Source organism: Helianthus annuus, chromosome 3, assembly GCF_002127325.2.
Source record: "Helianthus annuus cultivar XRQ/B chromosome 3, HanXRQr2.0-SUNRISE, whole genome shotgun sequence".
Classification (NCBI taxonomy): Eukaryota; Viridiplantae; Streptophyta; class Magnoliopsida; order Asterales; family Asteraceae; genus Helianthus; species Helianthus annuus.
Window position 1 is genome coordinate 55663677 of NC_035435.2, and position 72089 is coordinate 55735765.

The 72089-nt window shown below is 39.3% G+C and overlaps 4 protein-coding genes and 2 long non-coding RNA genes across 6 annotated transcripts; 1 reads left to right on the top strand and 5 right to left on the bottom strand.

Annotated features, from left to right (window-relative positions):
- Positions 1-23108: 23108 nt before the first annotated feature.
- LOC110927863 lies at positions 23109-25183 on the bottom strand. The gene is made up of 3 exons (XR_002585963.2): positions 25089-25183; positions 23490-23570; positions 23109-23184 (listed from the first exon to the last, which is right to left on the bottom strand). It is a non-coding gene; the product is annotated as an uncharacterized LOC110927863 (long non-coding RNA).
- Positions 25184-25593: 410 nt separating this feature from the next.
- Positions 25594-28243, bottom strand: LOC110931830. Its single transcript, XM_022175203.2, has 3 exons — positions 27109-28243; positions 26178-26999; positions 25594-26084 (listed from the first exon to the last, which is right to left on the bottom strand). Exons 1-3 carry the CDS (start codon positions 28241-28243, stop codon positions 25594-25596), a joined length of 2448 nt encoding a protein of 815 aa, XP_022030895.2.
- A 4295-nt stretch (positions 28244-32538) lies between these two features.
- LOC118490300 lies at positions 32539-33283 on the bottom strand. The gene is made up of 3 exons (XM_035987834.1): positions 33175-33283; positions 32828-33099; positions 32539-32740 (listed from the first exon to the last, which is right to left on the bottom strand). The coding sequence occupies exons 1-3, from the start codon at positions 33259-33261 to the stop codon at positions 32635-32637; spliced, it is 465 nt and encodes a 154-aa protein (XP_035843727.1). The 5' UTR covers positions 33262-33283; the 3' UTR covers positions 32539-32634.
- Positions 33284-34979: 1696 nt separating this feature from the next.
- On the bottom strand, positions 34980-36627 carry LOC110931831 (replication protein A 70 kDa DNA-binding subunit C-like). The gene is made up of 5 exons (XM_022175204.2): positions 36509-36627; positions 36158-36425; positions 35425-35512; positions 35226-35347; positions 34980-35149 (listed from the first exon to the last, which is right to left on the bottom strand). The coding sequence occupies exons 1-5, from the start codon at positions 36584-36586 to the stop codon at positions 34980-34982; spliced, it is 726 nt and encodes a 241-aa protein (XP_022030896.2). The 5' UTR covers positions 36587-36627.
- An 888-nt stretch (positions 36628-37515) lies between these two features.
- On the bottom strand, positions 37516-39207 carry LOC118490301. The gene is made up of 2 exons (XR_004889093.1): positions 38977-39207; positions 37516-37733 (listed from the first exon to the last, which is right to left on the bottom strand). It is a non-coding gene; the product is annotated as an uncharacterized LOC118490301 (long non-coding RNA).
- A 499-nt stretch (positions 39208-39706) lies between these two features.
- On the top strand, positions 39707-40560 carry LOC110929405 (17.9 kDa class II heat shock protein-like). Its single transcript, XM_022172556.2, has one exon. The coding sequence runs from the start codon at positions 39912-39914 to the stop codon at positions 40392-40394; it is 483 nt and encodes a 160-aa protein (XP_022028248.1). The 5' UTR covers positions 39707-39911; the 3' UTR covers positions 40395-40560.
- The last annotated feature ends 31529 nt before the right edge of the window (positions 40561-72089 follow it).

A 72089-nucleotide genomic window follows, 5' to 3' on the forward strand; every position in this document is an offset into this window, starting at 1 on the left:
CTACGTAACAGGACGCATTTGGGTCCCACTCTATGGCAACCTACGAGAGCTTGTGATGGATGAAGCACACAAATCTCGCTACTCGGTACACCCTGGTTCGGATAAGATGTACCACGATATTAAAACTACGTATTGGTGGCCTAGCATGAAGGCCCACATAGCAACTTACGTCAGCAAGTGTTTGACTTGTGCGCGAGTCAAGACAGAATATCAGAAACCCTCAGGCCTACTCCAGCAACCAGAGATACCACAATGGAAATGGGAGCAAATTTCCATGGATTTCGTTACTGGCCTACCTAGATCTCAGCGCGGAAACGATACTATTTGGGTGATCGTGGATCGACTCACGAAATCCGCACACTTCTTGGCGATTAAGGAAACGGATAAATTCTCCACTCTAGCGGAAATATACCTCAAGGAAGTTGTTTTGAGGCACGGGGTGCCCACCTCTATCATCTCCGATCGAGATGCACGTTTTACTTCAGAGCTGTGGCAAGCAATGTACAAGTCCTTTGGCTCACGTTTAGATATGAGCACAGCGTATCACCCTCAGACGGACGGGCAGTCCGAGCGCACTATTCAGACCTTAGAAGACATGCTTCGTGCATGTGTAATCGACTTTGGCAACAGCTGGGAAAAGCATCTGCCACTTGTGGAATTCTCGTACAATAACAGCTACCACACCAGCATTAAAGCTGCTCCGTTTGAGGCATTGTACGGACGTAAATGCCGATCACCTCTTTGTTGGGCAGAGGTGGGGGATAGTCAAATCACTGGCCCGGAACATGTGGTAGACACTACTGAACGGATTGCTCAAATACGACAACGCATGGCGGCCGCTGTGACCGTCAGAAGGCCTACGCCGATAAGGGCAGGAAACCACTTGAGCTCCAGGTTGGGGAGCGGGTACTACTCAAAGTTTCACCCTGGAAGGGTGTGGTTCGTTTTGGTAAACGAGGCAAACTTAACCCACGATATGTTGGACCATTCGAAATCAATGAGAAGATAGGCAGGGTGGCCTACAGACTAAACTTACCAGCAGAACTCGGTGCAGTTCACAACGTTTTTCACGTGTCGAATTTGAAGAAGTGTCTGTCAGATGAGACCCACATAGTTCCTCTGAAGGAACTCACTATCGACGAGCAGTTACGATTCGTCGAGGAACCGGTTGAAATCACGGACCAGGATGTTAAGGTTCTCAAGAGCACTAGAATACCTCTCGTACGAGTTCGTTGGAACTCACGTCGCGGCCTAGAGTTCACCTGGGAGCGCGAAGATCAGATGAAACAAAAGTATCCCCAGCTGTTCGCAAACAGTACGACCACTACTAAGGCTGAAGCTACGGAATTTCGGGACGAAATTCCAGATCAACGGGGGGAGGATGTGACACCCCTGGAAAACCGGGAAAACCATACAACTTAACTAGCTTCCTCAGTGAGTGCTTACCAAATTTCGGGACGAAATTTCTTTCAACTTGGGGATGATGTGACAACTCGAAACTTAGAACCTTTCGTTGTGTCTCGATGTTACATGTTTGAACGTTATATGACTAGCTAACTTGTTAACTTAATGATAAAGGTGAACATTTTATGTGATTTTGTGCGTGTGCTTGTATGTATAGTATGTATGTATATATATGTGTAAGTGAGCCGAGAACCGAGAACCCGACTCGAGACCATGAGGTCTCGAGTGAACAGTAACTGTTGGGCCGGTTGGGCCATTTGATCCATCCGAAAACCCATTAGGGTGCACCATTGTGGAGCAAGTATATAATCCTTAGTGATAGCCACACTTGTCATTTTTGGACAAACAACACACATACTCCTCTACACACACACTCTCCATTCTCCCTCACTAAAACCCTAAGCCACAACATCCTTCTCCTTCATTCTCGGATTCAACCGACAACCATAAGGAGCTCTTGGGTCGGCACACACACACACCCATTTGGAAGCTTCATACACACCTTTGAAACCCATCAACCGGTTAGTGTCTTTATGATGTTTATTGTTGGTGTTAGTGTCTTTATGATGTTTATTGTTGGTGTTAGTGTTTTATGATGTTTATTGTTGATGTTGGGGTTTTATGATGTTCTTAATGTGTATGATGTTCTTAATGTGTATAATGATGATAATCGGTTAACATGTCTCGATTTTGGATATATATATTGCATGATGAGTTAGTAATATCTTGTATCAAATGTGATTTAAACCACTCATTGTTGATGTTCATGAAACCGGTTTGCATATGTCATGTAATCGGATTAGTATAAAGCCGAGTTTGAGGTGTTATGTTTAAGTGTTTTGATGGTTATTCATGTTATGACTAGATTAATGCTAAAAAAAACCCTAAAATATGATGAAAAAGTTTGAATAATCATGATGAACTACTTGAATATATGAAGAACAATATGAATGTGATATGAAGATGTCTTGAATATTTGAAAATTAGTATGTTTGATCCATTTCGGTTAAGGTTAGACAAGGAGACATGTTAGTGCAATGTTATTGGATAGTACATTATCTCATGAACATGAAATTCTATTGGTTTAGTACATATGTCAGGAAATCAGCGGATGTCCAGCCGAGACCTTCGGTCTCGACTCGAGACCACCATATGTCAACTCGAGATCACGGTTCCGACACAATGTTGCGAGTCGAGAACCTCTAGTCTCGACTCGAGACCATGCTTCATCAGCCCACAAACAACATGACTCGAGACCTCGGTTGCGGGTCCGGTTGCGACTCGAGATCACCTAGTCTCGACTAGTCATGCATGACTCGAGAACTCGTAGGCTTTAACTGAGATCGCACAGTCTCGATTCGAGATCGCACAGTCTCGACCCGAGACCATGCACGCACACTCGCTGGACTGGACTTGCATAGTTACGGGCCAATGTTAATGGGCCGATTGTATGGGTTTTTCTGTGTATTGCTAATTGTGTATGTCATGCACTGTTGGGACTTGCATTGCTACGGGCTTAGGATTGGGCCGGGTCTTTGGGCTTTGCTACTTGTATACATGCTACTGTTCAACTCGTAGGTATTATTGTAAATCGCTCTGCTTATACGTGTATGCCATGAATGATACCTATATGTGACTTTCTAGTATACGTGTAGAACATACGTGCACTGCTTGGATACGAACCTGACTTGAATGGTATCTATGTAAGGACATCATTGACCACTTACAACTTGATTGACTTTTTTGTGTATCTGCCGAGCAAACCAAGGTGAGTTCACACCCTCTACAAAGCATGGGATTCCCTGGGTTGGGAATGGGGTTAAGGAACGTAGATTCCTCGTCCTCCTTGGGTAGGACAGCAGTGGTTCAGGAATGTAATTCCTCGTCCTCACGGACAGATAACTCGTACTAGACCAAAACTCTATCACGAAGTCCCTCCTTTTTATATCGACTTAATCGCCGGGCCAATGGCGAGCGGGTCATTAGTTAGATAGCGCTATTTAGGTCTGACAAACCTCACACCGTGCCGCAGAGGACGGGCGTGAACTAATGGATCTGGGGCACGTCAATGATGATAGACATTGACAGTTTCAGGGCACATAAACATGACTACAGTCAGCAGTCGATATGGTTACGAGTCTAGTGTATACATGGGGTAGCCCCCACGGCCGAAATGCCAGATAACTAACACGGGGTAGCCCCCACGGCTGGAATGCCAGAGTAACCGGGAATAAACAAGTCACGTTTTCAACTATGGGGTAACCCCCACGGCAGGATGCCAGATAAAGGAAACTGTTTTCGAAACAACTTAAAACGAACACCGAACCGTGAACTCACTCAACTAGTTGTTGACTCGTTACTACATGCTTTGCAGGACCATAGGTACTTAGCTGGAGCTCGCATGGAGGAGAGTCGTTGTGGGACATGGATAGCTGCGTGCCATGTTAAACTTGAGAACAATTGAACTTATGTTTTAAATTTTAAGACTTATGCTTCCGCTTGCAACTTGAACTATGTTTTGATTGAACACCAATTGTATTAGTTAGACTTTATAACTACTTATATGCTTGTTCAATATGATTGGTGGTTGGATCCTGGTCAGTCACTCCTCCAAGCGGTAGTACTCCGCAGGTGGATTTTGGGGTGTGACAACAACCATCTATAAATAGAAGGCTCGAGAGGCAGAAGATACTTGAGTTTGAAGCTTAGCATTCACATACAAACACTCAAACTCCAACTGCTCTTCTCACCCACAGAAATCAAGATTCATTTGTATTAGATAATAATCTTACAATCACCTTGTTAAACTAATTTGTTTCAAAGTGATATAAACTTGATAATTCTGTAGGTCTTGTTTCTTGAAAGTCTGATTTCCATTTCCGCACATCTTTTTCACATATACTGAAATCACTTGCCATATTACGTAAAAAGAAGTTGTTAAGGCCATACTAGGTCCAACAAATATTGTCTGGTAATTCATCAATGATTTCAGACTTTAACTTGATGTTGAGAGCCTTATTTACTCGTTCCTCATTTGGCTTTCCGGGAGAATAACTTTCATAGATCGGGGGCGGACATCTGTTATACTTGACACTTTGTTTCTTACCAGTATCAGTATCTTTAGTCTTTTCTTCCTTGAATGCTTCAAGACCTGCAACAGTAGGATAAACTCTGTCAATCAAATAATCACATGTTGTATAGCTCAACAGTAATCATTTAATCCTTTCACTCTCAATCTTTTCAAGTTCCAACTCCTGTTTCAGCTTAGCACAATCTTCAATATATTCATTAATGACCTTCTGCTTTATCATTAATGTTGAGCTCATTTTTGTCATAGCAGATTCAACTTCTGTGTTTGTCCTTTTCAGACCATCAACTGTTCTGTTCAACACATCGTATGACTCTTTCACATACTTTACATCAGACAACAAATTTTCTTTCAACACTTCCAGTTCAATAATCTTCTTGTCTTTCTCCTCACAATGTTTGCAAGACTCCAAACATTTTGGACAAGGTTTAATGACCTCAACTATCTTTTCAACCTCGATAATCTTCTCAACTTCAACGAGTTTCTCAACTTCAACAACTTTTTCAACCTTGACGATTTTCTCAACTTCGACTAGTTTCTCAACTTCGACTATTTTTTCGACTTCAACTATTTTCTCTATCACTCTCTCAGTCATTGGTTCAACATTTGCTTCTCCAACCTTCGTCTTTGCCTTTTCATCAGCTAGTATTCTTGTTGCTTCTAGTTCTCTTCTCAATCTGGCAATCTTTTTCTGATTTAGCATTTCCACTTTATCTGCGAAAAAACAAATTAAAACTATCAGGATCTATACCTTTTCTAGCTTTGTTAAGATATTCTTCTTCATCATCGGTATCAATATCACTTCCTAAGTCTGGAAAAATCGGCATTCTTTTCTGACTATGTTTAACCTCATCTTCTCCCAGAATTCTAGCAACAAGACCTGAACCAGGTGGAATGTATTTATCCCAGCTAAAACCTTCAGCCACTTTCTCATCATCTTGATCAATGATACCAAAATAAGCTTTCTTATTTGCATCTTCTATCATTCTAGCATGAGAAGTTTTTGGTTCCTTTTGTTGAGCAATCTGATGAAAAATTGATTTCTGATAATAATTGTTCTTTCCAGACTGATCTTGTCTTCCATCAGCTTCTTTGTTTTTGCACTCACGCTTAAAATAACCTTTTTCTCGACACCTAAAACATGTAACCTTAGATTTGTCAAAACCTATCGGTGAATTAGACAATTCACGAAGGTCATTTCTTCCAGTGACTTGTGTGAATTTTTCTGCTCTTCGAACAGCACTGGCTAAACACCACTTTACATCCATCAACTCAAGTTCTTCAGCATCAATCTGGTCATAATCTTCTTTGGTAAGCATTGGATTTCCAATTTTGCCACCAATCAAACTTTCATATGATTCCAACATAGCAACAAGTGATGTAATGTGTTGCTTAGCTATTTCAGGAGACAGATTTTGACCATTTTGAATGTTCAAGGTAACATTGCACTGCAGATTAGTAGAATTCTGTCGTTGAGGACTCGATGTTGCATGATTTGGATCAAAACTTGAATACGAAGACGAAGATCCACCACTCTGAGTCACATTACTACCTTTTGTTCCAGAAGAAGTATCAGCACTGAAACCAGTTTGTATCTTTGGACTGGGGGTAACTTCAAACTTGTTCTCTCTGTAATATAAACTGACATCTTGTTGAGCATTTGGATTCTTCATGATTGCTGTTTTCTGAATATCCAACTCGTGCTCTTCAATTTTCTGAATAAACTGTGCCAGATTCATATTTTCAGATTTTCTCATGTGTTTTATGATCAACAAATAAGTTCCCCATTTTTGCTGTGGTAATGCATCAGCAAGTTTATCAACCCATTCATCATCATCTTTCTTAATGTCCAATCTTCCCATTTCCAATACCAGATGACAATATCTGTCAACGGTCATCTTTGTTGTTTCATGATCGAAAGCTACAAACATGTCAAATGATTTCTTCAATAAAGCCTTTTTGTTTTTGATCATATCTGCGCTTCCTTTGAATTTCTGAATCAATGCTGTCCGATTAACCTAGCAGTTCCCTCATGTTGGAGCAACACAAATCTTCTTTAATCGCTTGTTGAAGAATACTGATCATCATTTTCTCACTTGTATATTTCAATTTATCAGTTTCTGAAAAGTCACAAAACGTTTTTTCAAGCCCACGCTTATTTTAAGGTTTCTCGTAATCTTTCTCCAGTGAACACCACGAGTTAAACTTATAAGCTTGCACCCAGTTCTCAAATCGATTTTTCCATCCTGGAAAATCTTCAATGTACATGAGCTTTGGCGGTTTCTGATGAGTTCCCGTTTCATTTTCACTGTAAGAGTTTCGGCAGCTGTAACCGGAGCAACTGGTGTCGCAAACGCATTGTAAAATTCCTCTTCCATGTTTCGGTAAATTTTTTACAAAATTACAACTTCAAACGAAATATCAATCCAAGCGAAAACACTCCTCAAACGAAATTACCTGCACAACAGCTTTAAACGAAACTAGAAGTTTCACACGAAATATGTTTTCAAGCGAAATTGTAATTTCGTGCAGAATTATGTAATTTCGTGTTGCTCTCAAATGAAATTACAAACTGGTGCGAAATTAGATCTAATTTCGTGCGGAATTAGCTAATTTGGTGTGAACTTTCAAACGAAATTACACTTCTGAAGCGAAATTATGTAATTTCGTGTGAAACAGGCTAGTAATTCCATATGAAATTATGCTGACATCATCAAATTCTATCTGATTTTCAAACGAAATTATCAATTTTAACACTTTTTGATTGAATTAAGGTCCAATTCTCTCGAGGATTCATTAAAACACTGTTTCGCATGTTATGTATTAAATTCAATCCATTTTGACTGTGAAATTATGTGAATTTTGAAAACGAAGGTGTAGAAGACAGAAATTATGGCTGTTATGGCAAGAACTCTTCTTCCTGAGCTCGGATACCACTTGTAGGATCGTTCCGTGACCCAAACGAGTCAATCAGAAGAGTTCTTATCAATTCAAAAGGCGGAAACAAATGAGTTGACTTGGAAAACAGCTTGTTTCACACTTAATTGTCTTGTTTTATTGATTTCACAGCTTTTCAGATCAGCAGACACATCGGCAGCACTCCGGTACCGGAATCATAAAAGTTACAAATGATTTCGCTTGAAGGCTATTTATAGATTTCTAATTCCGCATGAAACAGGTTCCAAACGGAATTAGATTTCATGCGAAATCTAATTTCGCACGGAATTACATGAATGCCACTTTCATTCGGAATTACTTACTTCATGCGAAATTACTTCTAAACCTATTTTCTCGAACTACGTGCCCTGATATAACATTCTTAATACAAGACTCGATACAAGACGAAGTCGACAGACGTATGCACCAACAGGAAAGCATGAATATCAAGGACGTCCCAGAGGTCATGAAGATCAGCGGTTTCATTAATGGGCTAAAACATGCACAACTATGCGAGAAACTAGGAGAGGAGTTCCCACACTCGTTTGACAACCTCATGGACAGGGTTAGAGCCTTTGTCAGGGGCAAGGACACAGTCAGCAAAGCTAAGGAGATGGACACCCCGCCCAGAAGGGTTAGCCCAGCTGCAAAACCCCCTGAAAAAGGTACACCTTACTCAAGAAAACCAGCTTTTGATAGAATATTGCATGATAGAACGAGGCCCTCGTATTCCCTATAGAGGCCTCGGGGGAGAGGCCCGTCCCCCTACTCTGACAACTTCACCCCACTCACCAAAACCCTAAGTGAAATACTACCTACTGAGAGGGTGAAGAGCTCCTTCCCAAGACTGCCACCCATAAAACCACGGCTAAAGGCACAACCGAACGAATACTGTGACATCCACAAGGGGTTCGGTCACAAAACTGATGATTGTATGTATCTGAAGATTGAAATAGAGGCCGCGGTGAAAACGGGTAAACTGGCCCATTTGGTTAAGAAAATTAAGGAGGGAGGAGGGGATCGCAAAGGGAAAGATGTGAGGGAGCCTGGAAGGGCAGATGTAGACATGATTCGAAGGAGGGATGAATTTGATACCACCAGAAGTGTAAAGGCCAGAATTCTGGGCTCCCCAGACCGCATGAAAGCTCCCATCTTGATGCCACACCTAGAGGAAAACGAGGTGCAGCGACTCCCCCTTAACATCTCAGCCATAATAGCCGGCCACAAGGTGGCTATAATACATGTGTACGGGGGAAGCGGGGTTGAAGTAATATATGAGCACTGTTTTCTCAGATTTGACAGGGATGTAAGGGATAGGCTTGAGGAGGACTCCATCCCCTTAGTGGGTTTCAACAACAGTGTGTCACACGCTTTGGGAAAGATCAGACTCCCATTTACAGTCGGAGTAGGAGACCGTGTCCGAACTATAAACCTAACCTTCACAGTGGTCCGAGCACCCACAAAGTACAATGCAATTCTAGGCAGGCCTGGGATTGGGGATCTGCAAGCACAGGCGTCAACCCCACACGGAGCTTTAGTGTTCCAAACGCCAAAAGGCTTGGCATGGGTAAATTCTGCATATGAAGTAATTTTTTCCGTATCCGAGGGGGAAGTATCTGAGAAACCCCAAAAGGATGGGGTCGAAGAGTGGGTCCTTTGTGACAGGTTCCCGGAGCAGACAGTTAAAGTGGGAAGCTGTAATAACCATCGGGAAGATCCATAAACAAATCCGAAGAGTGCATAAAGAAACTTGAAGACCTGACGATTGATAAACCAAACCACATAAAAGTAACCTTTATTAGACTTGCAATTATAAACCAAACAATTTAGGATCAAGACCCAAACATACGTGATAACTATCGACACGAAAATCGAGAAAACAACGCATGATTGGACGAGAAAGGCGGCCGAGGACACTTGTCACGACGAAGCACCACGTGTCAGGCCTATACTGGACACGTGGCAGGGCTAGGCCAGGTGGACCCCTGCCGCGATACGCGACAGGATCCCCGGTGCCTTCCGCGACTCGCGGGGGGTGCCAGTTTGGGGTATATAACAAGCAGCAGTGGGACTAGTTCAAATTGCTCAGTTCGACGGTCTAAAACGTCGTCCTACTCCTTGTATCTCCGTTTCTTTCAATAAACGCCCTAAATTCCCGAAACTCTACTCATTATTAGGGTAATAACTCTAATCACTGGTACGATACTTTATCCGATCGATTAAAACCGATCCAATGGATGTTTAAGTGCTGCCAATATCTGGTGATTATCGTTAAAGTTGAATTAAGTTAATACACTAATACGAGTTCCATTGTATCTAGAAATTAGAACTAATAACCAGGGAGCTGTTAAACCAGAATACTTAATGGTTAAGTAAACTTAATCATTAAGTAAACTTAATAGTTAAGTAAAATGGTTATGTAACACTTAGCAATTAAGAAAACTTAGCGATTAAGAAACTTAATAGCTAAGGAAACTTAACAGGAAAGGAAAATTAGCAGTAAGTTAATTAATCAGCTAAATACGTTATTTAATTAATCGGCTATGTAAATTACTTAATTAAACCGTTAAGGAAAATTAATCAGTTAAGTAAGATTAATTAAGTTAACTATGATTAATTAATCAGTTAAACAAGATTAATTAAGCTAAGCAAAATTAATTAAGCTAAGCAAGATTAATTAAGCTAAGTAATCAGCTAAGTAAGATTTATTAAACACCTAAATAGATATACATGAAAAATAGATATATATGGGGTAGGTTTTATCTAAGGAAAGTTTTATCTAAGAAAAGTTTTATCTAGGGAAGGTTTTATCTAGGGAAGGTTCAACTAAGGAAGATAACACCTAGGGAAATTCTATATAGGGGTAAGACATATCCCTTGGCTATAAATAGGAAGCTTAGGATTCATTTTTCTTTGCTCATTTCTTTTCTTCTTCTCTCTATACGTTGGTGTTCTAACCAATAATCACCGATGCGATATTCTGTCCGATCGATTCAGGAACTAACTAACGAATGCCAAAGTGTTGTACTTTGTAAATTTCATTAAACGGATGCCAAAGTACTGTACTTTGTGAATTTCGTTAAACGAATGCCAAAGTGCTGTCTAAACAAGACTATACTTTGTGAATTTCGTTAAGGTTCGGATCTCGTGACCATCGTTAGGTTTGATTAGGTTTAACACTAATACGTATTCCATTCTGTTAAACTAAATATTTAACTACTCGAAACTCTACCCCGTACACTTACAATCAAAATGGATGCTTAATCATCAGAGGATTCAGAACTATAAAGTAGATGCTTAGAATCAAGATGCTTGTTTAATCAAGACTATATGCTAACAAGGTGAGTCATTCTCTTTTCACCAAATTATTTACAAAACCCTATTTACGTTCAAAGTTATAATTACGGGGATTAAGTCTTTGTAATCTTCAATTATTGCCGGTATGTGGGGTTTTGTATACATTACTTGATACCCGTCACCATTGGACAACGGGTTAGCCAATGGGTGATCTGACCATAGTCACAGAAACGAGTCGAGTGACAAATACCGATTTGGGGTAATTGGTTGATATATAAACATTGTAATCGCTCTTAATATTGTGAATTATAACAAATATGTTTTTGTACAAAAATGAATGAACTCACCAGTATATCCTGCCGACCAAAATCTTTTTAAAACACGTTTCAGGTAATGACAGTAGATTGGAATAAGAGTGATGATACGACACCGAAAAGCTTAAAGAAGTGGCTTATTTTATCAACTGAATTAAATTAAGAAAACATGGTTTCATATATTCGGGTTTATCCCTTATTAAAGCTACCTTTGTAAAACATGGGTTTTATCCCATCTATTTAATACATAAAAATCCGGTGCTTTCTAAATTCTGATATTTTTCCTAACTCACGATCCTGATGAAATTTCTGCTGCAAAGCTTTTAAAATAACCACCGGTGCCACTTGACTGTTCGTGGCTTCCGTCCAGGGTGTGGTCGGGGGCCGTGACAGAAGCCACCTGAGTGACAAGTGCAAAAGTGCTCTCAAGGAGCTGCTCCTTCTTAACATAGACGTATTTGCATTTCAACATGGAGACATGACGGGAATTCCAAGAAGCTTGACCGAACACCGACTCAATACATACACCTGGGCAAAGCCAGTTAAGCAAAAGAAACGGAGCATGGACCCCAGCAAGAGGAGGGCCGCATGTGAAGAAACCAGGAAGCTGCTCAGAGCGGGAATAGTAAGAGAAGTGAAATACCCATCTTGGGTTGCTAACCCGGTTATGGTCCAGAAGAAAGACGGAGGGTGGAGGATGTGCATCGACTTTCAAGATCTAAACAAAGCATGCCCCAAGGATTGCTACCCCCTCCCAGAGATAGACGTCCAAGTGGACTCCTTGTCTCAATATCCCCTGAAGTGCTTCTTGGATGCCTACAAAGGATATCATCAAATACAGAAGTTAATGGAAGACGAGGAAAAGACCGCCTTCATCACAGACGAAGGGACATTTTGCTACACCAAAATGCTCTTCGGGCTCAAAAATGCTGGAGCCACCTATCAAAGGTTCATGAATACCCTTTTCAGAGAACAACGGGGACGAAACTTGGAAGTACACGTCGATGACATTGTTATCAAAAGCCTGACCGAGATGGCCATGATAGATGACATAGCTGAAACTATTCAAACCATGCAAGATGTGAATATGAAGCAGAACCCCAGGAAGTGCTGCTTCGGAGTAGAAGAAGGGAAATTCCTGGGAGTAGTGGTTACTAAGGGCGGAATCAAAGCTAACCCGGAGAAGACTCAAGCCGTGGCCGAAATGCCATCCCCCAGGTCCCTGAAGGACATTCAACAGCTGAATGGAAGGTTAATCGCCTTGAACCGCTTCCTGTCAAATAGCCGACAGAACCCTTCCCTTCATGAAGGTACTGAAAGATTGCCTTCAAACGGACAGGTTTAAATGGACCTCTGAGGCAGAAACCGCTTTTCAAGAAATGAAGGGCTACATTTGCAACTCCCAACCTTAGCTACCCCGGTGCCCAGGGAAGATCTGCTTTTGTATTTGTCTGCCTCAAAAACAACCATAAGTGCGGTTATGATGGTGGAACGGGAAGGGAAGCAGATACCAATATACTTCATCAGCAGGACCCTCAAGGGTCCTGAGGAACGCTACATGCCCCTGGAGAAGTTAGCTTTAGCTCTTGTTTTCGTGTCCCGGAGACTCAGAAGATACTTCCAAGGACACAAGATTACCCTAATGACAGATCAACCCCTCCAAAAAGTGCTAAGGAGGCCGGAGTTATCGGGTCAACTGGCTAAATGGGCAGTCGAATTAGGAGAACACTCCTTGGAATTCAAGGCCAGGACTGCCATGAAGGGACAAATACTGGCCGACTTCTTGGCGGAGGTCCCCGAGGGTGAAGAAAGAGAACTTTTAAAGTGGGAAGCCTTGGAAAGGGAAGAGAAAGAGAAGGAAAATGAGGCAGTGTGGAAACTACTCACAGATGGGGCCTCCAACGAAGAAGGTAGCGGGGCGGCCATTACGTTGATCAGTCCTGAGGGGGTTGAGTTAACCTTTGCCATCAGGTTGGACTTCGAGAATACCAACAACACCACAGAATACGAAGCCCTTTTTAGCAGGGATGAAGCTAGCTAAAAAGATGAAAGCAAAACATGTGGAGGCTAGTAAAGACTCGCAGTTAGTGGTCAAATAGTACCAAGGGGAATATGAAGCTAAAGACAGCCCAATGGCTCGATACGTAACAAAGGTAAAAGAAACAGCCAAGGCTTTCAAGACCTTTAAACTAGAATACATTCCCTGCGGGAGAAACAGAAAATTCGATGCCCTCAGCAAGCTGGCCTCCGTGGCATTTGACCACCTAGCAAGAGAAGTCAAAGTGGAAGTCCTGGCCTCCCCCTCTCTCGGCACAGAAGATGTAGCTGCGATCGAAAATGCAAAAGAGACATGGATGACACCGATTGTAAAGTTCCTCAGGGACGGAACATTACCCGAGGGAGACTGGGCAGCCAGGAAGGTAAGAGTCAAAGCCTTACAATATGAATTGATTGATGGAGAACTTTACCGAAGGTCATACCTGGGTCCATCCTGAAGTGCGTTGACAATGAAGAGGCTAAGTATGTGATCAGAGAAATACATGAGGGGATTTGTGGAATGCATTCGGGGCCAAGGACAGTAGTGGCGAAGGCAATGAATGCAGGATTCTATTAGCCTCGAATGTATGAGACAGCATCAGAGGAGATCAAGAGATGTGACAATTGCCAGATCCATGCACCTATGACACACCGCCACAAACACCCAATAATACCTGTCTCAACGTCTTGGCCCTTCCAGAAGTGGGCCATCGACATAATTGGGCCATTCCCAGAAGGCCCAGGAGGGGTTAAGTACGTGGTGGTTGCCATCGATTATTTTACCAAGTGGATAGAGGCAAGACCCCTGGCAAAAATAACCGGGGAACAGATGAGACGATTTGTGCTAGACAATATCATTTGCAGATACGGGGTCCCAAAGGAACTGGTGAGTGACAATGGTGTCCAATTTGCTAGAAAACCCTTCAGGCCATGGTGTGAGCAGATGCGCATACACCAAGTGTTTACCTCCGTCACCCATGCCCAAAGCAATGGACTGGTGGAAAGAGCAAATCAAAGCATTATCAAGGGGATGAAAGGGAGACTCGGAAGAAAACAAAAAGGATGGCTGGAGGAATTGCCATTTGTGTTATGGGCATATAGGACTACCCCTAAGGACTGCAACGGGGAAACTCCTTTCAGCTTAACTTACGGGACGGAGGCTGTCATCCCGGCTGAAATAGGATCCCTAACTGCCAGAATGAAGCTCAGGGAGGCCGAAAACGAACAAGACCGCCGGATGAACCTGAATTTGCTTGAAGAGAGAAGGGAAGTAGCAGCAGTCAGGGAGGCTAAGTACAAAAAAAAAAGCCGGAAAGCTATTACAATGCCAAAATGAAAAAGCTTAACCTCGTCCCGGGGGATTTGGTCTTAAGAGCAAACGAAGCCAGCCTACAGGAGAACACCGGAAAACTAGGGCCCAACTGGGAATGACCTTATCGGGATACATGGGCAAACGGCAAAGGAAGTTGCAAGCTGGAGACATTTCAAGGCAAGGAAGTTCCCAGAACATGGAACCTCATACAGCTCAGAAAGTACCACATGTGAAGCATAAAAGGATCTTTTAGGGAAAACGGCTAGGGAGCCACTTTTGTAATGATTAACTGGTAGTCAGGAACTTACCCCCAAGAGAAAACCTTTTGTAAAAGCTTGTACTGGGGAAACTTGGTCCCCAAGAAATGAATGACAAACGGACAACTCACTTGTCCCCTTTTGGCAAAATAACAGGTGTTATACCAAGGCAGACGTGCCTAGGAGAACTATAAACCTAACAACAAACAAACACACATGTACAAGGTATATCAAACATACCAAACGCCCGGCTGTGGGGCAAAATAGGGTCTAGCTAACCCAAAGAAAACAGACAAACAAGCCAAAAACATAATCTCACATTATAGACTTGTCCAGCGATTGTCCTCAAACAGACAATCCTGGTTTATAAAGCAAACCATGAACACAACACACTTCTATAAACAAACTACAAAAAGAAGTTTTTATTACAAAATGAATGTACAATAGGAAGCCCTATTGGCCTTAAAAAGAAAAGCTAATATACAAGCTAGAAAGCATGATAGACAGACTAAAGCACAGTTTCTTGTAAACAGCCAAAAGTCTCCAGGAAAACGCTAACCTGATCCCTGGCAGAAGCTCCTGCAAAAAGAAAAAACACACCAGAAAACAGGCAAAAGCAAGATAGCAATGTACAGTCATAAATCATATGATTAAGTACTAGGAGAACCCCTACACAAAGGTTCTCCCCCCAAGCATCAAAAAGTTAAAAGTATCCTAGAGTGCATAATTTTTCAGATTACAACCATATCGAAGTAGGTTAATGTTCAGAAATTACTGGGAGCCACCCCCAGACAAAGATTTCGGAGACGAGGGACCGGCGGGAGTAAACAGGGCTTTCAATTCATCAATGGATATCATGGGATGCTCCAGGATCTTTTCAAGAAGTGCTGGGGTCTTACCCCCAAATTCCTTGTCCAACTTAGACAATCGCTTCTTAGCTCTGGAATTGTAAATCGGAGTTTCCTTCCTGTCCAAACCCTGAGCAGAATAAATATACCCATCCTTCAGCCCTGACTGATATCCAACGTCCCGGTACGCCCAATACACCTGCTCAAGACCACTCTTGAACTCCTCCGATTGAGAGACGACAGTAAGAAAGGCTCCGAAGCCTTCAGTAATCAACCAATGCTTCTCCTTAGCCAACCGCTGGTTATCATCAGACGTCATCCCATATTCAGCATACATCACATCCAGATCTTTCTGAGAAACAGAGTTAAACTCCCTTTGATGCTTCAGCTCAGCGGCCAACTCCTCCTCTTCCACCAAAGCTGCCATCTCCCTCTCCCAGGCTCGCTCCCTTCGCTCCAGCATAGCTCCAGCCCCCTGAGCAAAAGACATTGCAAAAAAATCCAAAAGGAATCAAACAAAAAAAAAGAGAGAAAGGGGAGAAAGGCTATGCACCTTTTCCTCCTGCAGTTTACGCTCAGCCTCAACCACTTGACATCGGAGCTCAGCAGCAACATATTGAGAAGCCTTAAGGTCACTCTTAAGTCCTTCATTCTCTTTCCGCAAATCATCAACCCGCTGCAACATGCCAACGCCCCTGAAAAGACCCTCACAGAGTGACATGCTGTATTGATCGTCAAAGAGATCATCCCTCAAGGCAGAATTCATAAATTTATGGGAGGGAGGAACAGCATGGGTTAAGAAGTCCCGGGCAGTTTCAGGGTTGCCCACCACAGAGGACGGAGTAATTTTCCACTTGGGAACATACGGGGCAGGGAGAGCATCGGCAAATAAGGGAGCAAGAGGAGATCGAGAGGTAAAACCCTCAAAGTGAGAAGGTCTGCTGGTCCCAGTAGCATGGTGAGGAGAAACCTCAAAAGCTGAGGTAACACAAGCAATGCTTACTTCGGGAGTCTTGTCTCGAACACGAGAAGAGGAAGGGGCAGTAGAGATCTCTATTGGAGCATGAGAACTTCCCTACTCAAACAAAGAAAGGAAAAAGAACATCAGAAATCTGCCAAAACAAAGCAAATGCAAAACAACCGACTAAAAGGTAAACTCACCAACAAGGGTTCACTCACAAAACTGGAGGACCGCATGTGCTTAGACAAAGAGCCTTTAACCCCAATAGGGGGAAGTTCAGAAGCAGCTTTCATAGAAGGAGGGGCCTTCTACCCACTGGCACTCCGGAGCCTCAGTCGAATGTCACGCGGAGCCGGGACTTGTTTGGGACTAGCATCTTTTCGTTTGCGAGCCAAGCGGCTCTCCAGACCCTCCTCATCCCCATGGCTAGAATGCTTAACTTGAAGAGAATCAGGGGAACTCTCTTCTCCATCAGAAGAGGCCCCTTCACCTTCTTCCACAGCAGCAGAGCCCCCTGCCTGAACGGACCCCCCAGTAACTTGCACCTCAACACTCCGGTTCAAACCCGGCTCAACCTCATCACCAACCACAAATTTAACATCTTTAGAATCCCCTTGGAGCAACTTCCACAAAGTCAGCTCTACACGAGAGAAACACTAAAGATGACTGCACAGATCCCAAAGAGTAAAAACAGGTATAACAAGTCAAGGGCAAGAAGATACCTTTTTTACCAAAAAAGGCCTTGGGGCGAACTGAGTTGGAAGGGCTCAACCCCCCCCCCCAATAGCCAGAATTCCCTCAGAAAAAGTGAAGGCTCTCGTTGGATTTTCATACATACGCTTCCACTGGACGATCTCGTCAGCAGACAAAATGGGAATAATGTCTTCAATAGCAGCCTCGGCATCCTTCAGTGGTGGAGACTCTGGTATCATGGTAGCAGAAACGAAGATGAACCTACTCTTCCATTCTTTAGGGTAAGTGGAAGTCGGCATGAAAGTATAACAAGGCTTCGACACACTATCTTTTCGTTTGGCGAAGATAAACAAATCGCCATCAGAAATCAGTTTATAAAACATGCAAAACAGGGGGACAGACGTCTCGACGGAGACGGCCACACAAGATAACTCAAAATGTACTACTCTCATAAACCCTAGAGGGTGCAATTGAGAGAAATGAACCCCGAAGTGATGCAGTAAGGCTATCTTAAAGGGAGAAAGGGGGTACCGAACCCCACAAGAAGAAAACGCCAGAGTATAGAGAACAATCCTATCACGTGTGCATACAGCCGGTTCATCAGGGCCCGACAGAGTAGGAGAAAAACGTTCGGGAATCTTGTAGGTCTCAGCGAAGGATTCCAAATCCTTCGCTGTCAAAACTGATCAGATCACAGAACGACCGGTGCGACTCATGGTAAACAAAGAAGCGGTGATCGGAGAAAAATGAAGAGAAAGAAAGAAGAAGAAGGGTTCAATGGAGGTTAAGAAAAAATGAAAGGGAAATGGGGGTATTTAAAGAGGTAACTGACGAGATGATAACCGTCACATCACCATCTCTTCAAAATATGAAAAAGGGGGCACGTGTACTAAGCGGATTAAACCCCGCCATTAATATTCGGCAGACTGATAGGGGCGAATAATGATTAACTAAAAAACGGGCCCACATTCTCAAACCAAGAAAATTACTTCTTGAGAACAGATGTAACTCAGCCCCGGATCATGAGCCTTGGGTCTCATAACCAGGGACTAAAAATGACTTGACGACGGACCAATGGATTGCTCCATTTACCCGACTTGGGCTACCATCATGCAGGCCCAACAGATAAGGCCCAAAGGTAGTTTAACTTGCCATTAAGGTTTCCTTTACACAAAAATGAGCGGGAAACAAGGAATCAGAGAATGCAGGCGTTATTTAATGCATGACTAGAAAGGGATCTTTGGCTGGAATTGTACTTCCTAGCCGGAAACATTAAATGAGGCTGCAATCTTACCGTTGGGGGTCAGACACGTGTCTGAGCCCCTCGAAGACTCTCAGAATCCATTAGATCGCCTCATTAACATATCCCACATGAGAGATAAGGTTTCAGAGTTATATAAGAGAGAAGAGAGGTGATCACGAGGAACTCAAGGTATTGCATTAATAGCTTTCTCATTTATTCCGACCAATATTCTCCTACATTAAACACACACACATTTATTAGATTCACACCATAGAGGAACATTTTGGTGATCACACTCATCGGAATAAGCTCCTTAAACTCTCCGGCAAGCTTACTTATTCTCACGCCGGAGCTTGGTCTCGGGTCTCCCTCCCGAGGCCCTCCCTGACGAGGCTAACGGTTTACTTTTTTGTAGCAACGAAGGCTGGGATCTCTCGACGTCAGTGAAGACCCTTTGAACGTCACCAGGGATTTGGGTATTCGACAATATATACCTAATTCATTAAAAATAATTTAATAAATTACAATTTTCCCTTATTTTTCTTAAACTTTAAAATCTCATGTATGCCTTTAAGTTCAAATATATATTTACTCTTTTTAATCTTAATTTATGTAGCTTAAATATTATACATAAAGAATAGTAATGTTTATGGGAAAAAATTATCAAAAAAGTAAAAATAAATTTAAGCTTAAAATGTGTTACATAAAATATAAAGTTAATAGATTATTTATATGCAAACTTGAAGTTAAAAAGGTAATGGTATAATTATTATTTATTAAATTGTTTTAAATAAATTGAACAACTTTAATATTTTAATTATTATTTTCTATAAATATATATTAAAAATTTTAGCGTAAACTGCCACATTCGTCCCTGAGGTTTAAGTCTGTTTGCCAGTTTCATCCAAAATGACTTTTTTGTGCCAAATACCCCCTTCACCTTTGGCTTTTTTTGTCATTTTCATCCAAACCACTAACTTAGTTTACTTTTTCTGTTAACTTCAAGGATATTTGGATGAAACTAGCAAATATAAAACCTCAGGGACGATTTCGGCAATTTACTTAAATTATTTTTAATTTCTTTTATTTAAATAATTTTGTCACACATATATATAAAATAGAATATACATGCAGTTTTTATAAAAAAAATTAATAGTTTTTTCACATAATTTTTATAAATTTTCATCCAACCACTAACTCAGTTATTTTTTTTCTATTACGGTGAAGGATCTTCTAAATTTTATAATGTAAGACAATAATTAATTCCCAATTTTTTTATATACATTAGTTTTACAAAAATAAAATTTACTTCAACCTCTAAATTTTATAAAACTAAAATGCTAGTGACCTTATAGAAAAAGGTCAAATAAACAATTCTTATCATATGTACCAAGTTTGTAATTCAACTTCTACTCTTTTAAATTCGCTCCTAACAAAAGCCAGAAGCCATTTGCCCCCTCCCCTTTATCAAAACAACGTATCGTTACCAAACCTTAAAATTACCCACTAAATAGTAAGAATAATGCCATGAACTAAAAGTTTCTTTACTCAAACCACTAGGAATAAATATTAGCTAGTTACCCTCATAATCTTAATTAGATAAATACTTTATTTCTGCCAACATAATTCTTAGATGTTCAACACATTTAAAAATATGTAACGTTTTACAATTTTTTTTTCTATCTCTACACTTGATTAAATACTAAAAGTTGTAATCGATCGTTATGTGCTACACACCATTGATGTTTATTTTGTATATTGATTTCTCTTTATAAAACTGATCTATATAAAAAAACTGCATATTAATTTCTATCTTAGTTTATAAAATTTAAAACATCTTTCATCTTAACAGAAAAAATAAACTGAGTTAATGGTTTGAATGAAAATTTATTAAAATTATGTGATAAAACTATTATTTTTTTTTTATAAAAACTGCATGTATATTTTGTTTTGTATATATTTGACAAAATTAATTAGATAAAAGAAATTAAAAAGAGTGAGAATAAATTCTTAAAATCATCTCTGAGGTTTAATATTTGCTAGTTTCATCCAAATATCTTTCAACTTAACATAAAAAGTAAACTAAATTAGTAGCTTCAATCGAGATGACAGAAAATGTCAAAAGTGAAAGGATGTTTGACACAAAAAATCATTTTGGATTAAACTGGTAAATAGTCCTAAACTTTAAAGATGACTAGGGGGAATACCCGTGCGATGCACGACATGCATAATAGTTATTGGTTTTTTCTGAAACGACAGTGGGAAGGGTTGTAACTAACATAACAGTTATTGTCTTTATTTTGCCTTTTGAGACCACGCTATAATTGTAACTAACATGTTAACAACTTATTTATATCAAACAAAGTAAAATCACGTAATAATTGTTGAGATATAATAACCCAAAAGGCACCCATTGACTCAAGTGTTGTGACATTGAACCATAGCTTCCACATGGATTTTCATTTAGCAAACAATGCATTTATTCATTCAAAGGATTTTGGGCACTCCATAACGAAAACCAGATATCAACTGGCCCACTGTACTTGCGAATTATGTTAGTACTTACCTGAGAAAACACAAAATTGCATTGACAGTTGCAAAGTCAAACATAAGAAAACACATGTTGTGGCCTCCCACAAAATGATCTCAAAAGGAATGTTGGTATCACGTTACTTAGCCAAAAGGGAAAAAGGAAGCAAAATCTACATTAAAGCTGGATGAAATCATGAAGATATTCTAAACTTTTTAAAATTAAAGGCATCTGAAGGTAACGCCATTTTTGAAGAACAAAGACATAAAAAAATGAAAAACAAAGATATACCAGCTCCCAGGCTTCAAGTTCTTGTTAAGTATCAAGCATAAACCTTCTGATAAAAGAAAAGAAGAGCAGTTATTTCCACATTTTTAGTCTCGGTTTTCATAACGCACACACGTCACATATACGTAAGTCAAAGACCTATATAAAGAGGCATGCTAAAACTTTATTAAACCATGGATCGTAATTTGTTCTGTCGGCATAACTCTTGTGCCCAAAAAAAAAAAGGGAAAAGATGTCTTCCAAAATAAAAAACATGAAACGTAAATGGGAAAAACGCAGTAGCTCTCGCACGCCTCCTTGTCTTATTGGCTAACACATGGACCGAACTTTAGTTAACGCATGGCACTATCATCCCCAATCCCATCACCGGTCGACTGCCTGCAGTGAATTAACAAAAGCAAGATCGTTAAAAAGTGGTAGGTTTTGCATTTTTTTCCTAATGTATGCAGCCTAGCTAGGAATAAAGTCAACTGAAACTGTTAAATGGACTTTGGTAGTTTCTTTGGAATAAAGTGGATTTAAATGTTAAATGGCATCTGAAATTTAATGAGTTACTGCTAACATTATAAAAGTGATATCTAAATGTGTATGTTTGTGTCCAAACGGTGTACCTTTCACGTGGATCATCGTCAACGTTTTCTTCTGAATCCGAACCCGAATTTGTATAAGTAGTCCTGCGAAGGAAAGAACGGGAACTTTTCTTGACAATTAAAAAAAGCTATAAGGTTGCTTAAAAAAGCTAGGTTTGTTGGTTCATGGTCCCGATTAGCCCAACATATTTGTCTTGCGGGGCCCTTCCTTTGAGGTCGTTTTAGACATTCATAACTAACTTATGTACATTTTAATGTAAAAAAAAAAGAAACAAAATCATAATTTATAATGCTGGACATACCTAACAAAACTTTTTGTAAATGTAATGCATATTGTGTGGTTTAAATATCATCAGTACGATTCTTATTGAAGTCAAAATCAATGATAAACAGAGATATACCTTATGGTCGTTTCAACGTGCTTAACTGGTGTCGGTATCGGCACTACCTCATTGTCTTTATTAGAGAGCGAATGAGGTGTGGAAGAACCAACGCACCCACCGCCATCTCCGTATAGAAGAACATTCTTGCAGTTAAAACTTTCGAAAGAACCATGATCATAGTACGTACATGAATCAAGCAGGAGGGTCTGAGTGCTGCCCACAAGAGACTGCAAACATTTCGGCAGTGCTGAGATGCTGTTGTCGGGGTTTCTTACTATCACCGGAGTGAACTTATCCTGGATGTCGGTAGAATAAAGGTTGTAGACGCCTGATAGGACAGACCCTGATGTGAGTATATCATGAGCAGTGGCATTTGTCAAGCGTTCGGCGGTGTCATCAAAGCAGACAATGACAGCTTCGGCTGTTGAATCAAACACCTCGAGTTCTAGCCTGAAATTGTGCAAGGTTTGTAATAAAAGGGTCAATTTATTTGCCTGCATGAAGATTGCCACAAATTAATATAACTGCACACCATCAGAAACTAACCTTACTCTTGGGAAGAGTACGGGGTTTTCGCACCCATCACACCACATATTGTTGTCTTCACCTACTACACCTTTCATGCAGCCTCCACCGCCACATGTCAGCCTGAACCACTCCTGGTTATTGCGTATGCGCTTAAGTTGAACATGACAGGTGAATTCAGCACTCTGCACAAATTACCAGCACTCTGTAAATATGCTATTTGGTTGCGATATATTAAAAGAAAGCATATAGTTTCATAGGGGGCATACCGTGTGTTTCCTATTTCTTCTTCCGTGGTTCAAGATGGCTTCTAGGGTGGTCCATTTTTTTGAATAGCCGGCGACAGTGTTGTTCCCTGACATGGCGTCACGTGTAGATCCAGCAACTACAGGTTGTTGAAGAGAAGGCGAGTATGACCTGCAATGTGGAGACTTATTTATATAGGCATTTAAAATAGTCTTTTGGAATGAAAAATGTTGTTTAATTCAAAATTTAATACAGAACTGTTATGGGCAGATTATCAGCCGATGTTATTAATGTGCAGTCTATTATTAATGTGATTACTAATTACATTAACATAACCCTCAAGTCAATGTAAAGTCACATTAGTAATCAGGGATATAATTGTATTTTAGTGTTAGCTCTTCACCTGCATAGAAACTGTCAACAATTCAGACAAATTTGTTACAAAACAATGTTAATCACATCATAAAGAAACTTACATCTATCAGGTCAGAAAGTCCAGGAATGGCTGTTAAACTTCCACCAACAGCTTTTAATGTATAATCGATTTTTGGCTCTGGCTGATAATGTATAGCTGATTATTTACCACTCACATCTTTCCGTTTCTTGTAAGCAAGTCGACCCCCTGTGGTCGTCAGTAATATGTGTTGCAGACCTGTTCCTACATAGCACCCCACGAGAGTCGCCAGCATTGGCTATTATTATATGTATTCCCATTATCAAAATAGTTAAAGCTATCGTTCCACAATAATCGCTCACACTGAATTCATCAGCTAAGGATAAGTTAGCCTGTAAAAAACGCTTTGTTATGAGACCCTTCCACTTGTTTTAAAAACAAATCACCTGCATCTGAAGCACCAGTTGGTGCTGCTTGTGGTAGATCCGAATCCTCAAAGAATAACCTCATGGCATGTTCTTTAACATAAGATGCAGCCTCTGACCCATTATGACCATCAAATAAAGCATAGAAGGAACTCGCGAGACCCCACTTGTAAGCATCTCCCAGATGCTTTGAGAGGTCATCGATCATGATATGTGGTGTTCGTTTGATCTGCGCGGTCCAATGTCCGTATGACCTCCTGACCTGATGCTTGTTGGACAGAAACTCCTTGTAGTAGACTCCACAACAGTATTACTCTTGATATACACAGAGCAGCTTACAGCCTAAGCAACAAAGAACAATATGTCAGCAAATAAAAAAACCTAAAAACCAATTACAAAATTGCAATCAATAAGATCCTTGTATAAAGCGAAGTGTGTGGCGTGGCAACACCGACAGGAAGCAATTTAAAGCTTTTTTCTAAAGTAAATATAAAGGAAGCCATTAAAATTGTTTTTTTCCTAGCTTCTTCTTTCTGCAGCCTAGCATTTTCATATGTCGGTATTAAGTACGAACTGCACAGCATAATGTCTTTAAAATTCGTAGAATCTTGACAAACTATGGTGCATCTGGTCATGGGCCATCGAGTGAGTGACCGATACATGTAAAGTGTATTGACAAAATCGTCCCTCTCGCATCCATCCTCATCAGTCTACAGCCTAGCATTTTCGTATGTTGGTATAAAATACCAAATGCACAGCATAACTTCATTTTATTTGTCAAATGATTGAGCACCAACAGTAGTTCAACAATACCAGCTTCTGATGGCCCTTTGTCCGTATGGTTAAATGGTTCAACCCGGATTATATCATTCAACCCGTTTGGTTTCCGCCCTCATCCTGAACTGCACAAATTACATACTGGTTTAGTGTTTTAGCCCATGTGGCTTTTGATAATTACTACTGATGTCAATTCTGAGTTTTGACATATTTTAGGTTGATCCAACTATTAAATCAAGCAACACAGATCATATAAAACATGTATAGTTTTTGTTTTGCAAAAAATCACTAAATTAACAGACCTAACCATGATAAACAAACATCAGATTTAAAAAAAACGTCACATGCAGGGTTTAAAATTTTCCAAGGTTAAGGTCCGGTCAATGTAAACTGAATCTTTTAAATGTAAACTGAATCTTTTAAATTTTATATTCTTATGTATGGATGTTAAGAAAACTGGTGGGATTTATAGGGTGTACCTCAGAAAGTAACGCAACAACAACCGCAGAGATGCAAGGAATTTCCTCACAGAGTTGGAAAATAACGCGAATAACTGTAAAAACTTGTAGATCCTTCAGTTGTAAACAGTACAAAACAGACAATTTTCTTTCAGTAATTAGAGTGTTAAATCGTTTGTGTTCAGGGGTTGGCAAGTTAAACCATTATCTGCTACAAATCTGCTGTTTTTTGCCAACTTCACCAATCATCAAACACTGTGCCAATTGTTACATCACATTTCATTAAAAAATAAAGCGTGGAAGTAACATGTTACCATATATTCAGTGAAAAACTAAAGAGTGGAAGTAACTAATCTTATAGGCATATGGGTAATTATGCAATAATCAAGAATATATAAAAATGGAGGATAGGTGTGCGCTAAAGCTATAAAATCAGTAAAAAATGTTGTCAAGTCAGATAGTTGTATTATCCATTTTTTCAATCAATATTAACTCATTGAACGGTTACCTGTGAACAATTGTTCGTTTATTCCGGCCGTTCTAATGTTCCCAAATTGTTAAACGTTTCTTTGTAAACGATGTTTCTGGTATGGTTTTTCATGCCACCGTCGCCGTCCTCTACGATGACAATCTTTAAACCTTCAGGTGACGTAACCCTTGAAAGTGCGACGTAAAGCTGGCCATGGCTAAACACAGGTCGGGGCAAATAGAGACCAACTACTTTTAATGATTGGCCCTGGCTTTTATTAATGGTCATTGCATAGCATGGCTTCACTGGGAATTGCCGTCTTTTCATAATAAATGGCCATTTTGATTTCGTGGATGAAAGGGTGATCCTTGGTATCAAAGCAGTGTCTCCATGATTTGACCCAGTAAGTATCCTAGCTTTGATAACAAATTTCCCCAGGTCTGTGATAATAAGGCATGTGCCATTACATAAGCCTTGTGAGGGGTTCACGTTTCGTAGAAGCATTATAGGGAGGCCTTCTTTTAAATGCAAAGCATGCGGCGGCATACCTGACAATGCCAAATAATTAAAGATTTTAGTTGGCAGTAGAAACTTTTTTTAACTAATATTTTAGCGCGGTCGCGGTCGGGGGGGGGGGTTACCTGGGAATGTCAAAGAATTCAGGAATTCAGTCGGATAGAGTTGCTCCTGTTCTAAAACGTCTGTGGATGCGCGACATATCTCATCAGAACTCTTGTAGGTCCTTGCGGTCCGTTTCAATTGTTGAAACATGTAATCATTGATTTCATCCGTGTCTATATTGCGTGGGGTTAGTATTGCTCTCTCACACAAAAAATCGTAATCATCCTGCCTTTTTGTAAATGACGGGAAGACAGCGTTAACAATTGATTCTACAGGGACACCACAACTATCAACGATGAACCTGGCGGGTATCTCGATCCAGGTCGGCTCATCTTCACCTTCTTTGGCTTTCGACGGAACGATTCCATCGCCAATGTCTAACAACCATTTGTTGAAACGTTGTCTATCCATGTCTATCACACCTGTGGAGGTGTATTCGTTGACGCGCATACTCTGGTGGAGGGTGAAGAGTTGACAACTTTTCCACAGGTTCGATTTATTTATGCATGCCTGAACGACATCTTCTCTTTTTCCCTTTGAGATGACGGGAAGGATTTGTCTGAAATCGCCACCAAGTAAGACAGGCATGCCACCAAACACACGTTCCCTGTTTGCGTAGGTACAGAACCCCAAGATATCTCTAAGTGTTTTATCAAGTGCTTCAAAGGCGTATTTTTGCATCATTGGTGCCTCGTCCCAGATGATTAACCTTACCTCTTGCAAGAGGTGTGCCAATTGGGTATTTTGTTTAATGGCACACGTGCTACCGTGAAGTAATTCTAAAGGGATAGCGAAACGGCTATGAGCTGTACGACCACCAGGTAACAGAAGAGATGCGATACCTGACATAAAGGGATACGTAAAGTTAGTAAAAATGGAGTTGATTACGCAACCACATACATTAAGTAGCGTGAGAATAATTATACACCATAACAGGATTATTTCTTTTACCTGAAGACGCAACCGCAAGGGCTATCAGCCCCATAGATCTTAAGCGTGACAAGATGGTCCTGTACAGGAAAGTCTTCCCGGTCCCACCCGGACCATATACGAAATAAAACCCTCCTTTTTTGGCGGTAACGGAATCAATGACCCTGTCGTATATGGCTGTCTGTTCCGTATTGAGTGATGCGTACAGTTGCCCGTGTTCATCTGTCAATTGTTTTCTATTGTAACTCATCTCTTCCCTGATCAGACGATTATGCATCTTATCGAGGAGCGACGTATCCGGCTGTGGCATATCCGTGAAATCCGCCAATGATTTGCCATTTTTCTCCAATAGTTCATTCAGCTCAATCAGGCAATAGTTCTTAAGCTGGTCGTCTGATAAGTGTAATCCTGGAAACATGAAGTGTCTACGTTTCATGTACAAAATATCATCAGATAGTATCTCCCAATTCTGCGCCCACAGGTGTGCTGGGCGGTTCACTTCGCAAAACAATAACATGGTAACAAACAACTCCCGTAGCTGGGAACCAGACGCCCATAATTTAGCCTCTGAAAGAGCGTCACTCCACTCCTTGTCATCATTAAGCAAGCCATACGCATAGCAGGGTTCTTTGTAAGTTTCATACACGACCCCATCAACTGTTTTTATTTCTTCGAAACTTCGGGGCCCTCTCACAATTCCCAACAACATCCTTAAATAATACTTTGGCCCAGCTGCTGGATTGCAATACACAATCCGCCCAACGGGTGTCCGTTCCAACCGCTTTTTCCATACCTTGTTATCCTCTTGCCACACATACTGTGTTGGTATCTCGACGTACGTCAACTTTCTTGCCAATGCATCTCTGTTGTTCAGCGCAAACCATTGGGTGAACATTGTTTCTCCTATCCCGTCCTGGTTTAACAGGGCTGGCAAGCTGTCCGAATCACGCAACGTGAGCAATTGTTGGTTAGGTAGATGGAAGGTTAGCTTCATGACGGACGGGAATGAGTAATGTATAGGAAATGCAAGCATTCGCCACACAGCCTCACACGGCGATAAGTAGCGACAATCCAAATAGTTTTTAATCTCATCGACCTTAACAATCTGTTGTGCACGCTTTTCGCTGTCGCTGCCAATGTTTTCTTGAACAACCATTGTAGCCCTATCCGGCCCCTTGTTTAAGTATTTAAACATGTATTTTATTTCTCGAGACTGGTTGCACCATTCAACGTTGATGTGTGATTCATACTTCAAGAGGAGATAAAGGTTGTATGGGACGACAAACCTGTTGTCAAGCCTAGTTTTGCCCTTCATGAAGAAAATCTTGGAATCCCTTCGTCGATAAACTGGGTAACCGTCTTCGTCAATTGTCGTTTCTCGATAAAATGGTTTTGGAAAGTGTTTCATGCATTTCCCGTCTGTTGTACACGAAGCACTGCGTGCGTCATTCCCACATGGGCCATGCAACATGTAATTTGTGACAGCCTTATAGCCGGATGGGTCGTCAATCTTCGATGGGATCTCGGCCGAAATCAAATCATCTATACCAGCAGGTGTGCGAAACGCGGCAGAATGTTCAAGCCAAAACAGAAGGTGCGCATGCGGTAGTCCTCGTTTTTGAAACTCAATTGTGTAAATGGCTGTATATCACCACGGGACACGTATTCAAGATAGAGAGGGAAAAATTAGCAAGAAAAAAAAGGTGAGAATTGGTGGAGAATTGATAGCAAAAGAAAGAGTTGAGTGCATTACAAACTTTACCTGCGTTGCATTTGCCAAAGATTTGTTTCTTCATAATATCTTCAATCAAAAAGGTCAGCTTTAGCTTAAAAACGCGTGATACAACATCTGCACGGTCATGGGATTTCTGGCCTGGTATGAGAGATACCATGTATTCGACCTCATGCCATTTTGGGTTGGCTGTAAAGGTGACAAACAGGTCAGGGTTGCTAAAAGCACGACACAGAGCCATGGCGTCTTGGTAATTTTGGATCATATATCTTGGACTGCCCGTAAAGGTTGTAGGTAAAACTATCCGTTGTCCGATAGCCTCAGCACTTGTATCTCCACGTGCTACAGCGTCGCAAACATTATGGTAGAGCTCAACGCGCAGCTCATTCTGGTTATTTCTCATCCAGCGCAACCTTTGTTCTTCTATGGCCGTATATGCGTCAACCAGATGTTGCTGGTATAAGCGACCTCCTCTGAACAGGGTGGTGCCTTCATTGTTGCGATAATGGATTCTGTAGCAGTAGTATTCCCGCATCGTAACACGCTGTCGCTTAGTCGCACGGTGTCCGGTGTTGTCATGGTAGCGTATTCGCTCGTGGTACCCGGTTTCTCCGTATGGAAACAACAACGGATACTGCAAACACATGTATAGCTGATGTAATTCCGATATCCGTTGCAGCGCTCCGTGCTTTGCCTTGACGACAACATCGCGTGGCTCGGTGTCTTCCCCAAAGTCGTTTGTGATAAGAACGGCAACTTCAGACACATTAGGACGATTGTACTGTGGGTTATTCATTACATGGCCGAGTAAGCGCAGCTGACAGTCGTTTCTTTCATTCTGAGCGCACCAGTTGCGCGCCATTCGGAAGGCGTTAGCCACAGAACTGTGTTCGTCTAACATTCTTATGAGGGACGCAACAATTGCTTCGTCTACTGTGTCCTCACAATGGTCCTGGCCGAACAAAGCAGCTATACGGTTTTTGATTTCGTTTTGCGTGTCGTAGAAATACAGCTGAGCATATCCGGGCTGTTCACCTTCAACTGGTAACATGGATCCTATTCGGTGGTAGTTCTGACCGCTTATTCGAAAGGTATATAGGCTTCTACCACTGTTTATAGCATGATCAATCTTTGCCCCAAATGATGTGAAACAGAACATGCTGTTGTACACTCTAATCTGTTCTCTGAATCTAACCGTCTCTGGGTCGTTACAATCAAGTAACGATCTTAATGGCTCAGGGGCGTCAAGAAGGCGAGGAAGCAAAACCTTGCCATCCTGGCAGCACGAAGAGAAAGTCGTCCCATCAGACGCCTTTGTATTTTTGTTACTCTCCTCATACCACATGACCGCTGCACAATTATGACACGTGAAGGTTGGACGGCCAAGGCTCTGGTACTCAACACGAGCACCTGTAATATTTATAACAGGTAAATTTAGTACAACACACGGATTAAGAGTAGCGTACCCAAACGGTGGAGTAACATTAGACGCAAAAGGGGAAAAAATGTGTGGTAAGAAAATAGGGTTGGACAGTACCTGCTGATGCAAACGCTGCCCTGCGCGGGGTTCGAATACGAACGCCTGTTAGCAAAATTAAATATGGCAATGTTATTCCTGTGGTGGTGATAGACGGGTAAAAGCCTAGTAGGGTACCGGGAAGTGATGGAAGTTTACCTTCTGTTTTTTTAGGGCGAGGAGGACGCCGACGCGATGGACCCGCCACGTTTTGATGAGAATTTTGTGGCTTGCAGGAACTGTCTGGAAAAAAAAAAACATAATAGTTATGGAAATGGTAGAAGGATAGTAGTAAACAGTGTAGCTAACAGTGTAGACCATGGACAGATACGGAGGGAGAACATGTTGTTAGTGGACATACCACAGGCAGTGTGTGCACTATATCGCTCCGTATAATGTTTTTACCTGCAACATATATTAAGGGAAACAACTATGATGTAGGCGTCGTATTGGGTGGAGGGATGATGTAAGTGTGGAAACAAAAAAAAATATACGAACATGCATCGTCCCACTGGGACGTTGATGAGGAAACATGGGAACGACCTTTTATTGATCCTTCTTTGCCCGCTCCAGTGGTAGTACCAGTGGTCACCATAGCACTTGGCGGCTGTATTTGAGTGTTACCTGAAACAGGAAAAAAGATGCAGATATAACAAAGACAGCATAGCATGCAGAAAATTAAATCACTAAGTATGAAAGTAAATTGACGTTCTGCATTAAAGTAGTATCCGTGTTGCAGCATTTTTGTGTAGAAAAATTCAAGATCATCCCATTTTTGATTCACCAAACACGCATCTAACATCAAATTAAACGAATGAATATCCGGTAACACCACATGCCTGGAATCAACTTTACTTGTAAGATGATTCCCGTTCTCCAATATGGTTCCGTTTTCACAAAGAGTACAACTAACCTGTATTGGGGTCGAACATTATGGCTATATGGTTCCGTTTTCACAAAGAGTACAGCTAACCTGTGTTGGGGTCGGCTGAGGATGCAAATGTAGTTATGGAAGAAAGTGTAGGTCCACAATATGTGACGTTCTTCCCACCAAGGCCCACATAGTTACGATTTTGTATATGGATGGAATTTTTGCCACCCACGAAGCTAGTATCGCTGCAGCTGTTCATCAATGTAAGACCGAAATATGTTTGCACCTTGCCATCAGACAGCGTATGGGAGCGAAGGCGGACTTGTATCGAATGACAAACCATGCCAGGAGCAGCAGACCAAAACCTGGAAACCTCATCTTTTTATGAGGGAATGGGAAGGGGTAGAGCTCAGCATTTTAAATTCCATATGTGGGGTCGGGGATAACACTGCAATTCAAAGTTCCATACCTTTGTCAGGTCCAGCCTGGGCGAGCAGTTTTAGCCCACAAACGTATTGGATCAACCCGTTGGCCATAACACGTGAATGTGTATGAAAGGCGAAAGAGGCTTCGAGCATCACGAATGGGCGCGGAGGCAGCTGCATGTTGCATACAATGTCATATAATACAACGTAAAAAAACATTCATGCATGTCGGGGGGGGGAGTGGAGGTTTTCCTGTTTTGTGGCTTCTGTTTGTTTTTGGGGATTGCCAAGGTTTCTGGCAGTGGATGGTTTGGATCTGCCATTGGCGCCTTTAATCAGGTTAGTAACTTATTTTCATATTTATATGCGTGCCTGATTTTTATTCAATAAAGTCTTTTTTTTTTAACAACAATCTTCCAATCCAGCAGATGAGATTAAACCTCATGATAACATGATCTTTGTATGCAAACTAAATCCAGTAGCTGAAGTAAGTTGTTAATGTTTTAACATAGTATATATGCTGATTCTACTTTATTAAATTTCTCTCTTTTTTAACATAGGATGAGGATCTAAATACTATCTTTTCACGTTTTGGAACCGTGACCTCGTAAGTCATCAAATCTTGAAGTGTTTTATCTGAACATATCCATTTTCTTGTTGGAATAGTTGTTATAATTCATAAACTTTTGCAGAACTGATATAATCCGTGACTATAAAACCGGTGACAGCTTGTGATATGCTTTTATTGGTGAGCCGTTATGATTCCTTGATATTTTAGTCTAAGACAGATTAATTTTAATCTGAAAATGTCATTTATATTTCAGAGTTTAAGCCAGTTATATTTCAGAGTTTGAAAATGTTATTTATATATCGTGCAATAGTGAAGCATTACACTTTTGGCGTGGGCACAACTCCTAAGCGTCGCCACATTATTTGAATACATAAAAGAGAAAGGCACAACTGTGAACACACTTAAATAAGCTTAAGAATGAGCATTGCCATATCAGCAAGAACCCTCCTGATCATCCCTACCATCGTCTAGCACATCAGTAACATCCTTACGATCAACCCGCACCCCATCATCATCTTCATGCGAGTCTTCAACGCAGCTGAAAAGAAACATTTAAAAACGTGTTGGCACAAAATTCGAACGGATAAACATTCGAAATAGGGGAGAATTGGAAAGGGTATCTTACAACTTTCTAAGTTTGCGTCCAGTCACAGGGGTCAGCGGCGAGAGGTTCGAACCACGCTTTAGGGAGCCGGATGGTGTTGCACCCAAACCATTCGCAACAGTATCAACGCTCTTATCCGCATCATCCATATCAGGGCCAACAATCTTCGCACAAGTGAAGCTCTCATAGTCCCCAAAATGGTAGTATGTATGGCTCTTAATCTCAAAAGTGTGTTTTGTTCCAATAAGGGCTGCGAGGGCGGAAGGTAGTATGGGAGCATCAATAGAAGTATCCTGCACATAGGAAAAGCCATCGTAGCAAATTCACATATGCTTGGGAAACCACCTTACGATGCGTAGTGTACATACCTTCAACTGTTCTTCTACCAAGGATCTCGCCGTCCGCTTAACCAATTGTTCAGCAGCTTCATCAAAGAGGACGACTACAGTGCTCATCGTTCCGTCAGTTACATCCGCCTGAATACGAAACCTAGCACGGTATAGTGGATCAATTACAATTATAGGGAAGCGGCCAAATTCTTTAGCGGTGAAAGTAGAAGCGCCACAAACAGTCCCGGACAACAAATAATCATGCCATCATATGCGAAGGGGAATAGCAGTATAAAGGGACGATTACCGGAGTAATGAATTTGCGTATGAGATATTCAAGAGTATACCTTGTCCTTGGATAGTCAACCTTTGATTCACACGCCTTGCAAATGAAGTAACCGGCCTCTCTTGTCAGCCCCTTACGACACTTGCTACCGGAACACGCAAAAAGATACCAGCTGTTCTTGGTTCTAATAGACGTAATCTCCACAACGTTCCGGAAAAGGATGACCTATAACGAACAAAATAATAGGGGTAGTTTAGCGAGGCAAATGGGGTGGGTGGGGAGAATGTATCGATAGCGTCTTCACACATGGTAGGTCCATGGGTAGGTTACGTCGGGGAGGCTAATCCCTATTATCGCACACTCGGCAGGCCAAACAGTTCTGTCTACCAGATCTATATCCTAGTATGACCTAAAATCCAAAACCCTTACGTAAAAGTCAAACCCCGTAAATCCAACGTTTCAGGTATTAAGCTAAACCCTCTCAATCTAAAATGATTCCAGCTTTGCTGGAGGTGACGTCGATTCCAGGTACTAAAAGGCCTCACTTTTGGTTCAATTTAGTATCAATTTTCTCTGGTCAATTCTATATAATTAAAGTCATTGATTATATACACAGTTTTAAATTAGTTATAATATCTGTATTATTCTGTTAAAACAGGTGGTTTATATAAAGCAACTGGTGGTTTATAAATTAGTTATAAAGCAACGGGTGGTTTATAAATATAGTTATACATTTCCGTTGGGGATATATAGATATATACAGCAAGTCGACATCAACTGGTTGTTTATAAATATAGTTATACATTTCAGTTGGGGATATATAGATATATAAAGCAACAGCTGGTTTATATAAAGCAACTGGTGGTTTATAAATTAGTTATATTATAGTTATAATATCTATATTTCACATCAACTGGTGGTTTATATACAGCAAGTCGACATCAACTGGTGGGGATGGGCGTTTATGAATTTAAACTAACCAATTATTATTCACATTTCAGTTTTAAATTAGTTATAATATCTGTATTATTCTGTTAAAACAGGTTAGTTATATCAGTTATTAGAAAAAGCACATTTTAGAACCATGAGGTGAGAAACTGGAAATTAGGATTGATTTCAGTTATGTTAAGGGCTTTGATTACTAAATATTTGAATATTTTAGCTTTTGTTATCGAGCTTGTGGAATTAGGTTGAATTTACCTAAAAGGTTGCCATAAATAAGTGTTTGGAGAAGATGAGGATAGATTGGTATGGGTCATGCATAAAAGTAACTTAATAAAAAAATAAAGCTATAGAGGGTGTTGGAATGGTCGCCAGCTGTACATGACTGGATTAGATGGGTTCGACCCAGGTACAGCATGGCCACACCCACACCATGTTCAAACTCTCACACGTAGGTATAAGGGTGGAGACGAATGGCAATAGCCAGTTGGCATACATACCTTCTTTTTGGATTTGTCGGCACGGACCCTGTCCACAAGCTCTTGTAGCGTACCAACACAGACCACATCCTCGGTGATTGGATCGCTAGTATCTCCAACGGCAACATAGCTGGGAATCATAGTTGGATATTCAGCCAGAGCGACAAACGTATAAAAAACAGATAATTAAAGTGTATGTGACCAAGGTTGTACCAGTACCTAATGGATGTCTTGAAAGTTTGGAGGGCGGGTACCTCGGGCGAATCAATGATCATAGTTGACGATGAGCTAGACAAACCAAGAGCGCTTGAATTGCGCCAAAGTAGGTAAAGGGATTCGAAGTAACACGCATAATCATAGACGTAGTAGGAAAGCAACCGTACCTAAGTGAAACTTTGCGCTCATGGAAGTCAAGATTATAGAATAGACAGCGGGGTTTTGTTCTTTCTTCTTGAGCATAGCATCACCCAGCTGACCCCACAACGTCACTCTAACTCCGCGCTTGCTGTGAAATTTATAAAAAGGCTATAAAAGTGAGATTTAACCAAAAGACCAAACGGGTAATAGGGATGGGATACTTACCGTTCATTTGTTAGGTTGAACTCGACCGTGCGAGCACCCGATGCTTTCACAGACTGCGGCCCCACCTCAGTAACATATCCTACAACATCCGCAACACAATGTTTAAAAACCACACAACAATCAGGGGTCATTCAAAAAGGGGACCACAAAGAGGGGGGGATCAGGCTAAGTTGCAGGACTTTGTGGCGAAGCTATCGAGTTCACGATAGTAAAACCCTAATTTAATTATATTCTCAATGATATTCAGCATCTCATCAGCCACACCACGTAATTTAACAGTAAGATTCAACACAAAACTACATGTTATTATTTTGATAGCAATTACTTTAATACATAAATTCTTCTATGTCATCTTCAATAATCAGGTTACATGATTAATGTATCAGCAACATTAATATATGTTAATCAATTAATAATCAATTACGCTACATAAATTTTTCTATGCTAAAAGTGGGATGTCACAGTGATACATAAGTTTTCCAATATCATCATTAGTAATCAACCGATCATATCTGGTAGCAATAGTAATTTTACAGTGTTTTTAAGCGTTACGAATGCCGGTATTGTGTTAGTGATGGAAGGACTTGATGGGGCGGCCATTTGCATATTGACAAATTGACACACTTTAAATTGACAAATTGATATACTTTAAATATACTTGCTTAATCAAAATAAAACATCTTGTAATAAGAATTTATAAAGTTTTTCTAAGAAATATTATTATTCACCATACCTACAAAAAACTTGCCCTCAGTTGGTTGGAGGTCCTCAAACGCCGTAAGTAAGAACGGGTAGCGCGTAAAGGAACCACTGGCATCGTCAACCTTCTTCACAATCGTGGAACCATTTAACCCAATAACAAAGGGGCTGTCTTTCAGAATCCGGTATTGATCGGTGTTCTGTACCGTAAAACCCTTGAGTAAATATATCCCGCCCTCTTTGAGTTTGTCAAAGAAGTAGTGCGCAATGTTATTTCTTGCGGTACAATGCATCACACCTCCCTGTGCAAACCAAACAGCATAATTTCAATAACAACGAAACCGCTAAAAAGAAAGTAGAAGAGGGTTAAAAAGGTCAGACTTGCCTTTTTATCACTGACGACATAATCGGTGCTCATGTAGCGTCCATTGACACTTGTGACATCCCACTTTCGGCAAACCATAACCGTGATGGGGCCGGTACTCCCTTCACGAAGGTCAGCAAGGCCATCTGGCAGCCAACACCACTTCCCGATGTATTCATATTAAGAGAGCTGGACATGTTAGTAGAGTAGCAAGGTTGAATATGTACCTACAACAATAGAGAAGGGGGACATTATATAATAGACATTCAGACCATTCATCTCCCCAGTAAAAACCGTAGAATAATCAATGCAATTGAAAAATCCTATTAATTGCATTTAATTTACTTAAGCATTTGAAGAGTCACATTGATAGCGAGGATAGTTGTTACCACTTTGCCTTTTGGCTAATAAGATTACTTTGACTTTTGGATTTTCAAATTCAAGAATTGGAATTGTTAAGAGCAAAAAAAATTAGATTACTATCTTATCAAACTTTCTGAACCATAACTCACCAGAACAGAATACTAAAAGGATCTCAATTTATTTGAAAGATAAAATCACCTGAAATTCCGATATCATAACCAAAAATGGATCCACCAACAGCAGCAACAATGCAAGCAATGATGACATATGCAGTCACTTTTCCTTCATACTGCTCTGCTCTGTCTTTTGCTACACCTGTTGGTGCAACTGACCCCCCTGCCATCTCCACACTCACACAAAAAAAAACACAGAAACACACACACAAAAGGTGTTTTAAAGATAGACTCAAGTTTCAGTAGTCAATTATAATTAAATTTGTTATGAGGTCTGTTGATATGAAGGTAGAAAGAAATAAGTAATGGTTGCCAAAACAAATATCTCATTTTTGTTTTAATATAACTCAGGGACTAAAATGGCATTTTACCCTTAAAAATATAATAACAAAAAAAAAAAAACGTACCTGAGCAAAAGCCGTTCGAAGCGATGACCTAATGTATGTATCAGTCCGACTTCGCGCCACATCGGTATCATTTTTCCGTCTTCGGCGATACTCATTAGATATATCTTCAACCAATATTTTAGCAGCTGATACCCCTAAAGACACAATACTTTGCATAGAATTAATGTTTACGTTATCAAATGTATCATGATACACAAGAAGTCTTTGTTCAGCCCAACCCAATATCGAAGTCAACGTAGAACTCAATATTTTAGCGTATGTCGGATCCTTTGTCGTTTTCGCATCTTTCGCAACTTCTACCAACTGACAATCAGCAGCGTAAAGCAGATCATTATCCGTTTGTCCGGTTGCAATATGATTGGAAAAGTAGAACAATATGATTAATAATAGAAAAAAAAACAGCATTAAAATTCACGTACAGTTTAATCAATTCATACCACAAATAATGATGGCCCAAGCTGAAACTGAACGGGTAGACACACAAACCAGTCCTAACCGATTGAAACCGTAGGTTTGGGACCCGTTTGGGTTTCTCTCTTTGAAAACGATTTTAAACCAAACCAAACTATACGATATCAAGAGTTAATTAACCTAATTCGATCTGTAAATTCATTTAAAACCGAATCAACAAAGACAAAAAATATGAAATCGAGAGTTGATTAATGCGTAGTAACCTAATTCAATATGTAAATTCATAAAAAAAAACAAATCAATTAAAACAAAATGATACAAAATATAGAGTAAATTTGTGTTTATATTGTAACCTAATTTGAATCGTAAACTCATAAAAAGCTGAATCAACTAAAACAAAACGATACGAAATCGAAAGTTGATTAGTATGTATGTTGTTACCTAACTTTATTTACAAACTCATAAAGAAACTGAATCATTGTAACCTAATTCGATTTGTAAACTCATAAAAAACTGAATCACTGTAACCTAATTTAAATCGTAAACTCATAATTAACTGAATCAATTAACACAAAACGTTACGAAATCATAAGTTAATCAGTGTGTATGTTGTAACCTAATTCGATTTGTAAACTCATACAAAACTGAATCACTGCAACCTAATTCGAATCGTAAACTCATAAATAACTGAATCAATTAACACAAGTTAATCAGTGTGTATGTTGTAACCTAATTCGAACATTCGAACAGCAAATTCATACAAAAACTGAATCAATTGAAATAAACGATACGAAATCGAGAGATGAATCGTTACAGGAAGACGATCGGGATATCTGGCGATAATATCTTGTGATTCCTGGCATCGTTCCTCTGCAATTTGCATAATTACGAACTGATTAAACGGTCAGATAAGAATAATTAGATTATTGATTGGACAGAAATAGAGAGGAAAGTAACCGAAAGTGAAAGTGTCCTTGAACGCCGTTGATTTCCCCATTCGATTCCGATTGTGATTCCGGTATGGATTCTTTCAATCAGAACTTCATCATTCAATAACACAATAAAACATTCAAATCATACAAAATCATCATAACAATAACAATAATAAGAGAGAGATAGAGAGAGATTGTAATACCTCACGGCCGGAGTTATGCGACGGTGAACTGGACGCCGGCGAGGGTTTTGACGACGACGCGCCGCCGTCATGGTCAACGGTGGTGGCGACAGGTTTCAGGAGCTCCCGATCTCTGCTGCTCGGTGAGTTTTGTTGTGTCTCATATGGTGGGTTATGCGATAGGCTTTGTGATTACAGTAGATGAAAAAATTGTATAGTGAGGGATTTGCTTTGAATCTCTATCTTCAATATAGAATTTACCCCTTTTATATTGATTGTGGGTTATGCAATGGGTTATGAGATTAAAATAAATGTTCTAGAATTTTGAAATATAATGTTGTGACGGTTGTTTTTTTATCTATAGAAATTGAGTTTTCATGTAACAGTGAATTTTGTATTGAAGATGATGATGAGTTGAAGAAATTTTGTTGTTAGGAAACCAAAGGGTCAAGGAGGGTGGCTGGCAACTTTATGTTTTAGTGTAGTGAGAGAGAGAAAGAAGGACCCAATTTAAAACCATCATAAATTTTGGTTTTAAAATAGGAACATATAACTAAATTTTTGAATATATATAGATAGATTTTAACAATTTACTCAAAATTTTAAGTTTGTAAGAGTAAATGTGTAATTAATTAATCTATTAGAAAACATGTTACATGCCTAGATTTCGTCACTAGATTTTTCTTTTGGACAATATTTATTTCCGTTGAACGGAAATTTAAAAAATATGTAAAAAGTTATTCAAAAGGAAAACGCTGTTTTCGTCTTCCCTTCCTTCTAGAAACTAAAATAGAAATCTAGAACCCTCTTTTCCCCTTCCATTTCTTTCCAGAATCTACTTCTTCATCCATATAAATCCGCGATTCAAACTCTACTTCCTCATCATTATCATTCTGTTATAAAACTACTACATCTCATTTCCAGTTCTTCAATCGCTTTCTACAACAACAATCGAAATGGAATTCAGTCTGATGGGATTAGACATTCCGTTCCTCCGAAACCTCCACCACATCCTCGAATCCACCGATGACAACACAACCGGCAACAAGTCCAACAACGGCGGTCCTTCTCGGGCTTACGTCCGCGACGCAAGGGCAATGGCGGCAACCTCTGCTGACGTGAAGGAGTATCCTAACTCCTACGTGTTTATTGTGGATATGCCGGGGCTGAAGTCGGGAGATATAAAGGTGCAGGTGGAAGACGACAACGTTTTGGTTATAAGCGGAGAGAGGAACCGAGAGGAAGAGAAGGAAGGAGTGAAGTATGTGAGGATGGAGAGGAGGATTGGGAAGTTCATGAGGAAGTTTGCATTGCCAGAGAATGCGAATACGGATAAGATATCGGCGGTTTGTCAGGACGGTGTGCTTACGGTGACTGTGGAGAAGCTGCCTCCGCCCGAGCCCAAGAAGCCGAAGACAATCCAGGTGCAGGTGGCTTGAAGAATGCGTATGAATAATAATGAATCGGATGTTTGATCTGTAATGGAATGTTATGGGGTTTAAAGAATTTTAGTGGATATCTGGTTTGTTGTTTGGCTCTGTATGCTACCATAATCGACGTGCTGTTTGTTTATTTTGGGTTTAAATTCATGGATATTTGATTTCATTTGAATGATTTTAGTAGAAATGATGAACAGGTTTAGGAATTGAATTTGGGTTAGGCGAAACTCTATTTCAAGCCATGAATTTTTTTGACTTCACACAAATGATAATTCACCTGATAATGCATTGACCAAATTATAGAAATGGACACATGGTATATTTTGGGAAATATATGTAGGTGACATGAATTTCGTCTCTGTCTCTGTCTGATATGAACATTCTATCAGATAGTTTCCATATAAACCCAATGGGGTCTTGGGTTTAGGCAAGGATTGCAATAGGTCGGGTATGGGTTGGGTAGGGCTAATCTTATACTCATATCAGGTTGTAAAATCTTGTCTCATATTCGGTCAATTAATCGTCGGGTATTTATCCATCGATTATTGGATATATCTGTTGCGATTTTCAAGTATATATATTTTTTACTTTCTTTTAAATTTTTTTGTTTTAAAAATTATATAATATATTAAATTATGATAAATAATATACATATTATCGTCGCCATAATAATATTTGATATATTTTAAAATGTAATCATAATATAATATTAATCTAAAAAAAAACTATTGTATTTTATAGCATATAAATATGAATAATGTCATAAAAAATATATATGTAAAATGGATTTTTTATTTTTCAAATAATTAACCTATAAGAATATGAAACATTACTAAACTATAACTAAAGAAAAATAAATATAAAATTTAAAAGTCTTCAGGTATATATTACAGGTAAACGGGTATATGGTTTCGGATAATCAGATCGAGTATCATCTAATCTCATACTCACGAAATATGTTTTTTCTATACCCGTACCGGCCCAATACCCTTTTGTCTATCTCGGGGTTACGTCAAATCATGGCTAAAGCAATTCAAATAAAACCAAAAATCTGCTCAGTCAATCCAAAATCGTATTATAACCTTTGAAGTGGGGCGGGCCCAGTAGCATTATAGCTAAAGCAATTATGGGTAAAGTAACAGTTTTTAGCCCAGTATTTGTAGAAATATATAATATGGATACTATCATGTAATTTTACAGTTTTAACAAATCATGCTTACTATCATTCCGCAGAACGAATGAAAACCTTAATTTCAATTCCAGTTCAATTATATTCTGAGAAACGAATGCTACCTAATAGTTGCAATTCTGCCACATGATGATTCGTCTAATTTTATGAATTTTACAAGGCCTTGGGCATTAAATATATACGTAGTAAGATGGGGAGGTAACGCTAATTTAAGAAATGGTTATTTTGGTTCGAATATAAAAACAAATGGTTATTTTGGTTCGAATATAAAAACAAATGCAGTTCAAGACAGATCATTGTAAGGAAATATGATCATTGCTAGAGCAAACAAAAGATGCAAGCAATGATTTTTGCAAGCTTCTACATTGCTTTATTCAAGGAAATATATATCAATATCAATGCTACAATGGGAGTAATCAATTAGCACATGAAAGTTATAAAATTAGATGCCCCACACTTCTCCAACTAACAATTTAGGAATCAAAATATAAGCAAAAGAAAGGACATAAATCAATAAAGGCAGTGAACAATTGATGATAAGCAACGGACGTATATGACAAAAGCACTGACCGTCCATTCTAACCCGAACCGAAAGCCGGATTGAGGGAACCCGGATGGGATTCCAACCAAACCACGGGGTTGTAATCAGTTAAGAAGTCCTTGGTTGAAACTGGTTAAACACTAATCAAACTGGTTTGGGGCAAAAACTGATGTTTGACTAAACCCAAATTGGCTTCAATCCAAACCAGTTTTAACCCAGAACCCGCCTTGTGCACCTCTAAGCCCATATACACACATAAATAAATAATTCAAGGCCTAGGCCTAAAATAATCCAATAGGTCAAAAAAGTCACCCGTATTAGACTGCGGGTTATGGGGCGGGGGTTTGGGCGTGGTTGGGCTGAAAACGGCCAAGCCACTACCCCGGGTGGGCATGGGTTTGGGCGTGGCCCCTTTTTCGTGGGTTTGAAGCCGGGCGTGGGGCGGGCTAGCAAGGTGACATGGCAGGCTCTCAATGGCTATGTGTCAACTCATGCCCCCAACCCAAGCTCTCAACTCAAGCCCCACAATACCCCATGGGCGTGAGTTTTTTTTTTTCCATTTTTTTCCCATTCCACGTGTCAACAAATGCCCCCAACCCATGCCCCAACCCAAGCCCACCATACCCCACAGTCTTAACCAAATAACATTCTCTCTAGAACTATTAAATACAACTAACCTATAGATTGATTGACCATTTTGATGATGTTGTAACTTCAAATCTCGTCTTGAGGATCATGAGAAATGATAGCTTTGTAAGCCTTGGTATAGATAATAGAATACTTTGAGAATCTAATGTGGGAATAATATACCGATATAAAAAGTATAAAATTATCTATATAGACCAAGGAAATGTTTTATTGAATGCACATCCTATCTATACTAAAGATTAGGGATGGGCTATTTTTCCTGAATACCCGTACTCGTATCTGTATTCGTACCGAGTTTAGATATTCGGTACATGTATCAGTACCTAGTTTTATTGATTTTGGTATTCGCTACTTTTGGTATTGGTACGGGTACGGGTAAGGGTAAAAACGGGTATCTGTACCGAATTTTATATAGACCATTAAATTTTTTTATATTATGTTTTATTTTGTATTATGGTATTTATAGTACTCGTATTGATTTTACCTATATGGTATTCGTATCGTATTGGTACTCGTACCAATTTTACCTATTTGGTACTCGTACTATATTAGTACTCATGTCAATTTTACCTATTTAGTACCCATACGAGTGGTAAAAATTAAAAATGTAAACAAAATGGTACCAAATCGGGATACTGTACCAAAATACCCGTACCCATACCGTACCTATATATTTGATACAGTATTTGATACCCAATTTTGTTCAAATTCACTGATATTTTCGATACTGATACGGATATGAATACGTGTACTGTACCAATCCCAACCTTACTCAATTCCATCCCTACTAAAGATATCATAAAGAAATTTAGGTGACTAAATGAACAAACATTCTTAATGACTTAATTCTTATGATAAAAGTTAAAGAGTAATATATATATATATATATATATATATATATATATATATATATATAGGCTAATTATAATGAGAAAACTTACCGCAGTTAAGAAAACCCAGGAAACCTATATGTATGGTTAGTATTGAACCACGTCATATGCACACCAAATGATAAAAAAGATATACGAGTCTTTTACATTTTTTAGGAAGAGTGAATGTGAAGTGTATCAGATTGCATGGCATTCATCACATCCACCTTTGTTTTGAAAACTCACCCCACCTCATATGTACACAAAACATCATTTTACTCATCATTAAAACCATCAGTTCATATGTACCATCTTCCTCCAATTCATCTTTACTTTAATTTCCCTCTCTTTCTCTTTCTCTCTTTCTATCTCTACGTCTCTTTATCATATAACTTCAAGAATTTAAAAACACAATTCATCTTAATTGTACATTTTCTCTCTCTAGAATTTATAAGAGCAACACTAATAAAAAAACTCATCAGACCGCATTCATCTTAATTGAAACTACCTCTCTCCTCATTCATCCCTCTCCTCTACCAAAAAACCCACTACCACTTTGTTCAGATCAAAAAACCCAGATCTATCTCGTTTATGATATGGGGTGGTTTTACCGGTGCACTTAGGGTTCGTTTGAGGTTCAGATCTAAACTTTGGTGATGACGGTGGATGAAGGTACCACTGAGTTTCAAACCTCATGAAGACGGATCCTCTTTAATTTAATTTGAAGAAAATTGCACATGAAGAAGATGATGAATGAGATCTCGAAGAGAGGCTGAAGGTTTTTGTTTGAACCAGTCAAAGATCCAGTGAAATTACACATCTTTTTTACGTTTTTGAGGAGGCTGAAGGTTTTTGTTCGAAATTTTTGTTCAAGAAGGTGAAAAAGTATGTTTGTTTTTCAGCTTTGTCTCCAAATCTACACTTTTTTAGTCTGCAATTTTGTTGCGTTTTGTAGATCTGCAATTTTTTTTTGTTTAAGAAGATGAAGGGTTTTAAGTTCTTGTTTTATGGATCTGTTTGCCTTGATTATTGATTGCATCAATTTTTTGTGTAAATTTATTTCAGATCAGTACCAATCAAAACAATTTGTTTTAAGTTTTTGTTTATTGGATTAAAATCGAAGTTACTTTTCTTGTTTAATGTTATTATTTGTAGTTTTTTCTTGATATAATCATGAAAAAAGGTGGTTTGGTATAATAAAAATAAAGTGAATTTTGTTACATGAAACAAATATGCTAGTTTTTAAAAGTCAGGTGGATTCATATGAGTGTAATAGAAAATAATGTAATATAAACTAAATTGTTTTGTTGGTTATGTTACACTTTTTTTGTGTAACATCTTTATGTAACCCAATTTTTAGTAATGTAACAATTCTAATATGTTTTGTTTGTTAGATGAAACAAATGTGCTAGTTGACAAAAGTCATGGGATTCGCATGAGTGTAACAACTGGGTCATAATAATGTAACAGAAAATAAATTGTTCTTTGGTTATGTTACACTTTTTTTGTGTAACATCTTTATGTAACCCAACATAGCTGGGTTTTAGTAATGTAAAAATTCTAATATGTTTTGTTAGTTACATATTTAAAAATTCTAAAAAAACATAAATAGATGATATATGTAACACCTTTTTTGCTTTTTATTATTGATTTTATCAATAATCTAATAGAAAATAAATTGTTCTTTGGTTATGTTACTCTTTTTTTGCGTAACATCTTTATGTAACCAAACATAATTAGGTTTTAGTAATGTAACAGTTCTAATATGTTTTTGTTTGTTAGATGAAACAAATGTGCTAGTTGACAAAAGTCAGGGGATTCGTGTGAGTGTAACAACTGGGTGATAATAATGTAACAAAAAATAAATCGTTCGTTGTGTATGTTACACTTTTTTTGTGTAACATCTTTATGTAACAACATAGCTGGGTTTTAGTGATTCGTGTGAGTGTAACAACTGAGTGATAATAATGTAACAAAAAATAAACTGTTCTTTGGTTATGTTACTTTTTTTTGTCTAACATCTTTATGTAACAACATAGCTGGGTTTTAGTAATGTAACAATTCTAATATGTTTTGTTAGTTATATATTTAAAAATTCTAAAAAACATAAATAGATGATATTTGAACACATTTTTTTTTTTTTTGAAGTGGGGCGGGCCCAGTAGCATTATAGCTAAAGCAATTATGGGTAAAGTAACAGTTTTTAGCCCAGTATTTGTAGAAATATATAATATGGATACTATCATGTAATTTTACAGTTTTAACAAATCATGCTTACTATCATTCCACGGAACGAATGAAAACCTTAATTCCAATTCCAGTTCAATTATATTCTGAGAAACGAATGCTACCTAAGGCCACTCGGGGCGGTACGTGATGGAGCTCGATAACGCGTTAAACTATCACGCTACACCGCCGCCGGTTCTTTTATAACGCGTGAAGTTTGAAACGCGTTATTTCCTTCACGCGTTGAAGTTTGTTGTTGTTCCATATTGCCGCCGCCTCCATGTTCTGCATAATTATTTGCTCTGCATGTTGCAGAATTAAAAATGGAAGTATAGTTCATCAGGGCAACACGTGTACATGGAAGAAATTAAATGGAAGTATGCATCCAACACGTGTACATGGAAGAAAATGGCAGAAGTCTAAAAATAAAAATTATAAAAAATTGGGGAGTGATAGAATTCCATCACTAGTGATTCCACCACTCCTACATTTCTATCACTAGTGATGGAAATTGGATTGATGACATGGCATTACTTGATTGGATAGTGGGAGTGATGGAATTTCATCACTAGTGAACCACCCCTAGTCCCCTAATAGTTGCAATTCTGCCACATGATGATTCGTCTAATTTTATGAATTTTACAAGGCCTTGGGCATTAAATATATACGTAGTAAGATGGGGAGGTAACGCTAATTTAAGAAATGGTTATTTTGGTTCGAATATAAAAACAAATGGTTATTTTGGTTCGAATATAAAAACAAATGCAGTTCAAGACAGATCATTGTAAGGAAATATGATCATTGCTAGAGCAAACAAAAGATGCAAGCAATGATTTTTGCAAGCTTCTACATTGCTTTATTCAAGGAAATATATATCAATATCAATGCTACAATGGGAGTAATCAATTAGCACATGAAAGTTATAAAATTAGATGCCCCACACTTCTCCAACTAACAATTTAGGAATCAAAATATAAGCAAAAGAAAGGACATAAATCAATAAAGGCAGTGAACAATTGATGATAAGCAACGGACGTATATGACAAAAGCACTGACCGTCCATTCTAACCCGAACCGAAAGCCGGATTGAGGGAACCCGGATGGGATTCCAACCAAACCACGGGGTTGTAATCAGTTAAGAAGTCCTTGGTTGAAACTGGTTAAACACGAATCAAACTGGTTTGGGGCAAAAACTGATGTTTGACTAAACCCAAATTGGCTTCAATCCAAACCAGTTTTAACCCAGAACCCGCCTTGTGCACCTCTAAGCCCATATACACACATAAATAAATAATTCAAGGCCTAGGCCTAAAATAATCCAATAGGTCAAAAAAGTCACCCGTATTAGACTGCGGGTTATGGGGCGGGGGTTTGGGCGTGGGTGGGCTGAAAACGCCCAAGCCACCACCCCGGGTGGGCATGGGTTTGGGCGTGGCCCCTTTTTCGTGGGTTTGAAGCCGGGCGTGGGGCGGGCTAGCAAGGTGACATGGCAGGCTCTCAATGGCTATGTGTCAACTCATGCCCCCAACCCAAGCTCTCAACTCAAGCCCCACAATACCCCATGAGCGTGAGTTTTTTTTTCCATTTTTTTCCCATTCCACGTGTCAACAAATGCCCCCAACCCATGCCCCAACCCAAGCCCACCATACCCCACAGTCTTAACCAAATAACATTCTCTCTAGAACTATTAAATACAACTAACCTATAGATTGATTGACCATTTTGATGATGTTGTAACTTAAAATCTCGTCTTGAGGATCATGAGAAATGATAGCTTTGTAAGCCTTGGTATAGATAATAGAATACTTTGAGAATCTAATGTGGGAATAATATACCGATATAAAAAGTATAAAATTATCTATATAGACCAAGGAAATGTTTTATTGAATGCACATCCTATCTATACTAAAGATTAGGGATGGGCTATTTTTCCTGAATACCCGTACTCGTATCCGTATTCGTACCGAGTTTAGATATTCGGTACATGTATCAGTACCTAGTTTTATTGATTTTGGTATTCGCTACTTTTGGTATTGGTACGGGTACGGGTAAGGGTAAAAACGGGTATCTGTACCGAATTTTATATAGACCATTAAATTTTTTTATATTATGTTTTATTTTGTATTATGGTATTTATAGTACTCGTATTGATTTTACCTATATGGTATTCGTATCGTATTGGTACTCGTACCAATTTTACCTATTTGGTACTCGTACTATATTAGTACTCATGTCAATTTTACCTATTTAGTACCCATACGAGTGGTAAAAATTAAAAATGTAAACAAAATGGTACCAAATCGGGATACTGTACCAAAATACCCGTACCCATACCGTACCTATATATTTGATACAGTATTTGATACCCAATTTTGTTCAAATTCACTGATATTTTCGATACTGATACGGATATGAATACGTGTACTGTACCAATCTCAACCTTACTCAATTCCATCCCTACTAAAGATATCATAAAGAAATTTAGGTGACTAAATGAACAAACATTCTTAATGACTTAATTCTTATGATAAAAGTTAAAGAGTGATATATATATATATATATATATATATATATATATATATATATATATATATATATAGGCTAATTATAATGAGAAAACTCACCCCAGTTAAGAAAACCCAGGAAACCTATATGTATGATTAGTATTGAACCACGTCAAATGCACACCAAATGATAAAAAAGATATACGAGTCTTTTACATTTTCTAGGAAGAGTGAATGTGAAGTGTATCAGATTGCATGGCATTCATCACATCCACCTTTGTTTTGAAAACTCACCCCACCTCATATGTACACAAAATATCATTTTACTCATTAATTAAAACCATCAGTTCATATGTACCATCTTCCTCCAATTCATCTTTACTTTAATTTCCCTCTCTTTCTCTTTCTCTTTATCTCTTTCTATCTCTACGTCTCTTTATCATATAACTTCAAGAATTTAAAAACACAATTCATCATTGTACATTTTCTCTCTCTAGAATTTATAAGAGCAACACTAATAAAAAAACTCATCAGACCGCATTCATCTTAATTGAAACTACCTCTCTCCTCATTCATCCCTCTCCTTTACCAAAAAACCCACTACCACTTTGTTCAGATAAAAAAACCCAGATCTATCTCGTTTATGATATGGGGTGGTTTTGCCGGTGCACTTAGGGTTCGTTTGAGGTTCAGATCTAAACTTTGGTGATGACGGTGGATGAAGGTACCACTGAGTTTCAAACCTCATGAAGACGATCCTCTTTAATTTAATTTGAAGAAAATTGCACATGAAGAAGATGATGAATGAGATCTCGAAGAGAGGCTGAAGGTTTTTGTTTGAACCAGTCAAAGATCCAGTGAAATTACACATCTTTTTTACGTTTTTGAGGAGGCTGAAGGTTTTTGTTCGAAATTTTTGTTCAAGAAGGTGAAAAAGTATGTTTGTTTTTCAGCTTTGTCTCCAAATCTACACTTTTTTAGTCTGCAATTTTGTTGTGTTTTGTAGATCTGCAATTTTTTTTTTGTTTAAGAAGATGAAGGGTTTTAAGTTCTTGTTTTATGGATCTGTTTGCCTTGATTATTGATTGCATCAATTTTTTGTGTAAATTTATTTCAGATCAGTACCAATCAAAACAATTTGTTTTAAGTTTTTGTTTATTGGATTAAAATCGAAGTTACTTTTCTTGTTTAATGTTATTATTTGTAGTTTTTTCTTGATATAATCATGAAAAAAGGTGGGTTTGGTATAATAAAAATAAAGTGAATTTTGTTACATGAAACAAATATGCTAGTTTTTAAAAGTCAGGTGGATTCATATGAGTGTAATAGAAAATAATGTAATATAAACTAAATTGTTTTGTTGGTTATGTTACACTTTTTTTGTGTAACATCTTTATGTAACCCAATTTTTAGTAATGTAACAATTCTAATATGTTTTGTTTGTTAGACGAAACAAATGTGCTAGTTGACAAAAGTCATGGGATTCGCATGAGTGTAACAACTGGATCATAATAATGTAACAGAAAATAAATTGTTCTTTGGTTATGTTACACTTTTTTTGTGTAACATCTTTATGTAACCCAACATAGCTGGGTTTTAGTAATGTAAAAATTCTAATATGTTTTGTTAGTTACATATTTAAAAATTCTAAAAAAAACATAAATAGATGATATATGTAACAACTTTTTTGCTTTTTATTATTGATTTTATCAATAATGTAATAGAAAATAAATTGTTCTTTGGTTATGTTACTCTTTTTTTGCGTAACATCTTTATGTAACCAAACATAATTGGGTTTTAGTAATGTAACAGTTCTAATATGTTTTTGTTTGTTAGATGAAACAAATGTGCTAGTTGACAAAAGTCAAGGGGATTCGTGTGAGTGTAACAACTGGGTGATAATAATGTAACAAAAAATAAATCGTTCGTTGGTTATGTTACACTTTTTTTGTGTAACATCTTTATGTAACAACATAGCTGGGTTTTAGTGATTCGTGTGAGTGTAACAACTGAGTGATAATAATGTAACAAAAAATAAACTGTTCTTTGGTTATGTTACATTTTTTTTTGTCTAACATCTTTATGTAACAACATAGCTGGGTTTTAGTAATGTAACAATTCTAATATGTTTTGTTAGTTATATATTTAAAAATTCTAAAAAAACATAAATAGATGATATTTGAACACATTTTTTTTTGTGATGTACGTATGCAAAAGTAAACAAAAAAGATGGAGAGAGGAATATTGATGTGATGGTTTCTTACAACATGGGGCTTTTGTCTGTTTGTAAGAGAAATTGTATAAATGTTCCAATATTACCCTTTAGTACATGAAATATTTTAAAAAATTGAGACAAAAGGACATAAAAGCAACTGGTGGAAAAAAGTGAATCCTAGCCATCCATCAAGTATGATCAATAGTTGTTATTGGGTTTTCAGGGTTTATTCAACTCAAGTGAGTTTTCAATTTATCCTTGCCCTATATGTATATATATATATATATATATGTGTATATATATAGGGGAAGGATGTATAGAAAACTTATTTGTGCTAATAAAACCTAAGAAACCCTATTTATAACCATTGATCAACATGATCCAATGGTTGGGATTATTAGATAGTATTTTGATTTAAATCTAATACCATTTAAATGGTTGGATGAGTATTTTGGTCATGACATATTGTTAGGACCGGTTTGACTCCGAAACAATTGCGTATGACACGTTCGACGTGCGGAATCCGTGAACGTGAACGACCGAAACACACGAGACGTACTCAATCTGTGATTCTATAGAAACGTATGAAAGTGTACAAGCAACACGAATCACCTTTTGCCTTTCTCTCTCTACTTTCTCTCTCTAGCTTCTCTCTCTAACCTCTAACCTTCAAAGCTCCAAAATGGCAAAAGTTACAAAAGTTCTAAACTCTAAGCCCTAGAGTTCTATTTATAGGCCAAGGGGCTTAATGAGGAATCTCACTAATTACAGAAATGCCACCTTGCCATTTCTCTAAATATAACACTATAGGCACTAGAATTCTTCTGTTTCTGCTACGAACGGAATTGACGGAGACGATAGACATTACTGCACTAACAGACTCCCCCTTGGATATTGCCGTAGTCAATCCGTAGTCAAGCTCGTAGCGACTTTTCTTTCTTTTTCTCTTGAGTCTTCTTTAAGCTTTAACACATTTTCAGCAAATACAGACTCCCTCTTACTTGAACAGAATCCCGGTGGATCTGTCTTCAGCTTCAGCTCCCCCTTTCGGTAAACTCTTCAGGCTCCCCTTTTCGTCAAGCTTTCGTGCTTTTGGGATCGACACCTGGCTTTCCGGTTACAAGCTCTTCCAGAAACGATACCTGGCTCCTTACACGCTTCCGTTTGCATTGAGCTCGTCTTCAGACTCCCCCTCAGACTCGGCTGTCGGGATCGTAGTCTGGAATAACATCTGCAGCACTCATACGTTTATAAGTGACAATGTTTTGAAATTGTCCAGAAATCGTATTCTGGCTCTTTTAAACTTTCTAAATCGAGATCCTGACTTAAGATATAATAATATGAATATATCCAGGATTATCTTGACTCTCTCCCCCTATCAAAAAGCTTCATAGATTTGGCAGTTTCAGCGAACAAAATCGAAAACTCGCTCTATTTAATAGATTTTAACAATATGAGCATCCAAATCCTTCACGGTTGATCATCCAAGTCCAAATTAAAGACCTTGGAGATATCACAAACTCTTTTTGACTTTTAATTTTAAACTTCAAGTTTCAAATTAATGAACTTGTTTTATTTTCAGAAACACGATCAGCGAACTCAGATTTTGAAACTCAGCACTCAGAAATCGGTTGTCGAAAAATAAAGCAGAATCAAAAATCTTTTTGTATTTTTCTGAAAATATAGAGTAGAAAAGAAATATGTACAAACATATTTACAGACAATATTTTTGTTTGAGTATGCGTCAGAGGATCATATCAGTTTTTGACAAGTCACAAGTACCGTTGAGCTTAGTTACACATTAAGAATTAAACAATTCACTTAGATTGTCGATATACTGATCCAGTTAAATTTTCACACAAATTTCAACTGATTCAGGATACGAATTAGATGTTTTAAGAACTTAAACTTATTCATGTGTCCCACCTGTTGAATATACTCCCGTATCCAGATTCCCAATATTCAGTCTTACAGGTGAGTATACTACAATGATATCTGTACATAAATTAGGTATGCGAGGGCCGAGGGATCTCAGGTCGATACTCCCGTATGCGCAGAGAGATATCAGCTTCGACTTTTTGGTATGTCCCCTTTAGAGGATCTTTTAGTTACAACAGCAGCGACTATCAATTTTATTGTTTCATCTGCATGCTGAGGGTTTCAGCTATGTTTCAAGCATTAGCAGAAAGTATTATCCAAGGACTAGGTCAGAACTTCCATTCAGCAGAAGTCCCGGAATAATACCCCAAACATCATTGAGCATAAAGACCTAGTATATCAGAATACGAGACCTTTCAAACGAGATTTCAGGGGTTACCTATATATCCAAGTAGTGTTCCCCACGAAATAAGTAAGTGTTTGAATTTAGGTTTATATCCTGAAACAATTTACTAAGTGTATAAAAACCTATCGGCATATCATCAGTGAGACTGTTTAACGCTATTTAATCATTACATTTCTTTAGCATACTGTAACTGTCTACTGATGTACTATCATTTCCTCTTTTTACACAAAAACTCAATTTTGAATTTTATCATGTTTTTTGCTTTTTCAAATTTTCTAATGTTTTTGGATTTTCTGACAAATTCTTACTCCCCCTAAAATTCAAAACCATTTAAAGAAAATTTGATAACCGATGTAGATAGCTTTGTCTCGCCATCCATTTTCTGCTTCTCATGCTCTGATTGATAGTATCATGTTGTCAAATTTTGTACCCTCATGATTTACAACACATTGATTTTTACAGTTTGAAAACCGTTTTTCAATCTTGTGAAATTAATCATGTTTGTTCCGCCGTGAGGGTTTCGGCATATTCAATCAGAACTTCCCCTGATAACAAACTATTTTCCCATTATGATTTCAAAACACTTAAGTTTGTTTTAATCAAAATGGTTTTTCCAGAAAATAAGTTTTGTTTGATTCACACACGGGGTTTATTCATCACCTTGTTCTTTCATCAACTAGTACGAAAGTTAAATCAAGTACAACTTAATATTCTTGATAAAACATTTCTCAAGAAAGATGCTGATTCCTACTCCTCAATTACCAACCTGGGAGTTCCGGCAAATTCAAATAACATATTTTTGCATTTTTTGTATTTTTGACAAATTTAAAAACAACATATTTTTGATTTTTCAAATTTTGACAAAATAAAAACATATTTTTGGTTTTTAAATTTTTAAATTTTTAGGGTTTTTGAGAAATATTGTTTATTTATATACAGAAAACAAACAAACTCCCTGTTTCAACCGTCGCAGGGACCAGCAGCCTCTTCCTCTCGTGCCAGGCTGCTTCGATTCTCCTTTGATTGACATTCAGTTTTCTTCAGAAGCACCTGCACATTCAAAGTATTCAATTACTTGAACAATTTAGCCCAGGTCTGTTGAACCTTAGGCATTTCAACACAATATGCATCATTTAGCTTCGGAAAATCTTTGTCATTTTGTACAAAGACTTTGTCAATTTTGACTTCAACCTTTTCATCTTTTACCGAAGCAATTTGTTTCTTAACACTCCATGTTTGACCTTTTGGAGTCCCTCGTTTGTAAAAATGTGACTCTTTTTGAACATTTGGACTCTGAACAACAACTTTTGGTTTCCAAAACTGGTTTGGTTTTGTTGCATCAACAGTTTTTTTCCAACTTTGTGTTGTTCTAAGTCTGGGTGTCACTGATTTCCATGTTTGTTGTGAGTCAGCCTTTGACATTTTCGGCTTCCAAGTTTGCTTTGAATCAAATTTGGTTGACTTCTGAGTCACAACTTCAGATTTCTGTTTCTCAACATAAACAGACTTCTTTTTCATCTCAACACCAACAGGTTTCAGATTTGGACACTTGCGAGCAAGATGTCCAATTTGATCACATTTGAAACATGTTCTCTTGGACACATCTTTGACCTGTGGTTGTTGCCTTTTCTTTTGAGCTAAGAACTCTTCATTAGACTGTTGTCTAAATTTAAGTTCTTTCTCTTCTTCTGAACTTGTTCCGTGAACGAAGTTCATTTTTGCCTGAAAATTCGGAGTTTCATTTTTATTCCAATTTTGTTTCTTCTTATAACCCAAACCAGCCTTCATGTTTTTCTTCTTGTAACCAGGTTTGTTATAAAAAGTTTTGTGACCTTTTCCAGCAAACTTTGGAATTTCAGATTTTTCAATCTCAACCATTTTGAAAACTTTATCAACTTTTTCTGAAATCACATTCTGAATCGGGAATACAACATCTAAGAATAATTTGTCTGATCCAATCATGGTATAGACCAATCCCTTTGAATCATCATTCATATTTTTCTCGGATTTTGTGTTCTTCAGATATCCATCATGAAGATTTCCTTCATCTTCATCCTGTGATTCAGATTTACCTGTATCAACCGACTCTTCTTTCAACACACTTTCAACGACTTTACCTACCACCTCTGAATCATGAGAATCATTAGATTTGGAATAGGTTATGTCAATGTTGTCTGGCAATTGATCTACCATGTTGAAAGCTTTTTCGACCTTTTCCTCATCATAAAATGCAAACTTTTCCGGTGGTGGAACTTGATGAAACTCTGAGCCAATGCCTTTCTTGTTTTGCTCAGACTCACCATCTCCCGGTTTTATATTGAAAATTCGTTCAAGCACATATGACGACACGTGGTAACTTTTTAATTTGTTGTTTTCCTGTTCTAAATCAACAATCTGTTCCTTTAGCTTAGCAACATCCTCAATATAGGAATAAACAACATCTTGTTTTATAGCATACATTCGTTTAAGTTCTTTGGTTGTTTCACATAAATGATTCATTCTTGATTGAGCATATTTCATTTCATCTTTCACCTTTTCATATGATTCTTTTATAATGTGATATGATAATTTCATTGAGTCATATTCTTTCTTCATTTCTTGAACCACATTCTCTTTTTGTGAACATTCATTTGTCATTTTCAAAACGTTTTCCTTCAAAACTTCATTTTCTTTTTCCAATTTGTTACATTTTTCTGAAAGCTTTTCATCATTTTCTTTAAAAACTTTTTCTTTTTCTAGCATTTCTTTGCGTTTTTCTTTAAAAATGTTTTCAATTTTTGTGAACTCAAGATCTTTTGTTCTGAATTGCTCATCTTTTTCAGTACAAGCTCTGCATGGTTCCATGCATTTCTTGCACTGAACAATCAGTTTCAAGTTTTCAGAATCAGAATTTACCTCAGTGATTGGCACTTCGGTGTCTTCAGTAGCTTCTTTTTGCTTCTGATCAACATCATCTTGTTTTTCTTCAACACTGACTCTCTCACCAACATCACCAGCTTCTGACTTTACATCCTTTTCAGCAACCTTCTTCAAATTATCCACCATCTCTTCAACATTTTTCTTCATTCTTTCCTCATCCCTTTATCTCAAACATGACAGCATAGCATATCTGATATCTTTTTCATACTGTTTAACGTATGCATCATCTTTCATCACCCTTCTGTAGTATTCAGCTCTCAACGGGACAACAAGAAGAACATCATAAAAAATTATGTCTTTTTTTGGAACAACCGGTTCTCCTTCTCTGTTGTAGTAACATTCTCTCTTTTTATCCCATCTTCTGTTGCTGACAGCACTTTCATATTCTTCCTGCATCTCATCCATTCTGTTGTAGACCACATTTCTTTCTCTGTAAGTCTTCTCACTCAAGATCTCTTCTCGAGTTTTCTCCTTGATCTCAACTTTTTCTTCATGGATTTCAGCAGTGTCTTTGTCTTTGTTTTCATCTTGAATCTCAGCAACAAAAACAAACTTTCTTTTTTCTGTAATAGCCCTGCCATGAGCTGTTTTTCGAACATTCTCCAAACGATCTTCTTCTGGACAAATTTTGCTCCAGTCAAACTATAGGATCGTTTTACGACCTGACAAGTCAATCAGAAGAGTGCTTAGACAGAATCAGAGGCGGAATTCATTGATTCTGTCTTCGTGTAGCTTGATTTCACTATTTAACGTCTCGTTTATTGATTTGCTAACAAATTACAAGCTCTGGAGACAAAATGGCAGGGCTTCGCCGTACCTTACAAGGCCATCACCTTAACTAGATTCACTCATGTGTCCCCTATATATAGTCATGGTGGGTTCGCTTATATGGACATGTCCATATAAGCGGACCTACATCATGTCATATAAGTGGATCTCCTCCCTAGTTGACCAAATAAGCGAACCTCCTATCATATGGTCATATAAGCGGACCTACACACTAAACACCTACAATCTCCTGTTTTCTCGAACAATGAGCCCAAAAATAACATTCTAAGACAAAGACTTGAACCAAGACGAAATCAACAGATGAAGTGCACCAACAGACTCCCCCTCAGATGTTGATGGAGTCGTTCATCAAGTCTTTGGCAACTTCATGTCTGTACTTCTTTAGTCTTGAACAATCTCTAGGATTCATGTTGAATGTTGACGGAATCTTCAGTGAGAGTCTTCAAACATTGACAACTCTTCAATCTTGATCGGTCTTCTTCAGGAACTCTTCCTGGAATTATGTACCCGGATCTTTCTCTGGCTCTAACTTTCATCAGACTCCCCCTATCATCATGTTGGGATAGCCGTCTGGAAATCGTTATCACCATTGAAATCAACTCCTGGCTTTATCAGTTTAAACTTCTTCTCAGGTTCTGATGTATCTCCTGGCTTTCCATAGCAACAGGATCAGAAACCTGCACAACTCAAACAATCTATCACAAACAAATACAATTGTGAACTTAACGAATCAACTAATCATTTAAGAATATTCAAGAATTTTTCACATTTAACAATTTATTAAACTTTCCAAAATCTGATTAACCATTTCAAATCACTTTAACCGAACCAACTATTCATCTTGTTTAGCCTTTGAAATTTTGAATTTCAGCTCCCCAACATCAGTTGTCGAAAATCTTTTTGAATTTTTCAAATATGAAACACAAATGCAATAACATCAATTAAAATGCAAAAATGAAATATATACAAACATATTTTTGTGAGTTCGTGCAAGAGGATCATATCAGCTGCTGACTAGAAACTAGCACCGTTAAGCTGTTATTTCATTTTAAGCTTTTAAACAGTTCACGTTGATTGTCGATATATTGATCCACTTAAATTCTCACAAAATGTTCAACCTGTTCGGGATACAGATTTAGTGTTTTAGAACTTAAACATCAACATGTGTCCCACCTCAGTATATACTCCCGTATCCAGACCCCAGTATTCAGTCTTACATGTGAGTATACCACAGCTGATATCTGTTAAAGGGGTAATGTGCAAGGGCCGTGAGAGCTCAGGTCGATACTTCCGTATACGCAGAGAGATGACGACTTCGACTTTAGGTGTGTCCCCTTTAGAGGATCTTTTATTACAACAGCAAAGATTATCAATTTTATTGTTTAATCAGATTGCTGAGGGCTAGCTTATATTTCAAAGCTTTTTGCAGAAAGTATTATCCGGGGACTAGGTCAGTACTTCCATACAGCAGAAGTCCCGGGATAATACCCCAGATATCACTGAGCATAAAGACCTAGTATCTCAGAATACGGGACCCTTCAAACAGGATTTCAGGGGTTACCTATATATCCTGGAGGTGTTCCCCACGTAGACGCAAGTGAAATTTCTGTTTATATCCCAAACTGATCTACTAATTCTGTGAAAACCTATCGACACGTCTTTAGCGAGACTGCTTAATTGCATTTATACATTACAAATCTTTAGCGTACTGTGCCAGTCTAGCTGATGTACTATCATTTCCCCTATTATGCAACAAAACTCATTTTCATTTATCGATGTTTTTGACATTTTCAAATTTTCTAATTTTTTTAAAATTTTACTCCCCCTAAAATCAAAATATGTTTCAATTTTGATTTTCTGGGAAAATTTGAAACAAACTATACAAAGTTTGACAACATGATATCGAATTGCTTCGATTCGCCATCCACTTGACGTAAACAATCAGAACTCCCCCTCTCAACAAACTATTTTCCCATTATGATCTCAAAACACTTAAGTTTATTTTAATCAAAATGGTTTTTCCGGAAAAATTAGTTTGTTTACCAAACATTTGTAGGTTCGGGGTTACACATCACATTGTTTTCTACACACGCATGACAGATTTTACAATTTCAGTTTCAAAACCCAAACAACATTTGTAGAAAATCAAGTACAACTTAATGTCCCTGATTTACCACATTTAAGGCGAAAAATCACCGAAGTGAAATTTCTCAAGAAATATGCCGATTCATGTTCCACGCTTACCAACACGGGAACTCCGGCAAGCCAGGTTTTTCATTTAAATAGATTCACCCAAGCCTGACGGTCCTTGGGTGATTTTGAATTCTTATTCAACAATGGTGGAAAATTTGCATTATCCATTGTTAAACCAGAATTCTCCTTTTTTACCTCAACCAATGGCTCCTCTGGCTTTGATGAACCAGAATCATTGCCTGCAGGTGGCTTGTCTGACTTTGACCTGTCAGATTCATCGCCGACCATTTTCTTCTTCTTCTTTTCTACTTTCGTCCTCAGATTTGTATCTGATGAATTCATCTTGCTTGACTTTGCAGCCGAGGAAGTCGATTCATTAGAACTCTTATTCTTTCCAACGGATGAACCCGAGGACAAAATCTTCTCCAAATACTCTCTTGCCTTCTTCCTCTTTTTCCTCAGTCTGTCTTTCTGCCCCTGTGAAAGTTTAACTTTCTTTTCTTGTGACACCTGTGTCACCGCGACCATCAAACAAATACCAAGCTGATGAAATATCGTATTTCATACTTGGGATCTTGTATAAATATGTGTATCTATTGCACATATCAATTCTAGTTCAATTTCAAACTTTACATCGCTCTCTGGAGAATTATACGCAACCTGGTGCGAAAACATACTCAGTTTAATGCGACAAATACTCCGGGACATCAACATATACTTAACATACCTTAAATAACCTTTACATAACTTAGAAATAAGTTGTGAAGGCTTTGGTATGGCAAAAACAAGTTAATTCGCTTACAGGGACTAAACTTGACAAACGGCGAAAGTATGCCAATTTGAACTGTAACGAACATTCCGGAACATGTCCATAAGTTAAACATACCATAAATATCCTTTATATAGCTTAGAAATAGGCTTTGAGGGGTTTGGTATGCTAAAACAAACTTTTGGGTCATTCAGGGACTAAAAGTGTCAAAAAGTGCACAAGTTTGCATCTTCGCGCATAACTTACGTTCTGAATACATCCGGACATCCAAAAATTTATGTAAGCATCCTAATATTATGCCTTAGTGTCTGGCATGAGAAAAATCCATTCGTTGCGTCATTTGGATCGTTTTCCGCGCATATGCGCATTCCGTCGTAATTAACCGAACATCGCGATCGTACGGCCAAACGAGCCAACATCCGGAACATTTTTGAGCATGTTTCATGTCCACAATGTTTAGGCATCATTTTAGGGCCTTAAAGTTGGCTTTACGGGCCTTAGAAGTGTCAGAAATGGCTTAAATACGCAACAGGGACCAAAACTGCCATTTTTGAAAGTATGTGCAGATCAGAAGCTTCAGGCGGCCCGCGTGAGTTTTGCCTAAATGTTGAGGCGGGCCGCGTCAGACTGTCAGACCAGATTCAATGTTTCTAATCAATGCAGTTGGCCTTTCGTTCGATCAAGGGGCAATGCCCTTTCACCCAATCAAAGGCCAAAGGCCATTTTCAGTAACCACCACATTTTTGACAAGTGTACGCACCCAATCGTGGCACGATATTCGATAAACGATCCTAACGGTTATGCTTTTCCTATAAATACCCCCCCTTTGTTCCAAAAACCCACAAGAATCTGATCTAAGCTCTAAGTTGGAACCTTTGTTTCATACCTGAGCTATTTTGATCTAGATTAGCATTCGGGGACCCTCCGTAAGTCTTCTTTCGCTCTTTTATTCGTTTTTCGAGTCCGAAAGTCAACATTTTGTTGACTTTCTGCATTGACCAGCCTATGGTCAACATGAAGTTCATGGAACTTCATAACGTGAGCGTGATCACGATGGTTATAGTCCGTAGTGACTATACCTACTGATTACCACGTTATCTAGGCTCAGTGACGAGTCGTAGTTTCGGCCAAAATGTGCATTCTTGCATATTTTGTAACCAAACTACTCGTGAGCATCAAAACCGTTTGCTTTGATGCCAAACCTGTTTTCTAAACTTAGTTAAGCATGTTCTAACATGCTTAGCTCGTCACTTTTTGTATAGTGCTTATATAGGGTCGTAAGGTAAGCGATCTAAACCATCGCTTATACTTTCGAACCCGACCCATTTGGTCGATCATTAGGATCTGACCAAACACATTAGGTGACCATAGCTATAACATCCCGAGGTTATACCTTGTGGTCACGATGTTAGGCGTTCCAGACACGTTCTACGCGAACGACGCGTAAGGTAGCATAAGCTACCTAAACGGGTCGTGATGGACCGTAAGCACTTAGGTTAAGTTTCATTTTAGTATGTAGGCTTTGTTAAACCATATTACACGAGTCTCCATACTCGTTTGGTTTACGAACCTGCGTACTATCCGATCCTTCCATTTTGGTCCGGTATATTAACATAGCTACCTATTAGGTGCCGTTTGATATCCCGTGATCTTTAGCATTATCTAGTTATTATACAAGAACTCCACAGCAATCTCAGGTGAGTACATTGAACCCCTCTTTTACTGTTTTCTAAACTGTTTTTGTCACACCCCCAAAATCCCACACGCGGAGTACCACCGCTTGGAGGCGTGACATGACCAGGATCAAGCCATCAATCATATCAAACATAGCATTTAATAATAATAAAAGTAATTAAGGTAGTTCATCATGACATGATTGATGTTTCAAAACCAAACATTGTTTAAGTAGCGGAAGCATAGTAGTGTAAACTCCAAAATAGTTATAAGTTCAAATATCGTTCATGATCCATATCCCACAACGACCCGCTCCTCCCTGTGCAAGCTCCATAATGTACCTAAGATCCTGCAAGGCATGCAGCAAATAGTCAACAACTAGTTGAGCGAGTTCACAGAAAGTAAGTTCGTAATAATCATGCGTAAGTTCATCTAATAAGGCTTCCCAAGCAAGAATATTCTATTGGTGAGGGATTCTCACGTTTATCCTTTATAACGGGGCTTCCCATTATGGTACTTACTAGACTATTTCCAACCATGTGTTCTTCTTAATCCGAGAACAGGAATACGTACAGGGTCACGCAGGATTTACGTGACGTGCCCTTCCCCGAGGACAGTGGTACGTGTGGGGGCTGCGCAAGATTTACACAGCGTGTCCTTCCGACCCGGAAGACAGTAGAAGGTATTGGGTTACGCAGGATTTACGTAACGTGTCCTCCCGACCCGGGAGACAATTGGCAATTACTAGGTTACGCAGGATTTACGTAACGTGTCCTGACTATCCTGAGGACGATGGTCTATAGTCTAGTGATTGCGTAAGTACGAGTAATCATTCCATATCAAATCATTCCAACCCAATTCCCACCCGGGAATCCCATGCCTTGGCTGTGTGAACTCACCTTGGATTGCTCGGCAGATACACAAAGGGTACAGGTAAGCTAGTAAATGGTCAACCACGTCCTATCAGGGTCATTATACAAGTCAGGTTTCGACTAAGGTAATACACGTATGCATCACATAAATTAATGCATTATTATCACGTATAAATCATGGCAACGTTTGACAGTTAAGCAATACCAGTAACGATCACAACACATTTACTTGTACGATTTGAATAAGCCCAATAATACTCGGCCTAAATAACAAAATAGGATTTATTTGTGCGGCCCGGTAACCTTGTGCGACTGAACTGGATTGTGCGATCAAGTCCAGCCCAATAACTATCCGGCCCAATTAGTAACACATAGCAGCCCAATAACATAACAGTCAACTACATAAGTCCAAATTGTTTGGCCCAATTGATTGGGCTCGTGACAGTGCATGGTCCGATCAGCGTGCATGCATCACTGGTCTCGAGTCGCAACCAGTGATTTCGAGTCGCAACAGTGATCTCGAGTCGCAACAGGAGGTGTCGCAACGCTGTGGTTTCGGCTTGTCATGGTCCGGTTACGAGTCGCAACAGGACTCGCAACCTCGGTTGCGACTTGTGCTGCTTGTGCTAGTGTTGTGGTTTCGAGTCGCAACTGGAGGTATCGACTCGCAACCGTGTTGGTCTATCAATTGTAACCATTTTCCTGATTTCATGCAGATCGGTTACAAGCATTTATGCAAATCAATTAACATATTCGGTTTCCATGATTATCAAATCAATTAACAGTTTTCACAAATTAGTTAACCAAAATATCGATCAACGGGCAGTAACAACATGAATCGTATGAACCCTAATCTAATTAAAAATCAACAAGAATAACATATAACATTTAATCTGATTAGCCTTATCATCTAATAGCAATTCGTACCAACCGATCAATTAAATTCAAACATCATCATCACGCATGCAAGGCATCACAACATCAATTCGGTTTAGATCAATATCACATCTCATCCGATTCAAAACCCCGATTAACCATTCATACGTCAATCAACATCCGATTTACAAACATTCAATAACCCATAATCAAAGCATCGTTTAGCAAGCACTTAACATCAAACACTAACCGGATTAGCCCTAGTTTATCATCATGCAATTCTAAAACATGTGAAACCACATAACATCAACCAATTAAATAACCAAACACTAACCGAAAGGTGGAGGATGCAAGAACAATTCCAAACTCGTGAGCCTTTGGGTGCCGTCGGCTTCAAGAGAGAAAGGGACGAGAGAGAGGAGAGCTAGGGTTATGTGTGTGTGATGTGTGAATTGTAACAACTACAAAACCAATCCCTAACTAGGATGTTTACGCGACTAAGGGAAAGTGGGCCGAACCCTCACTTGGGTTGCCCATGAACTCGTTTACAAGTAACACGGCCCAATGGCCTTGTGCGGTCGAGTGGGTGTGTGATTTGGGCTCGTGCAACACATAACATACATACACATATAATGCACATAAACATAACATATCAGGTGTTCATTCAATCAATAATGTTCTCATAACCACATGTCGTTACACAAATAGGTCTAAAGTTCGAGTTGTCACATTATCCCCAACTAATTGGAAATTTCGTCCCGAAATTTGGTGTGCACTCACTGAGGAAGCTAGGTAAGTTATAACGTTCACTGGTTTTCCTGGGGTGTCACATCCTCCCCCCGTTGATCTGGAATTTCGTCCCGAAATTCCGAAGTAGTAGCTTCAGCCTCAGTAGTGGTTGCATTGGTTTCGAATAACTGGGGGTACTTTTCTGTCATCCTGTCTTCGCGTTCCCAGGTTTACTCTGGGCCACGTTTGGAGTTCCAACGTACTCGAACAAGAGGGATTCTCTTGCTTTTGAGGACCTTCACATCCCGGTCCGTGATTTCTACTGGTTCCTCGACGAACTGCAACCGCTCGTCGATAGTGAGTTCCTTAAAAGGAATGATGAGGGTTTCATCTGATAGGCACTTCTTTAGGTTCGACACATGAAAGACATTGTGAACTGCCCCGAGTTCAGCTGGTAGGTTTAGCTTGTATGCTACTTTGCCAATCTTTTCTATGATTTCGAATGGTCCGACGTACCGCGGATTTAGTTTGCCCCGTTTGCCAAAATGAACCACACCCTTCCAGGGTGAGACCTTTAATAAAACCCGGTCCCCGACCTGAAATTCCAAAGGCTTTCTACGCCTGTCCGCGTAGGCTTTCTGACGGTCGCGTGCTGCCGCCATGCGTTGTCGTCTCTGTGCAATCTTTTCTGTGGCGTCCACTACTATCTCTGGACCCGTAATCTGACTATCCCCCACCTCTGCCCAACAGAGAGGTGACCGGCATTTATGTCCATACAATGCCTCGAATGGAGCTGCTTGAATGCTGGTGTGATAACTGTTATTATATGAGAACTCCACAAAAGGGAGATGCTTTTCCCAGCCGTTGCCGAAATCTATGACGCATGCCCGAAGCATGTCTTCTAGAGTTTGGATCGTTCGCTCAGACTGCCCATCGGTCTGAGGATGATATGCTGTGCTCATGTCTAATCGTGAGCCGAAAGATTTGTGCATTGCTTGCCATAGTTCTGACGTGAATCGTGCATCGCGATCCGAAATGATGGAGATGGGAACCCCGTGCCTCGAAACAACTTCTTTAAGATAAACGTCTGCTAGAGTGGAGAGCTTATCTGTTTCCTTTATAGGTAGGAAGTGTGCAGACTTGGTGAGTCGATCCACGATCACCCATATGGTATCATTCCCACGCTGGGATCTAGGTAGGCCTGTAACGAAATCCATGGAAATTTCTTCCCATTTCCATTGAGGTATCTTAGGCTGCTGAAGTAGGCCCGCTGGTTTCTGGTATTCAACCTTGACTCTCGCACAGGTCAAGCATTTTCCAACGTATGTAGCGATGTGGGCCTTCATGCTAGGCCACCAATAAGTAGTTTTGATGTCGTGGTACATTTTGTCCGACCCTGGATGTACCGAGTAGCGAGACTTGTGTGCTTCGTCCATCACAAGTTCGCGCAGACCGCCATAAAGTGGGACCCAAATATGCCCCGTTACATAGTAGGCGCCGTCTGCCTTCTGTTCCATTTGCTGTCGTGAGCCGCGTAAGGCTTCAGCCTTGACGTTTTCGGGCTTCAATGCTTCTATCTGAGCATTTCGTATCTGTGTAGGAAGGCTAGACTGAATTGTAAGCTGTAGCGCTCGCACGCGCCGAGGTAAAGTGTCTTTCCGACTGAGGGCGTCAGCCACAACATTGGCCTTGCCTGGATGGTACTTGATAGCGCATTCGTAATCGTTCAGTAGTTCGACCCATCGTCGTTGACGCATGTTCAAATCCTTCTGCTTAAGAATATGCTCGAGACTCCTGTGATCGGCGTAAATCGTGCACCTGGTACCGTACAGGTAGTGTCGCCATATCTTAAGCGCGAAAACCACAGCTCCCAGCTCTAAATCGTGCGTCGTGTAGTTCCGTTCGTGAATCTTGAGTTGACGTGAAGCGTAAGCAATAACCTTGTCGCGCTGCATTAACACACATCCAAGTCCCCGAATGGATGCATCACAATAAACCACGAAGTCATCTGTGCCCTCTGGCAGAGAGAGGATAGGTGCACTGCAAAGCCTATCCTTTAGGTGCTGAAAAGCAGTCTCCTGGGGATCTCCCCAACGGTAGGTGACACCCTTCTGTGTCAGTAGCGTAAGTGGTTGCGCGATCTTGGAGAAGTCTTTGATAAACCGTCTGTAGTAACCTGCCAAACCCAAGAATTGGCGTATTTCTGTCGGTGTACGCGGTGCAGGCCAGTTTCTGATCGAATCTACCTTGGATGGATCGACATGGATCCCATCCTTGTTCACTACATGGCCTAAGAAGTGGACTTCACGAAGCCAGAAGTCGCATTTTGATAACTTAGCGTACAGCTGTTCCTTTCGAAGAAGTTCCAGAATAAGGCGTAGATGCTGCTCATGTTCCTCCTGACTCTTGGAGTAGATCAGGATGTCGTCGATGAAAACAATGACGAACTTGTCAAGATAGGGTTTGCACACCCTGTTCATAAGGTCCATAAATACGGTAGGTGCGTTCGTTAACCCCAACGGCATGACAAGAAACTCGTAATGACCATAACGAGTTCTAAATGCTGTCTTGGAGACGTCCTCCTCGCGGACTCTCAGCTGATGGTAACCCGACCTTAAGTCTATTTTCGAGTAATAACACGACCCTTGCAACTGGTCGAATAAGTCGTCTATGCATGGAAGAGGTTAACGGTTCTTCACCGTCACCTTATTGAGTTCGCGGGAGTCGATGCACATCCTGAAGGTACTGTCCTTCTTTCTCAAGAATAATACTGGAGCTCCCCAAGGCGAAGAGCGTGGACGAATGAAACCCTTTTCCAAGAGCTCTTGCAGCTGTTTTGACAGTTCTTCCAATCCTGATGGAGCTAAACGATATGGTGCGCGAGCTATAGGTGCTGTCCAGATCTATAGGAAATGAGGTCGATAGGGAACGTCTGACCAGCGAGAATAAGATTACAACTCTGAACTAAGTATAGCTTCTAGACCTTACCATTAACTAATACTACGACACGCTGGGTGTTCAAGGGAGTTGGTGTATGATTTATCATTCGACTAACTTCAAGGACATATAATTGGTATTCACACCCGACTCGAACAATATAGTAACATAGAAGTCGACAAGAAGAAACTTACCCATTATTACGTTAAGATCGTCCCTTGCTTCACCCTGATCCATCCCGAACACACGGCCATGGGCGTCATTGTTTCCATTGTTTCTCCCACTGCTAGCCCCATTGTCGTTCCTGCTTCCAGGGTTGTGGTTCTGGTTCTGGTTCCAGTTCAATTGTGGATAGTGTCTCTCATAGTGATCCTTTGTACTATACTGAAAACATTCTCTGAAACTTTGCTGCTGCCACTGAGCCTGTGGGGCTTGAGGCTGTTGTTCCTGACCTACAGGACGTGAGTTTCGACAATCCTTAGCTTCATGACCAATCTTAAGACATCTCTGACATCGCTCCTTGCGACACCGTCCGCCGTGGTGTCTGTTACAAATGCTGCACCATGGATGAATTCCTCGATATCTTTTCTGCCCATGATTACTAGAAAACTGCTATCTGTGCCAATGGTAGTCATCTATCTCTTGCTTCTGCGTCAGAGGCTGGACCAAAATTAATCCCGTGCTCAGGTCTTCATCCCACTTGCGTTTGTTATCTCTAGAAGTACATGCAGTATCAGTCTCAGCACGCTTCGATAGTTTGTTCTGTTCTACAGCCTGGTCTGTGAGACGATGAGCCAGTCGAGTGACTTGCTGGATAGTGCCAAGGTTAGCTGTGGTCATGAGACTCTGAATTTCGGGTACTAGACCCTTGAGATACAGTTCGATGCGTTTGGTGGGAGGGTCTACCATAGTAGGACAAAATGTGGCTAACTCGTTTGATCTCCTCGTATAAACTTCAATTTCAGACCCCACCATCTGTAGGTTGAGGAACTCTTCTTCTAATTTGTGGATTTCTTCTCGACTACAAAACTCTTCCTTAATTAAATCCTTAAACTCGTTCCAGGGAGTGGCGTTAGCAGCTGCCAGCCCTAACATCTGAACCTGTGCTTCCCACCAGGTTAATGCAACACCTTCGAGTGTTCTAGTAGCAAACTTCACTCTACGAGACTCAGGGCAATCATGCACCTCGAAGTCAGTTTCGAGCCTTTCGAACCAATGGAGGAGTCCAACCGCTCCCTCCGTGCCGCTGAAGGTACTTGGATGACAGTCCGTGAAATTCTTGAAAATGCAGACTGGTTGCTGTGCGGGTTGACCTATTGTGTACGAATAGGACAAGGTTTAATTACAAGGGCTAGTTTAGGAGTGTAGGATCTAAGGATCCTAATGTGTGCTATAACTACAGGATATACCTCCTGCTTGTGCGGCTGCAAGTGCCGCAGCAACTTGAGCTTGAACGAGAGCCTCTAGCTGGGCTTGAGTCATGTTGATTCGTCCAGACATAATCTTCATAGTAAAACTAACGTAAGTGAAAGTGGTTCGCGAGTAGGGCGATGACAGAAAAGAGCAAGCACGTAGGGATTCTCATGTAATAGTGTCATGTGTATCTACGCGTAATACGAGCAAAGTTCTACATAGTTCTAGCATACAGGCAATAAACATAAACCATATTACCTAGGATGTCGAGTCTTGCACGTGGAGCGAAGCGTCGTTGTGGATCGTTGAGAGCACTGTTCTGGTTATAGTCTGGTTTTAATAAAAACATTTTCCCATATTAAAACCAAGTTCTCTATAACCAATGGCTCTGATACCAATCTGTCACACCCCCAAAATTCCACACGCGGAGTACCACCGCTTGGAGGCGTGACATGACCAGGATCAAGCCATCATTCATATCAAACATAGCATTTAATAATAATAAAAGTAATTAAGGTAGTTCATCATGACATGATTGATGTTTCAAAACCAAACATTGTTTAAGTAGCGGAAGCATAGTAGTGTAAACTCCAAAATAGTTATAAGTTCAAATATCGTTCATGATCCATATCCCACAACGACCCGCTCCTCCCTGTGCAAGCTCCATAATGTACCTAAGGTCCTGCAAGGCATGCAGCAAATAGTCAACAACTAGTTGAGCGAGTTCACAGAAAGTAAGTTCGTAATAATCATGCGTAAGTTCATCTAATAAGGCTTCCCAAGCAAGAATATTCTATTGGTGAGGGATTCTCACGTTTATCCTTTATAACGGGGCTTCCCATTATGGTACTTACTAGACTATTTCCAACCATGTGTTCTTCTTAATCCGAGAACAGGAATACGTACAGGGTCACGCAGGATTTACGTGACGTGCCCTTCCCCGAGGACAGTGGTATGTGTGGGGGCTGCGCAGGATTTACACAGCGTGTCCTTCCGACCCGGAAGACAGTAGAAGGTATTGGGTTACGCAGGATTTACGTAACGTGTCCTCCCGACCCGGGAGACAATTGGCAATTACTAGGTTACGCAGGATTTACGTAACGTGTCCTGACTATCCTGAGGACGATGGTCTATAGTCTAGTAATTGCGTAAGTACGAGTAATCATTCCATATCAAATCATTCCAACCCAATTCCCACCCGGGAATCCCATGCCTTGGCTGTGTGAACTCACCTTGGATTGCTCGGCAGATACACAAAGGGTACAGGTAAGCTAGTAAATGGTCAACCACGTCCTATCAGGGTCATTATACAAGTCAGGTTTCGACTAAGGTAATACACGTATGCATCACATAAATTAATGCATTATTATCACGTATAAATCATGGCAACGTTTGACAGTTAAGCAATACCAGTAACGATCACAACACATTTACTTGTACGATTTGAATAAGCCCAATAATACTCGGCCTAAATAACAAAATAGGATTTATTTGTGCGGCCCGGTAACCTTGTGCGACTGAACTGGATTGTGCGATCAAGTCCAGCCCAATAACTATCCGACCCAATTAGTAACACATAGCAGCCCAATAACATAACAGTCAACTACATAAGTCCAAATTGTTTGGCCCAATTGATTGGGCTCGTGACAGTGCATGGTCCGATCAGCGTGCATGCATCACTGGTCTCGAGTCGCAACCAGTGATTTCGAGTCGCAACAGTGATCTCGAGTCGCAACAGGAGGTGTCGCAACGCTGTGGTTTCGGCTTGTCATGGTCCGGTTACGAGTCGCAACAGGACTCGCAACCTCGGTTGCGACTTGTGCTGCTTGTGCTAGTGTTGTGGTTTCGAGTCGCAACTGGAGGTATCGACTCGCAACCGTGTTGGTCTATCAATTGTAACCATTTTCCTGATTTCATGCAGATCGGTTACAAGCATTTATGCAAATCAATTAACATATTCGGTTTCCATGATTATCAAATCAATTAACAGTTTTCACAAATTAGTTAACCAAAATATCGATCAACGGGCAGTAACAACATGAATCGTATGAACCCTAATCTAATTAAAAATCAACAAGAATAACATATAACATTTAATCTGATTAGCCTTATCATCAAATAGCAATTCGTACCAACCGATCAATTAAATTCAAACATCATCATCACGCATGCAAGGCATCACAACATCAATTCGGTTTAGATCAATATCACATCTCATCCGATTCAACAACCCGATTAACCATTCATACGTCAATCAACAGCCGATTTACAAACATTCAATAACCCATAATCAAAGCATCGTTTAGCAAGCACTTAACATCAAACACTAACCGGATTAGCCCTAGTTTATCATCATGCAATTCTAAAACATGTGAAACCACATAACATCAACCAATTAAATAACCAAACACTAACCGAAAGGTGGAGGATGCAAGAACAATTCCAAACTCGTGAGCCTTTGGGTGCCGTCGGCTTCAAGAGAGAAAGGGACGAGAGAGAGGAGAGCTAGGGTTATGTGTGTGTGATGTGTGAATTGTAACAACTACAAAACCAATCCCTAACTAGGATGTTTACGCGACTAAGGGAAAGTGGGCCGAACCCTCACTTGGGTTGCCCATGAACTCGTTTACAAGTAACACGGCCCAATGGCCTTGTGCGGTCGAGTGGGTGTGTGATTTGGGCTCGTGCAACACATAACATACATACACATATAATGCACATAAACATAACATATCAGGTGTTCATTCAATCAATAATGTTCTCATAACCACATGTCGTTACACAAATAGGTCTAAAGTTCGAGTTGTCACAGTTTTGGGGTGAAACACATGTGCCTATCTGTTACTTTCATGCTTTCCTGTTTTCACATCATATACTTGCTATGTTCGATAGTACATATATAGTACATGATTTCATTGTCTTTATGCTATGTATGTCCATCGTGTGCGTGCTTAGTACATCGCTTTACATTTCATGCTATGTATGCCCATTGTGTGCGTACTTAGTACATCGTTTTACATCACATGCTATGTATGCCCATTGTGTGCGTACTTAGTACATTGTTTTACATCACATGCTATGTATGCCCATTGTGTGCGTACTTAGTACATCGTTTTACATCACATGCTATGTATGCCCATTGTGTGCGTACTTAGTACATCGCTTTACATTTCATGCTATGTATGCCCATTGTGTGCGTACTTAGTACATCGTCTTACATTACATGCTATGTATGCCCATTGTGTGCGTACTTAGTACATTGTTTTACATTACATGCTATGTATGCCCATTGTGTGCATACTTAGTGCATTGTTTTACTTTGCATTTCTGTTGCATATGCTCATCCAGCATATGAACACATTATGCTACATTTTGAACCATTGTGACCATTTGACTATGTGAACCGTCTAAACCCATTTGATTATATGAACCGTTTGTAACCATTGAACCGTGTGAACTGTTGTATCCGTTGACATGATTTACATTTGACAATAGACATTTGACTATACATAAACATTTCTACCGTTGTTAAACATTTCATCTTGATGGTTTGGTTTGAGTAAGTGATTAAGTAACGAGGCGTGTGTAATATGATACAAGCATGGTGGATACACCGCTGGTACTTCCTATATATAAGTGTTTGTATGGTATTGCATATCGTAGCGTTATTTGAATCATTTCAATTTGAGACATATGACATTTTATACAAATAACACACTTTTCATGAGACATTGTTTTACAAACTCATTTTACATGGTTATCCGTTTAACCATACAGTGTTCTCTTATTTATACATATCATCTGATCTTATCGTTTTTCAAATGATTTACAAGACAAAGCAAATTACAAAGTTCATGACTAAACATTTTCTCAAACATAAGTCATGAATCCCGTTTTCACAAAACCAATGTATCTCACAGGCATTTTTATGCTGACGTACCTATTTTCACATGTGTTTTCAGGAGATGATGCATAGGACTTATCAAGACATACTTAGGCGGACCTGTGCCTTAGTGACTTAAAACGAGACAAGAACTAGTTAAATTAT

Excerpts from the sequence above, each read along its gene's own strand:
- LOC110931830 (XM_022175203.2), bottom strand. The coding sequence starts at position 28,243 with ATGGTTGTTCAAGAAAACATTGGCAGCGACAGCGAAAAGCGTGCACAA. Across the intron at positions 27,000-27,108 it reads CCTTGCGGTTGCGTCTTCAG|GTATCGCATCTCTTCTGTTA; the intron begins GTAAAAGAAATA and ends CCTTTATGTCAG. Across the intron at positions 26,085-26,177 it reads GAATTCTTTGACATTCCCAG|GTATGCCGCCGCATGCTTTG; the intron begins GTAACCCCCCCC and ends TGGCATTGTCAG.
- LOC118490300 (XM_035987834.1), bottom strand. The coding sequence starts at position 33,261 with ATGAGCACTGTAGTCGTCCTCTTTGATGAAGCTGCTGAACAATTGGTT. Across the intron at positions 33,100-33,174 it reads TGGTAGAAGAACAGTTGAAG|GATACTTCTATTGATGCTCC; the intron begins GTATGTACACTA and ends TCCTATGTGCAG. Across the intron at positions 32,741-32,827 it reads GGACGCAAACTTAGAAAGTT|CTGCGTTGAAGACTCGCATG; the intron begins GTAAGATACCCT and ends GTTTCTTTTCAG.
- LOC110931831 (XM_022175204.2), bottom strand. The coding sequence starts at position 36,586 with ATGGTTTGCCGAAAGTGGGATGTCACAAGTGTCAATGGACGCTACATG. Across the intron at positions 36,426-36,508 it reads ATGTCGTCAGTGATAAAAAG|GGAGGTGTGATGCATTGTAC; the intron begins GCAAGTCTGACC and ends TGGTTTGCACAG. Across the intron at positions 35,513-36,157 it reads TGAGGGCAAGTTTTTTGTAG|ATGTTGTAGGATATGTTACT; the intron begins GTATGGTGAATA and ends ATTGTGTTGCGG.
- LOC110929405 (XM_022172556.2), top strand. The coding sequence starts at position 39,912 with ATGGAATTCAGTCTGATGGGATTAGACATTCCGTTCCTCCGAAACCTC.